Consider the following 72,089-nt stretch of genomic DNA (forward strand, 5'->3'; position numbering starts at 1 on the left):
TCAAGTATCAAATGATTGATGATAAATCAGTATAGTCTCAATCCCATGAGATACAGAAAATTGCTCATGATATCATATCAGAGGGTATGACATTGGATGAGCAATTTCAGGTTGCTGTCATCATAGACAAATTGCCTTCTGGCTGGAAGGATTTCAAAAACCTTCTCAGACACAAGACCAAAGAATTCTCTTTGGAGTCTCTGATCACACGTCTGCGCATTGAGGAAGAGGCACGCAGACAAGATAAAAAAGATGAAGTGTTGGTTGTGTCTCACAACAACACTAAAAGGAAGAACACAGGTGCAGTTCTGAAGCCTATTGGCAAAAACTTTAAGAATCAAAACCGCAATGTGAGCAATACCTCCAACCGCAACAAGAACCCCCCAAGGGTCCAACATGCTAGACAACATCCACCTGCCAAGAATAATCCCGGTGAGTCATTCCTCTGCTACAATTGTGGCAAACCGGGACATATGGCACGTAAATGCAGAAATCCTTCAATGACAGGTGCTCCCCAGGCTAATATGACTCAAGAGCCATACATAGTTGTGATAACAGAAATCAATATGATTGGAGGATCAGATGGATGGTGGGTAGACACTGGCGCCTCCCGCCATGTCTGCTATGATCGTGCTATGTTTAAAACATACACGAATGTTGAAAATAAGAAAGTGTTGTTGGGTGATTCCCACACCACTACTGTTGCTGGAACTGGAGATGTTGAACTGAAGTTTACCTCTGGAAAGACTTTGATTCTCAAAGATGTGATGCATACTCCAGAGATGAGAAAGAATCTGGTTTCTGGTTTTCTTTTAAACAAGGCTGGGTTTACTCAGACCATAGGTGCAGATTTATTTACTTTGACGAAGAATGGGGTATTTGTAGGAAAAGGGTACGCCACTGATGGCATGTTCAAATTGAATCTTGATATTAATAAAGTTTCTCCTTCTGCTTACATGCTGTGTGATTTTAATATCTGGCATTCTAGACTTTTTCATATAAATAGTCGTTGCATATCTAATATGAGTAACTTAGGTTTTATTCCAAAGCTATCTTCAAATCACTTTGAAAAATGTGTTTTTTGCAGTCAATCTAAAATAACTAAGAAATCACATAAATCAGTAGTTAAATAATCTGAGCCATTGGATTTAATACATTCTGATATATGTGAATTTGATGGAACGTTGACCAGAAATGGAAAACGATATTTTATCACTTTTATTGATGACTGCTCTGATTATACATATGTATATCTTATGAAAAATAAAAGTGAAGCGCTTGACATGTTTAAGTTATTTGTAACAGAAATTGAAAATCAATTCAATAAGAAAATTAAGAAACTTCGAAGTGATAGAGGCACAAAGTATGATTCCAGTTTGTTTAATGAGTTTTATAATTTGCATGGAATCATACATGAAACGACTGCTCCATATTCACCTGAAATGAACGATAAAGCTGAAAGAAAGAACAGAACTTTTACAGAATTAGTTGTAGCTACTATGTTGAGTTCTAGTGCAACATCTTTTTGGTGGGGCGAAATTTTGTTAACTGTTTGTTATGTGCTAAATAGAATTCCCAAATCAAAAAGTAAGACATCTCCCTATGAGATATTAAAGAAAAGACAACCAAATTTGTCTTATTTGAGAACTTGGGGATGTCTGGCCTATGTAAGGATCCCAGATCCTAAGAGGGTTAAACTTGCAAGTAGAGCCTATGAATGTGTGTTCATTGGTTATGCTATTAATAGCAAAGCGTATAGGTTTTATGACCTAAACGCAAAAGTGATCATAGAGTCAAATGATGCTGATTTTTATGAAAATAAATTTCCTTTTAAATTAAGGGATAGTGGGGGTACTTCATCCAATTATCTTCCTGCTATTAGTAGTGAAAATCTTGCACAACCAAAACCAGATATAGAGCCTCGAAGAGGTAAGAGAGCAAGAATTGCTAAAGATTATGGGCCCGATTATATGGCTTATACATTAGAGGAGGATCCATCAAACCTCCAAGAAGCTTTGTCTTCTTTGGATGCGGACTTGTGGCAAGAAGCCATTAATGATGAGATGGATTCTTTAGAATCTGACAAGACATGGCATTTAGTAGACTTGCCTCCTGGTTGCAAACCAATTGGTTGTAAATGGATCTTGAAAAAGAAACTAAAACCTGATGGTACTATGGATAAATACAAGGCTCGCCTTGTAGCCAAGGGTTTTAGGAAAAGAGAGAATGTGGATTTCTTCGACACCTTTTCACCAGTCACTAGAATAACATCTATTCGGGTGCTAATATCTCTTGCTGCTATTCACAGTCTAGTGGTACACCAAATGGATGTTAAAACTGCTTTTTTAAATGGTGAATTGGAAGAGGAAATCTATATGGAACAACCTGAAGGGTTTGTGATTCATGGACAAGAAGATAAAGTCTGCAAGTTAGATAAATCTTTGTATGGCCTAAAACAAGCACCTAAGCAGTGGCATGAAAAGTTTGATAACTTAATAGTCTCGAATGGGTTTAAGGTGAATGAAAGTGACAAATGCATTTACTACAAATCTGTAAATAATATTTGCACTATCATATGTGTATATGTCGATGACCTTCTCATATTTGGTTCAAATATTCATGTAGTGAACAATGTGAAATCATTGTTGTGTAACAACTTTGATATGAAAGACCTCGGAGAAGCAAGTGTAATCCTTGGTATTAAGATTACTAGGTCAAAAGAGGGAATTTCTCTGGATCAATCTCACTACATTGAGAAGATCTTAAAGAAATATGACTACTTTGACTGTAAACCTGCTAGTACACCATATGATCCAAGTGTAAAACTGTTTAAGAACACTGGTGAAGGTATACGACAAACTGAGTACGCAAGTATCATTGGCAGCCTTAGGTATGCCACTGATTGTACTTGACCCGACATAGCCTATGTTGTGGGATTATTATGCAGGTTTACCAGTAGACCTAGTATGGAGCACTGGCACGCTATTGAAAGGGTAATGAGGTACCTTAAAAGAATCATAAATCTTGGATTACATTATAAAAGGTTTCCCGCTGTACTTGAAGGATACAACGATGCAGATTGGAACACTCTTTCAGATGATTCCAAAGCAACCAGCGGCTATATATTTAGCATAGCTGGTGGGGCTGTTTCTTGGAAGTCAAAGAAACAGACTATCTTAGCTCAGTCCACTATGGAATCTGAGATGATAGCACTAGCAACTGCTAGTGAGGAAGCAAGTTGGCTAAGAAGCTTACTTGCAGAGATTCCTTTATGGGAAAGACCGATACCAGCTGTGTTGATCCATTGTGATAGTACCGCGACTATTGCAAAAATTGAGAACCGTTATTACAATGGTAAGAAACGACAGATACGTCGTAAGCACAACACTGTTAGAGAATTACTCTCAATAGGAGCTGTTAGAGTGGATCACGTATGCACTGATGATAATTTAGCAGATCCTTTGACGAAAGGATTAGCTAGAGAGAAAGTCCATAACACTTCTAAAAGAATGGGACTATTGCCCTTACTGCGATGATCATTCATGATGGTAACCCGACCTATATGACTGGAGATCCCAAGAACTAGGTTCAATGGGTAATAACAAGTTATGAAGTGATATGAGATGAACATGCTGTTATAAGTGAAAGCAGCATGATTCCTGAAGTAACAAGAGGATGAGTTATGAAAAAAATTCATAATTCTTAATGAGATTTATGCTCTACATTGAGTGGAGTACCTAGGCTACAAGAGTACTCTTGATAGACTCACCTATGTGAATGTTGAAGTGGGGGCCGCTTCATATGAAATTTTGGGCAAAAATTTCTAGAGCGTTCACTATACCGGGATAGACGTGCATGGCCTTTAACGCACGGGCTTTATAGAATACACCTATGAAAAGGTTGTGTGTGGTTTGATGTCGGAGATAGAGTTCAAGACTTCGAGTCACTCTAGTAAAATCTGAATCTTACTCACTATGCAAAGGTTCAAGTTGTATGACACCTTTGTTTATGCACAATTTTATGATATCCTCGAAAATCTTCTTTTCAAATTTCAAGTGGGGGATTGTTAGTACAAATGAAAGTTTGAAAAAAAAAGAAAGGAAAAAAAAAGAAAAAAAAGCTTCAAGTCCCACATCGCTCAGGATAAACACTTGAATAGTGTTTCACTCTCTATATATAGAGAGCTCATTTCTTCCTTTTTCCTTGCCCCAGTTGAGAAACATTTCCTCAACTTTTCTTTCTCCCTCCCATATTTCAGCCGATGCATTTTCGGCAAACTTCTCTCTCTTTCTTTCTGTCGCTCTAAAATTTTGGTTGCCTTTAAGAGTGACTTTCTAAGTCATATTTTTCGGTTGCCTTTCAGAGTGACTTTCTAAGTCATATTTTTCGATTGGTTTTAAAAGTGACTTTTTAAGTCACATTTTCCGGTTGCCTTTTAGAGTGACTTTTCAAGTCATATTTTCAGGTGGCTTTAGAGTGACTTTGGCTGTTTTATCCTGGGGACGTTGTGATTGATAGTCTGCTTGCACAATTTTTGCCAGTGCCACGAAACGTCTTAAAGAAAGCGACATTGTCCGTGACTCAGCCAGTAATTTTTCGATTTGCCATAAACTTTTGTTACAACACTTTTTATAGTTGGTTTGGATGATTTCATGGACTGCATTGCGAGATGCATTAATGGTATTACAATGAACATATTAACCAATACCCATTATACCAAAACAGGCATTAGAAGTAGTCTAATAGTGCAATACGTGGCATCTAAAGTAACAACTAACAACAAACAAATGTAATTTGCCAAGGCAGGGAACTGAATCAGAAAGCAACCAAGTAAAAATATTCAGATTAAAAATTCCATGTATCACATAAAGTCTATGATCTCTATATAAATCACCAGATTCATTCCATACAATTAATGCATGCATGCAATTTAAATTTCTCTTCTCAATATAAAACAATCTCACGAAGCCTTCTCTTCCAAAACCCACTAACCTTTTGTTGATAAGAAATGGCTTTCACCAGCAAAATACAGCAAAACTTAGCCCTATTCCTTCTCCTTTCAATTGAGATTTCCCAAGTAATGTCCCGCAAACTTCATGAAACATCCTTGAGAGAAGAACATGAAAATTGGATTGCACGATATGGACAAGTGTATAAGGTTGCAGCAGAGAAGGAAACGTTTCAGATATTCAAGGAAAATGTGGAGTTCATTGAATCTTTCAATGCTGCAGCCAACAAACCTTACAAGCTTGGAGTTAATCTCTTTGCTGACCTTACACTTGAAGAATTCAAGGATTTCCGTTTTGGACTCAAGAAGACCCATGAGTTTAGCATAACACCATTTAAGTATGAAAACGTGACTGATATTCCTGAAGCTCTAGACTGGAGGGAAAAAGGAGCCGTTACTCCAATCAAAGACCAAGGTCAATGTGGTAAGATCAAGAAGATCATATAAGTACTTTTTTGTGCTCCATCACATTATCATTACTGGCTTTCCTCGGATTAATTATGTGTGTCTTTTGAAATATTTCTGAATCTCGAATTATTTAATTTGTCACCTTAATATTTTTATTTATTAATTTATCAACTTACAATATATTAATTACTCCTTTTTACTATGTATTTACTGCCACAATACATTTATGGAATAAACATATCTTAGTGATACATATAAGATTCATATAAAATAAATTAGAATAATAAAAAGTAAACTACATCAACACCTCTTGAGATTTGTGTAATTATATAAATATCTTTTATTTTTTTAATCATTACATGTATCTTTTTGGTAGAATATGTCAATGTAATACTTAAAGAGATATTAATGTTTTCAAACTTAATGGGTTAGGGTAGGAAAAAAATATAAAGTTATGTGTAATTTTATCAAAGTTTATCGAGAATTATTTATACTTAATTCATTCTATATATAATCAATCATTTCCTTATATAAGATGTATGCATTATCTTAAACAATAGATAAAATGAGTTTATTATTTAAATCGTATAGTTTTGGGACTAAAAATACTTTAACTTTATAACTTTTAAGCTATAAACAAATATTCTTTAGAGAAAGATTAATTTTAAAAAATATATTTGTAAGGATGATAATTTAAGTAATTCAAATTACAAATGAAAGTTGAGTTTAGAAAAAAGGTTAATTATTCACAATAATATTCAAATACTCACTGAGAGCTGTTCTTTTTAATGTATCTATTATCTTTATACAAACAAGGCCCCTGCCATGGATGATGTAACGTTTTTTGCTTACGTGTCGTCCATTTAGGCTCCCAAATTCTCACCCAAAAACGTCTTAATCATGGTACAGTGTTAAAAACTTTAATTATTAATTATTAAAATATTATTAATATTACTATTATTATTAATATTTGACACCCACCCGATACATTTACGTTTCCAATGTGCCGCATAGTTATCGATGCACTAATTTTGTTTCCAAGGCTTTTGCATTTTTTCAACATTCGTTTCATTTTGAATTTTGCTTCTGACCCCTCTCTGTTTCCCATTGCTTCTCAACTCTCCGTTTCCCATTTTCCTTCCTCTCCATTCTTCTGAACCCTCTGTTCCTTTCCATTGTTCTGGATTCTTTTCTCTCCTATCATGCTGCGTTTTCTTTTTTCATTTGGTTGGTTTGGCTGAAAAACCGAAAGGCTGTTGCTTGGTAAAGCTGTTGTTTTCTCTCCCGTGAGGAAAATCCAAAGGTTGAAGCTTTTTGGCTTGGTTTGGTAGTTCTTTGCTTGGTTGGACCGAAAAATGATTTCTGGGTTCTTTTCTATCCTATCCTTCTGTGTGATGTATTTGATTTCTCCTTTGATTTGTGGTTTTGAGGGTCCAAAAAATTGTATTTTTTGTGTTCCTCGGGCTTATTTGATCGTGGCTGACACAAAAGTTTTTTTGCAACACAAAAGCTTCAATTTTTTTTGCGTCTTTTTTCTTTGTTTTGTGTTATGACTTTTCGCAGGACAAAAGCTTAAATATTTTTGGGTGTTCTGCCTTTATTTTGTTTTCTGACTTCTCGCAATACAAAAGTTTAAATGCTTTTGTGTTCGTGAGCCTTCTCCAACGTGCTCATTGTTTCCTATACCTAGCTTTTTGTGTTTTCGTCCTTTTTTGGTGGTCTAATGGTTCAATATATTTTTGGCATGCTGATTTTTTTATGAATGCAGAGAAGGTGGAAGAACATATTAAAGCTGCGATTTTTATCTCAAAAACTCCATGAGTACAGGTTCGTAAATACAAAAGCTTAAATTTTTTTAGGTGTTCTACTTTTATTTTATTTTTTGACTTCTCGCAATACAAAAGTTTAAACTTTTTTGTGTTCCTGAGCCTTCTCCAACATGCTCATTGCTTTACCATCTTTAACTTTTCTATATACTGACTGCACTTGCACTATGTTCTTGGCCGAGAACAACAAACAATCCGAGAACGACAACTCTCAGAAAGAAAACCAGTCATAGGTATCCCCCAACCGTAACTACAGGTTTGTTTTCTATACCATTTCTTCCCCATTTCTTCATTTGTTAGTTTTGAGTTTGTTTTCATCTTTATCTTTCGGTGCCTATTTTGGTGTTGTGACTTTCTGAAACAAACATGCATAAATCTTTTTTTGTTTGGAAGTGCTTTTCATCTTAGATATGCATCATTCGATAAATCTCTTTTAGGTTTTATGAAAACTCGAAATATAAAAGGTTAAATCTTTGTTGTCCATTGGTCATTGTTTGTTGAAATGATTTTTTTTTTTTGTTTTTAGTCCGTTTACACCTTCGTTTTCCATCATTTGTTTGTTGTGCTGCCTTCTTTGGTCTTTTGTTTGTTGTGGGATGAAGAGGAGTCCAGTTGTTAAAAAACCAAACTAAGATCAGTTCGTTTTCCATCATTTTTGTTTTCAAAAAGCAGATGTTATGGGATGAAGAGGAGTCCAGTTGAATATTGAAGTCCAAAATCCATGACCTTTTTTCAATTGTTTGTTGCCAAAAAATTTATGTAACTCTGTTTTGTATTTAATTTTTGGATGTCGTTATTTAATTCCCTTGGGGAAGGAGACAATATTTTATAGCTGTTTACATTTTATCAACAACGTCACCAAAATAATCATATATTAAAATGTGTTTTCAATAAAACCTTCCATTATTTATTTTTTTTAAAACTAATTACAATTGTATTTTTACTTCACCTAATCACGGTCTCAAAAAAACATAAAATAATTATCAAATCTTTTACTCCTACTTAAGTTAAGACAAAATAATTGTCCATTTTTAAATTTTTGAGAAAGTTGATAAAAATATATCATTATATTTTATTTTAAGAAAATTGAACTTGACACGTATTTATTGTTTTAGATACAATTGTAGATTAATACAATTTTATAATCATTCGATATTAATACGATTATATTATCTGACTAACAAGTACTTGATATGTTTCTAGATTTGTTGAAATTAATTTGAATGAAAAGTTAAACTAAAATAAAGTTAATTCAAATACGTTGCAGTGTTTGTTGTACGTGAATTTTAGTGGTTATGAAAATAGTGATAAATTTACATCTAAAGATGAACTGCGATCATGTATCCACCTAATTTTCTTTTCTAAACAAATCTGTTGGAGTCAGATAATTTAAATACGTTTATAGTGTTTGAAGTAAGTGAATTTTAATAGTTATAAAAATACAGATAAATTTTCATGTAAAGATGAAGTGTAATCATATATCCACCAAATTCTATTTTTTTTCTTTCTACATTATATGTATCTTTTATAGAAGAGAAAATTTTCCCTTTAAATATTAAACGTTATATATTTTATTGAAGTTTAATTAATAAGCATATTTTATTCGTATTTTTGTTAATTTTCATTTCAAATTAATAGGTACTTAACAATCAATTTTAAATATTATGTTAGGATATAGAAATAATCATAATTTTCAAATTAATAACCATATTCTATTAGGATATCGAAATAATCATAATTTAGACGTTGACTTATTCCTAATTAGTAGGTACTTAACAATCAATTTTTTAAAATACTACACTATCAATTTTAACATATTATTCAAATCATTTTCAATTTTGTATTTATTTTTACCGTAATCATTTTTAATTTATTAACATTTAATTAATAAGAATATTTTATTTGTAATTTTGTTAGTTTTTATTTCAAATTAATAGGTACTTAACAATGGATTTTAAATATTTTGTTAGGATATGGAAATTATCATAATTTTTGAATTAATAAGCATATTCTGTTAGGTTTATGCTATGTAATTTTTGTGTGTGTATTGATTTTTTTAATTTATGGTGGAGGGGATTCAATCAAAAAGAAGAAAAAAAATGCAGTCAACGATTTGAAGGCATGGGCAGACACTACTAATATCTGATTGTAGCCATCTGCATCCCAAAGGTTCTTTCATGTGCCTTCTTCTCATATTTTTATTAATGTTGTAAGATTTCAGTTACTATCTATAACGTTCTATGAATTTTCTCTATAATTTTTGTGTGTGTATTACTTTCTTTAATTTATGGTGGAGAGGATTCAATCAAAAAGAAGAAGAAAAAAATACAGTCAACAATTTGAAGGCACGGACTGACACTACTAATATCTAATTGTAGTAATGTGCATCCCAACTGTTCTTTCATGTGCCTTCTTCTCACATTTTTATTAATGTTGTAAGATTTCAATTACCATTTGTAATGTTCTATGAATTTTAATTGTAGATTAAACGTGGACGAAAAGTTTATACTTTGTAATTTTTGTGTGTGTATTGCTTTCTTTACTTTATGATAGAATGGATTCGATCAAAAAGAAGAGGACAAAAATGCAGTCAACAATTTGAAGGTACGGTCTGACACTACTAATATCTTATTGTAGTCATGTGCATCCTAGAGGTTCTTTCATGTGCATTCTTCTCATATTTTTATTAATGTTGTAAGTTCAATACCTTTGGGTATCAAACAATTTTTTAATTTCTTTTTAATTTTGAATAAATAGTTTATAGTTTGTTTTAATTAATTATAACCTTATTTCGTTGACTTATATTTTTTCTCAAATCTTTTTTTTGTCTCTTGATGTTTCATGACTTAGTGTTTTTTATCTTTCATGACTTAGTGAGGTACATATTATCCAATCATGTAATCGTTTGATTCACATATTTTTATTGTGCATCATTTATTTTATTCTAAATAATATCAAACAATATATAATATTAACATGTTATCTTAAAATCATACTTTATTACCTATATGTAACTCAATATTAATTATTCTAACTTTTCAATACTCAAATAGGAGTATGAGCCGTGCATCTTCACGGACCAAAGTCTAGTTTTGGAACAAGATTATCTCTGATATAAAAGACACATGTAGAAAATTAAAAAATACAATTAAAATTCATAGTCATTGTATATATTGAAACGATTTGGATCATGTTCATGCTAATTTTGTTTGAAAAACTAGGGAGCTGCTGGGCATTTTCAACCGTGGCAGCAACTGAGGGCATCCACCAAATAACTACAGGAAACCTGGTCTCCCTCTAAGAGCAAGAGCTAGTGTCTTGTGACACAAAAGGTGTAGACCAAGGTTGTGAAGGGGGTTATATGGAAGATGGGTTTGAATTCATTATTAAAAATGGTGGAATCACCACTAAGGCTAACTACCCCTACAAGGGAGTTAATGGGACTTGTAACACAACCATAGCAGCTTCCACAGTGGCTCAAATTAAGGGGTATGAGACAGTTCCTTCCTATAGTGAGGAGGCACTCCAGAAAGCTGTGGCTAACCAACCTGTGTCAGTTTCCATTGATGCAAATAATGGTCATTTCATGTTTTATGCTGGTGGGATTTACACGGGAGAATGTGGAACTGACCTAGACCATGGCGTTACTGCAGTTGGTTATGGCACAACTAATGAAACTGACTATTGGATAGTGAAGAATTCATGGGGCACAGGTTGGGATGAGAAAGGATTCATAAGGATGCAGCGAGGTATAACTGTCAAGCATGGTTTGTGTGGAGTTGCCTTGGATTCATCTTATCCAACGACTTAAATAGTTCAATTATGCAAATTGTGTTTCATGTTTGCTTTATAGTTTGAAAGTGTGTTATCACTCCTCACACAATAACAATATCCACTTAACACTCTACATTCTATTATTTATTTATTTATTATTTTACTTATCCTCCAATCACTTTATTAATCAATTCAATCCTATCAATCATTTTTCTTTTGATAGGTTATCTTCTCGTATCTTTTTTAAGTGTTTATATTTATACTTAAAGAATATTTGCGATCTAGTATGATTTAATTTTGGTTATTTAATGTATTGATAAATATATTACTAGTTGGTATCGTCATTGCAACTTTTATTATCAGAATAAAGAAATAAAATATTTCAATAAATAATATAAATATTATATATCATTATATGTAACTAATAAATATTGTAATATAAATAAATTAAATAATTGTGGTTTGATTTGGTTTCATAGATACCGACTATGAATTGATCCGAGTGCTTAGTTTAACAACACATGATACATAGCCTTCAAGGATTGATAATGGAAGAATATTGTAATGGACTTAATTTCTCATCATATACTGTTTTTAAAATTATAAGACTTTTTTACCTAATTTACATGCTTCAAGAAAGTTAGTCAATTTTGTTACTAACATTAAATTCTTTATCAATTTATATTATTTTTCTAAAATTACTCTTCAAGTTATTGAGACTCTCATCTTTCTCTTTCTAATTAATTATTTTCTACCTAATCAATTAATGTATGTCAGGCTATTTTTTTTCTATCCTTACAAGAGAGAGAATTCTTTTAATACATATAGCATTTAGTATAAAATAATTAAGAGTATTTTAGAAAAAAATAATTAATATAAAAGACAACTGATAACTGCTAAATAATTGTGAATTAATAGTAGTTAAATAGTCAAATTTTGACTTAAAATTAATTATTTAGCAGTTATTTATAATTAAAAGTTAAAAAAATTAATTAAATTGAATTTCTGGTTGCAGATACGAAAAATGAGGATACATTAAGCAACAATGGCAACAGGAAGGAAGAGAAAGAGGAAATTCTGAAGCAGGCCCAGCCCAACAGTGGCGCTAAGCGAGCAACTAACTGCAGGCGCTAAGCGTGGCGTTAAGCACGAAGGAGCAGAAACCGTTACGCTCGCTAAGCCCAGCTAGGCGCCCAACGCGCGATCCAATAGAAGCACAGGCTAAGCCTGCATGGCGCGCCCAGCGCGCGATCTGAACGCGCTAAGCGTGAGGTGTGGCGCTGAGTGCGACTACGAAGGCCCACAAGCCCACTTCAGTAACCATAAATAGAGAGCCAATCCCAAGGAAACATTACCTCGTCTCAGAGCACTATTCTCAATATTGCCTGAGCTTTCCTTCCTCTCTTATTATTTTTTGTTTTATTATCCCCATTCTTTCCTTCACCCCCGATTGTAAGCCCTCAATGACCATGAGTGGCTAATCCCCTAGTTAGGGCCTGGCAGGCCTAAAAAGCCAACGATGTACGATGTGCTTCAAGAGTTATCAATGCAAAAAGAATTTATTTCAGGTTTTTCCGTTCTAATTCTTTTCTTGTTATCTTGCATTCGTTCTTAGATTTCTTTTGGGTTTTATTCGCTCGGGAGAGGGTATTTCCCAATAAATATTTAAGATTCAATGCATGTATCGATTTTAGGGGTTATACACTTGGGAAAGGGTAACGCCTAACAGAACATCTTAAGAAAAGAATCCTTGGGTTACCATTGCTAGGCATAGAATGATAACCCACTGCCCATGCATTTAAGCAACATCTAGAACTTAACCTTAATGCATTTTAATTATTGAATCTTCGCAAAGGCATTTGGGAGATAGGTAGTTAAAATAGGCTTGCCGACGTGAGACATCAGGGGCAAGTAATTAATAGATGTGGGTAGAACTAATACCAGTGCATTGGTAATAATGAATATCATATTTACATGCATCGTAGGCCAATTGGGTTTGTCTGGTCTTGGCATCTTTATTAATTGTCTTTCCTTTTTAAACTATTTGATTTAGTAATAGCACTCTATTCCTACACTTATTCCTGTTTTTACTATTTTACTCTCACTTACAAATTGAGAAGTATTTAATAAGTGCAATAAAATCCTTGCGGACACGATACTCGGACTTTCGAGGTTTACTACTTAAGAGTGATTTGGTACACTTGCCAAAGTCTCAACAACAACTTGAAGAGAGTCTTATAAAAAGAAACAAATAAAATGAAAACAACTCTTATAATTAGGAACAAAAGTAGTATATGAAGAATACTTTATTGGAAGACTCAAAAGCTCACAAATATAATCTCTACACTTCAAAAGAAATTAGTAAGAAATTAGTCTCGGGCTACTGTTGGAGAATGGAGATATCCTTGATGCACACCAAAAAATAAATTAAGTTAGAATATTATGTCAAATTTGGAAGACTTAAATATGAAATTGGTCATTATAAGTTGACTTTTTTTTTCAAGTCTTATTTATTTAAACTTATGTTTTTTAATTTGTAGTCTCTATCATCGGTCAAAGTTACAAAACTTGTTAGCAATGACTCATTGTGCACCATGTGACCAACAAAAATCATCACCAATGCCCCTGTCATTGTAAAAAAAAAAAAACATTCTATCGACGCAACGTAAACAATAGTAGTGTCATGTTTATAGTGACATTGTATGGACTAAAAATGAAAATAGAAAACTTACATGAATTAAAAAAGATACTTACAGAAATTAAAAGTGAAAAAAAAACTTATAGAGATCAAAATAAAAAAAAAGAACTCACACAAACAAAAAATGAAAAAATGGACTAAAAGAAAAAAAAGTGACATATTTGTAGACAAAAATAAATATTTAAGTCTTAAATATCACGTATGATTTGGAATATAAAAAAATGAATTAATTAAAATATTTATTCATGACAAAGTTCATAATTGATTAAAAATATAATGATATTGGACCAGGTTGGAACTACCTAAAGAATAACCTAGAACTTGTCCTCAAAATACATTCGATATATTTTCTTACACCTAAATCCATAAAAAGATCCTTGAATTGAACACCTAAATCGGTGAATTGACATCTTATAATTACATTAAAGAGATATAAAAAAGTGACTTAACTTGCGTTTTTCACACAAGTCTTAAAAGGAACAATTCAACTAACAATATATAAAAATAATTAACTCATTTTGAATGTATTTTTAGTTATTAGGATTAATCTCATGTAAATTCTATTAAATAGAAAATGAGATGTTTATAAGTTTTAGTATTTAACAAAAAAAGTTAAAAAACGTGTTTTAAAAAATATAGTGTTGCTTAGTTTTATTTTTTTCTTTTAAAAAGTTTTAGGATTATCCTTATAAATTGTTATTGCTAACACCAAACAAGTTGTTTGTCTAAGTAAATCTGACCTGGAATCTTTTAAGCAAGTTAATGGATTCAATTTTTCTTGATAAAAAAAATATATGCTTAAAAGAAAAGATCCTAATAACATAAAAACGTTGATGAAAACTGTATTTTTTCAAAACATAAATGGTATTGTGAATGATAGGATAACATTAATAATGATTATAATTGAGATGAAGATGCAAAGATGAATTATCTGCTATACTTAGAATTAACATTCCCTCGTACATGTAATCCAAATGTGAAACTCTTCAATGAAGACAAGTGGACTCAAAATGAAGCACATTACTCATAGTCTAATGATCAATATGTGGCATCTAATTGAATTAGCAAGTTAAAATATTTGTTTGATTGCTCAAACATTGCAACACATTAGTAGTAGTATAATAGAAGACAGGTACGTGGTATAATAGTACAGAATGAGGCATCAAGGCAGAGGCTACGACACCTCTCTCTCTGACATATGAAAATACAAATATTGTTGTTAACATCAAAATACAAAGACAAAGGTGCATGCATGCTAATTATAACCATATATTTCATTCTTCACACAAATTTTTCTCGTGCATATTTAACATCGAAAAGTCAGACGCTTTGACCAAGGTGAAGGTGGGAACCGCAATGAAAGGATAAAAATTGACCGATCAAAAGTCAAAATGCAACAAACTTTTATTAGTCTTTTTTGTTTGTTGTAGGTTTGGATGATTTCAAGGACTGGCTTGTCTCCAACCTGAGTTGGAATAATGGTATTTCAATGAACATATATACAGGCATTACTAGTAGTCTAATAGTACAAATAAAATATTGTTGTTGACATCAATATACAAAGACATTATATATGTGACATATAGTAGGTGGTAATGTCATATGCTTATTATAATCATACATTGCACTCTTAGCACTAAAATAAATTTTTCTTGTGCATTTAACATCGAAAAGTATGACGGTTTGACCCAGGGGAAGGTGTGAACGTACGGCAATGAAAGGACAAAAAGTAATCTCAAAAGTCAAAATGCATTAATGCAAAACATTACTATCAGTCTTTTTTTGTTTTGTTGTAGTTGCCAGTTGGCTTGGATGATTTCAAGAACTGCCTTGTATCCAACCTGAGATGCAATAATGCTACAATAACAATGAACAAACCAATATCTGGCTTCTAAAACAACAGCAAATTAACAAATGTCTAAATCAAATGCAAATTTTACAAGGCAAGGAATTAATCAGAAATTAAGCAACCAAGCATAATTATTCACGTTAATAATTCCATAACATAAGGTACTATGATCTCTATATAAACCTCCAGATTCATTCATTTCAATGCATAACAATTCACATTTCTCTTTTAACACAATATACCAACTAAGCCTTTTCTTACAAAACTGATCATTGCTGATAATTAAGAAATGGCTTTCACTGGCCAAAAGCAACACATGTTAGCCCTATTCCTTTTCCTTGCAGTTGGGATTTCCCAAGTGATGCCCCGCAAGCTGCATCAAACAGCCTTGCGAGAAAGACATGAAATTGGATGGCAGAATATGGAAAAATGTATAAGGATGCTGCAGAGAAGGAAAAACGTTTCCAGATATTCAAGGACAATGTGGAGTTCATTGAATCATTCAATGCTGCTGGCAACAAACCTTACAAGCTTGGCGTTAATCACCTTGCTGATCTCACACTTGAGGAATTCAAGGATTCACGTAATGGATTGAAGAGGACCTACGAGTTTAGCACAACAACATTTAAGTTAAATGGATTTAAGTATGAAAACGTGACCGATATTCCTGAAGCTATAGACTGGAGGGTAAAAGGAGCTGTGACTCCAATCAAAGACCAAGGTGATCAATGTGGTAAGACAAATAACACCATATAAGTACTTCATTATGCTCCATCTTCTTCATTATTTCCTTCATCTCGTTTTACTTTTTGTTTGGATAACACAAAAAAATCAATTATAGCCTAAAAAATCATGGTCATGAAAAAATAGAAATCATTATTTACTAGCTCTACCAAGAAAGCATGATTAATTATTTCTCACTATGTATGAAATTTAAGCACACTATTAATTGTCACTTTTCAAATATATGAAATTATTACTAGGATCATATAGTTATATATTGTTTTAAAAAAATCCAAATTTTTAATGCCTAAAACCACATTTAAGCTTTACTGTTATTATTTTGCATGTGCCTCAATTTGAAAAGATATATGGGTTAATCAGTTAGTTTTGTTTGAAAAATTATAGGGAGGTTCTGGGCATTTTCAACTATAGCTGCAACTGAGGGTATCCACCAAATAAGTACAGGAAACCTAGTGTCCCTTTCAGAGCAAGAGTTAGTGGATTGTGATAGTGTGGATGATGGATGTGAAGGAGGTTTCATGGAAGATGGGTTTGAATTCATTATTAAAAACGGTGGAATCACTAGTGAGACTAACTACCCGTACAAGGGAGTTGATGGAACTTGTAACACAACCATAGCAGCCTCCCCAGTGGCTCAGATTAAGGGGTATGAGATAGTTCCTTCCTATAGTGAGGAAGCACTCAAGAAAGCTGTGGCCAACCAACCTGTGTCAGTTTCCATTCATGCAACTAATGCAACATTCATGTTTTACTCCAGTGGAATTTACAATGGAGAATGTGGAACTGATCTAGACCATGGTGTTACTGCAGTGGGTTATGGCACAGAAAATGGAACTGACTATTGGATAGTGAAGAATTCATGGGGCACACAATGGGGTGAGAAAGGATACATAAGGATGCATCGAGGTATAGCTGCTAAGCACGGTATATGTGGAATTGCATTGGATTCATCTTATCCAACAGCTTAAAGAGTTCAATTATGCAAATCGTGTTTCATGTTTTCTTTATAGCTTGTAAACGTGCAACAAAGTGAGTTAGAGTAGATGTGTTGCTACTACTACTCACACAATAATACCTACTTAACACTCGTTGCTCTCTATATCTTTTTTTGTCAGTTTAAATACCTTTTTGTCCTTATAAGATGACATTACTAATGTAATTATAGGATGATAATCAAATATTTCTTATTTGAATGAGATATTTTCTGACATTTCCTCGTACATGTAATCCAAATGTGACTCTTTAATGAAGGACAAAAGTACATTCAAAATACAGCACATTACTAATAGTCTAATGAGACAATATGTGGCATCTAATTGAATTAGCAAGTTAAAATATTTGTTTGATTGCTCAAATCACTGCTACAAAAAACTGTTGAAGATATACTTTTGTAACTGCATAATATTTTATTTTTCAATTTTTAAAATAAGATTTAGTAAATAAGTTAATTTCCTATATTTTAAGAGTAAGTCAGTTTTAATGGATTAGCCTAGTCAATATGTGGTTTCTCTTATCTTTAAGGAGCAAGTTAGTTTTAATATTCTGTTTTGTTAATATCTTGTTATCTAATTAGTTTGTCTTTTGCTATTTATTGTATCGCCGCTGAGAACAATTCGAATTAGAATAGAATAATTTTATTTCCTCTGCATACGTATTGTCTCTCTTCTCTCCTCTATTTTTTATAATTTCCTCCACAAAACCAACAATTGGTATCGAGAGCCTTATTCTTACGAGACCTCTACCATGGAAGGTGAAGCAAGTTTTTCCCACATAACTCTTCCAATCTTTGATGGAGAGAATTATGATCTCTGGGAAGTGAAAATGCAATCCTACATGGAGTCTTTGGATTTATGGGATGCTGTGGAAGAGGATTATGAAATATATCCGCTGCCTGAAAATCCCACCACGGCCCAAATTAAAAATCACAAGGAAAGAAAGATGAAGAAGGCAAAGGCGAGGTCATGTTTGTTCACTGGTGTTTCACAAATGATATTCATCAGAATCATGACTCTTAAATCACCCAAAGCAATTTGGGATTATCTGAAAGAGGAATACGCTGGAGATGATAGAATACGAAGCATGCAAGTGCTAAATTTAAGGAGGGAATTTGAGCTTCAAAGGATGAAAGAGTCAGAGACAATCAAAGAATACTCAAACAAATTGTTGGGTATTGCTAACAAGATAAAGTTGTTAGGAAGTGATTTTACTGATTCGAGAATTGTAGAGAAAATTTTGGTAACGGTGCCGGAGAGGTATGAAGCATCTATAGCTTCATTAGAGAACACAAAGGATCTGTCGAAAATCACATTGGCAGAAGTACTACATGCCCTGCAAGCTCAAGAGCAGCGAAGGTTGATGAGGCAAGATCGTGTTGTCGAAGATGCTTTGCCCGCCAAACATCATGAAGTTGATGAAAGCAAAAAGGATTTTTTCAAGAAGATTCAACCAGCAAGCAGCGAAAACAGTGCAAACAACCAAGGTAAGGATAAAAAGAAAAATTATCCACCTTGTCAGCATTGTGGCAAAAAAGGTCATGCACCTTTCAGATGTTGGAGGAGACCATATGCAAAATGTAACAAGTGCAACCAGATAGGACATGAAGCGGTGATCTGCACCAACAAAAATCACCATGATGAGGGAGCTCGGATTGCTAATCAAGAAGAAGAGGATCAACTGTTTGTGGCCACATGCTTCTTGAGTAGTGAATCAAGTGAAAGTTGGTTGATTGATAGTGGTTGTACGAACCACATGACATATATAAGACTTTATTCAAGGATTTGAAGCCAACTAATGTCTCAAAGGTCAGAATTGGGAATGGTGGCTATATTCCTGTAAAAGGAAAAGGAACTGTTGCAATTTCAACGTGTTCAGGTATCAAATTAATATCAGATGTTCTTTATGTACCTAACATTGACCAAAACTTGCTAAGTGTAGGTCAGTTGATTAAAAAGGGATTTAAAGTGTCCTTTGAACATCAACATTGCTTTATCTATGACAATTTTGGCCGGGAAGTTCTAAGGGTTAAAATGAAAGGTAAAAGCTTCTCATTTGATCCAGCAGAGGAGGAGCATACAACCTATTTCACTCAAGTCACACCCATGGAATTCAAGCACAAGAGACTTGATCATTGTCATCTTGAAAGAATGCTAAACATGAAAAAAAGGAAATATGCAAAAGAAAATTTGAAGAAGTTTCAAATGGAGGAATGCAAATCTGTTAGCACACCAATGAATCAAAAGGTGAAGTTCAACAAGGAGGAAGATGTTGATAACATTGATGAAGGATATTATGGGAGCTTGATTGAATGTCTAATGTACACTTCAACAAGGTCAAACATTCTATTTTCTAAAAAGAACAAAACTGGAATTTTTGTTGACAATCAAGTAGCCATTGCTATTGCAAACAATCCCGTGTGTCATGGGAAGATTAAACATTTCAACATCCAGGTTTATTATTTGATAAAGATGCAACAAAGTAGAGAAGTGAACTTAATTTACTGCAAGTCTAAAGATCAATTGGCTGACATGCTTACAAAATCACTACCTATCAACAAACTTGAACTCAAAGAATTGGAGTTTGCAGTTCCAAAAGCAAGGAGGAGTGTTGAAGATATACTTTTGTAACTGCATAATATTTTATTTTTCAATTTTTAAAATAGGATTTAGTAAATAAGTTGATTTCCTATATTTTAGGAGTAAGTCAGTTTTAATGGATTAGCCTAGTCAATAAGTGGTTTCTCTTATCTTTAAGGAGCAAGTTAGTTTTAATATTTTGTTTTGCTAATATCTTGTTATCTAATTAGTTGATCTTTTGCTATTTATTGTATCGCTGCTGAGAACAATTCAAATTAGAATAGAATAATTTTATTTCCTCTGCATACGTATTGTCTCTCTTCTCTCCTCTGCTTTTTATAATTTCCTCCACAAAACCAACAAAAACACGTTCAACGTCGGTGTTTATCGGAGTTCAACGACGGTGCAAGGCCGTCTTTGAATGAGACGTCGTCGTAGGCCTCCGGCAAGTCTACGACGATCTCCTTCCACCGTTTTAGAAACACACGATTCCTGCGACGGGATGACTGGAGGCCCGTAGTTGTAGGTTTGCCTTCGAAGATGTTGCCGGCATGAGGAACGACGTTGAAAGGTAAGCTTTTAAGGTCGGGTATGGCGGCACCGACGTAGCGTGTAACAACCAATGCTTGAAAGGTAAGGTCTTCTACGTCGTTGCTGCTGAAAGCAATGACGTCGAAAGGAACCTCGTTTCCGGGAGGAACGTCGTTGAATCCATGGCCTCGACGTCGTGTCTGGGAGAGGAATGTCGTGGAATGCTGGCTACTACGCCGTTTCGCCGGAGACCGCCGTTGACTGCATGGGAAGCTACGTTGTTGCTGGGTGTGGGAATTAGGGCTGAGCACGGGTCGATTTGGATCCAAAATAGCTCATCCGACCAAAAACGATCACATCATTCTTCGGCCCAAGTCCGACCGTTGAAGCCTTCGGTTATGTCGGGTCGGTGACATCGGGTAGAACTTCCATGAGTCATGACAGAAGCTCCTCCACTTCTTAGTAAGAAATAAAAGAGAACATAAATCTGATGCCATGAAAGAGAAATGTCGAAACAAAGAAGAAAAGGAATGATGAGAACGTACAAGGAGAGAAAAAGCCTTTGTTTGGGTTTCGAAAAGCTTTATGAATTAAAAATATTATTTGAAATTGGAAAGCTAAAAATTGCAACTTTCAATGTACTTGAGTACACCTATTCCTGTGCTATTTGCTTTTCATCGAAAGCGTAGCGTAGTCTTTTAACTTTATGAATTAATTGTTATATAATAATAAAATAATAAGCAAATGAAAAAACATGAAGATTGTTACTCATCAAAACATACGTCAGGTCAGTTCGACCCGTGCTCAGCACTAATTTCAAATTTCTAACACACCCCTATTGTGAAAAGGCACTAATTTCATATAATGAAGGAGTTTTGTATAAGCAAAAATGCATTCAATTTCTGGCCTAAGCAATTAGATTTACTTATTTATAGAGTATGGATGGCAGATGGCTTCTTCATTGTTAGCTTTGACTAAAATTTATTGTTTCCAACTGTGTCTAAATCTTCAAGGGTTCAAAGTATAATTCACATGCTTTTCTTTTGCTACCAATGCATATAAATGCTCTAACCACACATTTTCATTAAAACATATGAAGGGACGGTGTGGCCTATGTATTAAGGTAAATTTCATTTCTTGACATCAGCATTGTAAATTGTAAATATAATTATAACGAAAATATATTCAAAATTTTCTCCTTCTAAATTTAATCATAACAAAATTAATATTAATATTAAATTTATATTTTAGTTATAGTTTGTAGTTGTTATGTATTTTACACGTTTAATAATATTAAATTTCATTTCAAGAAAAAGTATAACACTAAAATTTTCTGCAGTAGTGCAGATCTGTCAATCTATGTTTTATAGCCTGAAATAAGCTCATATTGTGACACCTCTACCCCTCACATATATACTAATAAGGAATAAAAAAAATTCAAATATTAATTAAAAGTATTTTTAAAACATTTTTTTAAACAAGTCTTTCAAAGGGGAAAGATGCTCACATTCACTTTCTTCTACATCATATTCAAACTTGTCCAAATAAATAATAAAGTATTCTCGACTCAAACAAAGTCGTCTAAGCTTCATACAATTAATATAGAACCTATATCCTAATGTCACATCCTATCAAAGCGTTGTGTTCCCGTGTCCTCTAGCATGAGGTTCTTCATAGTCATCACCTATTCATCTGCTCCCCGAACAAGTTCAAGATCATCACAGGATCCAAACACAACAACACACAGGGAGTGAGTTATCACATTCCTAGCTAATAGAGAAACAAGACAATTAAATATACATATTATAAATGAGATACCACTTGCTTAAACATAGCTCACGTAACTTCACCACTTCGTCATTCAAAATTCACTTTTCAATCATCAATCACATTACACAAGAATCTCACACTTCAATCACGTTACTATGGAAATGTCTTCAGAATTACACCTCCCTTGTGTTTCACCAAAGAAGATGCAGGTTAGACTCGTCTCAATGTCTCTATTTGTTTAACACTATACATCATGCACTTGTTTCTGTTACTTAGAACTTGTTCATTATTCTGTTGGTTGCAGACTTTGTAGCAGACGCAATGACTTGACCTTGTCTAGAATGTGAAGCTTATAGCCAAGATCCTGGCTTTAATAAAAGTTTATTATATCATAAGAGAAATTGTATTATGTCAGGTAAAATTTACATAGATGCAGACTTTTATAGCTAAACTCGAATCTACTATGATCGTGGGATATGCATGAGCCAGCAAGTCGTTACTACTCTTGCTAAACAAGATATACTTAAACTTGAAATTTTCAAAATCTAATAAAGTTACTACTCTTGCTAAACAAGATAATCCTGTCCTAAAATGCACCGCCATGTTACCAAATCACACAAGTGAAACTTCGTACTCTTTTCTTAACTGTCACTCCCCATCCTCTTTCTAAATCCCTATTAATTGACACTTCCTTCGTACTCTCTCACATCCTCTAACACACACTCTTTCCCAAACCCAATTCAACAGCACCCACCACCTGCTCATATCTACTTAAACTGCATAAATTAAGCAACCACATTCATATAGATGAAAAATGCTACACATATCTTGGATGAAAAATGCATAAATTATTGAATGCTAATATACACCAATTAAGATAGATATTAGTATTCATGAAATACTGGCAAGCAAACACCATTAAAAAGAAGATTCCATAAGTAAGCATATATGGCCAATAAACAAAGCATACATTTACGTAAATGTCCTAGAATTTTTCTCAAGGTGAATATTCTGTGGAAAAAATCATATCATTGTGACACCCTCTACCCTCACATATATTTAATAAAGGAATGAAAATTCAAATATTAATTAAAAGTATTTTTAAAACATTTTTAAATACAAGCTTTTCAAATGGGTAAAAGGCTCACATTCACTTTCTTCTACATCATATTCAAACTTGTCCAAATAAATAATAAAGTCATCTCGACTCAAAGAAAGTCATATAAGTCTCATACAATTAATATAGAACCTATATCCTAATGTCATATCCTATCAGAGCGTGGTGTTCCGTGTCCTCTAGCATGAGGTTCTTCATAGTCATCCACCTATTCATCTGCTCCCCGAACACAAAGTTCAAGATCATCACAGATCCAAACACAAACAGCAAACGAGAGTGAGTTATCACATTGCTAACTACTAGAGAGAAACAACAACATATAGTAGCCAAATACAATTTACTTAGCATATCTCACATTATTTCATCACTTTGTCATTCATCAATCACCTTTCAATCATCAATCATTATACACAGGAATCACACACTCCGATCAAGACATAATAACACATCAATTTAATAATAAACAATTAGCAAGCGTATGCGACAGTTATGCTAAGACTCAAGCCTATATGCAATGTGGTACCATGTCAGTGAAAAACCACCCTAGGACGCTTAGGAGTACATAGCAAGACACACACACAATGGGTTTGTCAGGTCACTCTCACTAAGTAAGATCATAGGGAGACCAGTCAGGGTCACGATGTTTTGCGAGAATGCTCCAACCATATGGGATCAGCATAGGCTTAAAGGAGCACTCAAACCGATGACCCCAAGGCCTACACTCCGAAGAGTCCGTCAGGGCCTCTCCCTCCTGATTCAGTCCAACCCCTAAAATCATTTTAGCACACAGACACTGCTAGTGAATTATACAATACCCACGACCTCACACTCGTGTCTTAAACACGTACAACATATTGCGCTACAATTTAACACTGGTTCCTAAATAGGAACCTACACTTTCTCTTTAACACTGGTTCCTAAATAGGAAACCTACACTTTCTCCTTAACACTGCGCATTTACACTTTTCTCAAGATAACACTGGTCGGGTTATTGTACAATTCATAGCTTACAACACAAGTAATTTCACATCAAGTGTTAACTACACACTTATCCACAACTAAAACTCATTCACAATTTCACATCTCATAGTGTCACAATCCACCATCACATGTTTTCACGTATCTCACAAATTAACACATGTTCAACTTTACACTTATACTCAATCTCAATAACAATATTATAATCTCAAAGCACATGTTATTCCACAATTCATCACATACTCACAATTTGAATTATCATTTCATATCCTCAATATAGCAATTTATACAAAAGACTATCACAACATGAGAACTAAAACCCCTCAAATAATATTACACACTTATATCAAAATCATAGGTCAAAATATATAAATATCAAGAGCACAATTTATCAAACAATTTTCATTAGGACATCAATATTTTATTTATAATCATAAAGGAAAATTTGTAATTTAATAAACATCTCAAAATAAAACCTCAATTTAATCCTCTAAGGATCCCTACACATGTTCTCAATAACCCCAATTGTGAATAACTCATCCCTTACCTTTAAGCGGGCTCACGTGTCTTCAGCCAGCGATAGCAACATCTCTAGCGGTTCCGGAAATTCTTTCAATTATTCATCCAACTGCTCCGATAGAATTCCCAAACGTCAGAGAGACGGAGAAGAGATTGAAACCTCCACTTGTACTGTCTTCATACGATTCCTTTTTCTCCCTCCACGAATATTATCTGTCAAATCCCAACGGTGGAAGCGTGCGGAATTGAATTTCGAACAACATATCCAAATTTCACAATAATCCAACGGTCAACGAAACCGGGATCGTAGTTTTATCAAGACAGCTCTGGTTTCTGCGGGAAAGAAAAAAGCTACAATGCGAAGGGTGTTTCTCTCAGTTCAGACATGATATCGAAATTCCCAACGGTGAGAATGGTCGGAATTGTGTTGCGAACATGATACTCAAATTTCATGACGATTCAACGGTGAACGGGTTCAAGATCGTCGTTTTTCTGAGACTGGTTTGGTGGGCTGCGGGAAAAAGAAAGGATTTTGAGAGGAGAAGGGAAAAACGAAAATGATGCCAAAAGGAGGCAGCTGACTTAACATAACTATTTATACCTAGGGTACTCAGCCTATTATTTGCTCTATATTTATTTATTTTTTACTAAAAAGCTTTTTAAATTTATTTACGAAAAGTTGGGATGTTACAATCATCATTAACCTCAATCTAGTATTGAAACTCCTCCGCATACCAACATGCAATATTCTCAACTAAAACTGCATCAGAGACATGATAAGGCACCCACCTTGTTCCCAATGACAGGAGAATTGTCAGCAAACCATGTATCCTGCCTCTCAGATTGGTAGTGAGCAAAACATGAATTTATGAACAATCCATTTTGAGGTGATCTTGAAAAGCCTTTAATAGCATTCAGCATTTGATTCCTAAATCCTGCATTAGATACAGGGAAATGACTTGTTACAGTAATTTACTGAAGACATATTTGTACTTCTTGTGCTCCTATAGACTTGATAATTCTTGAAATCACCACATTTTCTTTTGCTTTATAATTCTTGAATTAGCAAGTTAAAATATTTGTTTGATTGCTCAAATATTGGAACACATTAGTAGTAGTATATATAGTAATACAGCATGAGGCATCAAGGCAGAGGCAACAAATTATATCATTTGTGATTTGTTTAACTATTTTTTTATTTTTTATTTTTATTATTTTTACCTAATCTAATATATTATTATACTAATATTTTTTAAAAAAATATATATAACAATTTAATATGTTAAAAAAAATTTAATCTACCTTTCATTTATTAAAAGATATATTTAGAAAATATTTATCTAAATTTTTATTGGATTATTGTTGGATGTTACATGAAGCAGGGTGTTTATATAGTGTGTGGTATATTTTTTTGTGTGTTTATTATAACAATAATGAGAATTGGACTAAATGGTTTGGACTTGGTATGTAGTTTTTGTATTGAATACCTTCTGTTTGTTTGAATTTTGGGTTAAAATTATATTTTTTTATAGGGACAATTTGTTTTTATATACATTAAGAAATAAAAAAATCTGGTGGATGCAGTTACCCCCACACTAGATAAGGTGCATATGCTAGTGGGCTCAGGTGTGACACAAGTAGTCTAGACTATATCATTATCCATCTGTATTACTATTGGTCCCTATCATAATTATTCTAAGTTCCTACAAAAACTTTAAAATTCTTGGAAAAAATCATTTTACCCATGTGTTCAAACACTCCATCCTTCCTCCTTCCTCCCTTCCTCTTACCTGAGTCCTTCTCCTCACCTCTTGTTAAATATGCAATGGAAATGCGATTCTGTTATGATCTTTGTTAAGATACACAATTGAATCCCATTTACATTTTATATTTTGGAAACAAAATATAAATACTCAATGGAACACATGATTTCATTTTATACCTTTTTTTATAAAAAAAAGCACACAAGGGAATCATAGTTTTCGCACTCCCTATTATGCAACAGAAACGTAATTTCATAGTGTATTTCAAGGATAGATAATTTTGAAACCACTTGGTTACCCTGTTTACAGAACACAAATTGATAGTCACATGTGTCAATAGAGAGAATATGTTCAATCTTTCCTTGGGACACATGCATAATTTATGGAATAAGCATATCTTAGTTATACATATAAGATTCATTATAAGGAGTTGATGGGACTAGTAACACAACCATAGCAGCTTCCTGAGTGGCTCAAATTAAGCGGTATGAGAAAGTTCCTTCCAATAGTGAGGAGGCACTCCAGAAAGCTGTGGCTAAGCAACCTGTGTCAGTTTCCATTGATGCAAATAATGGACATTTCATGTTTTATGCGGGTGGGATTTACACAGGTGAATGTGGAACTGACCTAGACCATGGTGTTACTGCAATTGGTTATGGCACAACTAATGAAATTGACTATGGATAGTGAAGAATTCATGGGGCACAGGTTGGGGTGAGAAGGATACATAAGGATGCAGCGAGGTATAACTGCTAAGCAATGCAAGCATGGTTTGTGCAGAATTGCCTTGGATTCATCTTATCCAATGACTTAAATAGTTCAATTATGCAAATTGTGTTTCATGTTTGCTCTATAGTTTGAAAGTTTGTTAAATTGTTATCACTCCTCACACAATAACAATATCCACCTAACACTCTCCACTCTATTTTTTATTTATTTATTTATTATTTTACTTATCCTCTAATCACTTTATCAATCAATTCAATCCTATTAATAATTTTTTTTGTGTTATCTTCTCTTATCTTTTATAAGTGTTTTATTTATAGATAAAAATATTTGCAATGCAGTGTGATTCAATTTTGGTGATTGAACGTATTGATAAATATATTACTAGTTGGTATCGTCATTCCAACTTTTATTATCAGAATAAAGAAATGAAAATATTTAATAAATAATATAAGTATTATATATTATTATATGTAACTAATAAACATTATAATACAAATAAATTAAGTAATTGCGATTTGATTTGATTTCATAAATACTGACTGTGAATTGTACCGAACTGCTCAGTTGAACAGCACATGATACATCGTCTTCAACGATTGATAATGAAAGACATTAAGTTAGTATCAACAAGATTTAGCATAATTGATAGATAGTTGAATTCTTAATAATATTGTTAAGGGTTTAATTTTTGACCATATATACCTCCGTCCTAAAATTATAAGACTTTTTTACGTAATTCACAACCTTCAAGAAAGTTAGTCAATTTAGTTAGTAACATTAAATTCTTTATAGATTTATAATATTTTTTTAAAATTACCCTTCAAATTCTTTATACCAATTCTTTATAGATTTATAATATTATTGTATGATAGTCTATTTTTTCTATCCTTACAAGAGAGAGAGAGAGAGAGAGAGAATTCATTTAATACATAAAGCATTTAGTATAAAATAATCAAGGGTCTTTTAGACAAAAAAAATTAACATAAAAGACAACTTCAAAAGAGTCTTACAAAAAGAAAACAAGTCTTATATTTAGGGACAAAATTAGTATATGAAGAATACTTTATTGGAAGACTCAAAGCTCACTTCAATTATCTCTACATTTGAAAAGAAATTAGTCTCGGACTATGGTTGGAGAAGGGAGATATCCTCAGCTCACACCAAAAAAGAAATTAAGTTAGAATATTATGTCAAATTTGGGAAGCTTAAGTATGAAATTGGTCATTATAAGTTTATCCTTTTTTATTTTTTGTCTTTGCATAATTTTTATTTTTCAAGTCTTAGTTCCTTTAAGTTTATGTTTTTTTATTTGTAGTCTCTATCAAGAGTCATAGTTACAAAATTTGTTAACAATGACATCATTGTGCACCATGTGAGCAAAAAATGTCATCATCAATGCCCTATCATAAAAAAAAGTCATTCTATCGATGCAACGTCAACAGTAATAGTAGTGTCACGCTTATAGTGATATTATAGAGACTAAAAATAATAAAAAAATTATAGGGACTAAAATAAGAAACTTGTGGAAACTAAAAGTGGAAAAAAAAACTTACAGAGATCAAAATTAAAAAAAAAAAGAATCACACAACTGAAAAATGAAAAAAATGGAGTAAAAGAAAAAAAAAGAAAAGTGACATATTTATAGACAAAAATAAATATTTAAGCCTTAAATATCATGTATGATTTAATATAAAAGGAATATAAAATAAAAAATGAATTAATTAAAAAAAAATTTTATGACAAAATTCATAATTGATTAAAAATATAACGATATTAGACCAGGTTGGGACAACCTAAAGAATAACCTAGAACTTGTCCTCAAAATTCATTTGATATATTTTCTTACACCTAAACCCATAAAAAACCCTTGAATTGAACACCTTAATCGGTGAACTGACATCTTATAATTACATTAAAGAAATATAAAAAAGTGACTTACCTTACATTTTGCACACGTCTTAAAAGCAATAATTCAACTAACAATAAATAAAAACAATTAACTCATTTTCAATGTATTTTTAGTTATTAGGATTAATCTCATGTAAACTCTATTAAATAGAGAATGAGATGTTTATAAGTTTTAGTATTTAACAAAAAAAGGTGAAAAAAGTGTTTTAAGAAATATACTGTTGCTTAGTTTTATTTTTTTATTTTAAAAAGTTTTAGGATTATCCTTATAAATTATTATTTCTAACACCAAACAAGTTCTTTATCTAAGTAAATTTGATCTGAAATCTTTTAAGCAAGATAACGGGTTTAAATTTTCTTGATAAAAAATATACTTGAAAGAAAAGATCCTAATAACATAACATTGATGACAACTGTGTTTTTTCAAAATATATTTGGTATTATAAATGATAGAATGACATTAATAATGATTATAATCGACATGAAGATGCAACGATAAAGTATCTGGTATACTTAACACTAACATTTCCCTCGTACATGTAATCCAAATGTGAGACTCTTTGATATTATGAAGGACAAAAGTAGACTCAAAATACAACACATTACTAATAGTCTAATGATACAATATGTTGCATCTAATTGAATTAGCAAGTTAAAATATTTGTTTGATTGCTCAAATATTGCAACACATTAATTAGTAGTAGTATAATAGAAGACAGATAGTATAATAGTACAGGATGAGGCATCAAGGCAGAGGCAACGACACCTCTCTCTCAGATAAATACTTATACTAAATTAAGTGCCAAATTTTATAATATCAGCTAGCTGTGCATCTTTTCTTCTTCTTTTGTTTTGTTTCTCTTTTCTTATTATCAATTAAGTCTTCTAAAAATTAGTCAAATGTCAATATTTAACCTTCAAATAAATATATTTGGAACAAAATTCCCACGCTTGGTTAGCCCTCTTTTTATTTCTAAGACAGAAGCAAGAGATATATATATTCTACACAGCAAACTTACATAGTTGGGGTCGTCCGATAGAAAACAAAACTTCATTCTGATTCTGGTTAAAAAAATTCTCACTCCTATATATACCATTCGAAACATTGCATTCAGAGCACACCAATTACCTAATTTCCAAACACAAAACTCAATATACAAACTATTAATCAAGATTGATACATTGTTGAGAAAAGACATGGTTCCATGGGCAAAAAGCAGCACATTTTAGCTCTTGTGCTCCTTCTCTCAATCTGCACTTCCCAAGTAATGTCCCGCAACCTCCATGAGGCATCCATGTCCGAAAGACATGAGCAGTGGATGAAGAAATATGGGAAGGTATATAAGGATGCTGCAGAGAAGCAAAAACGTTTACTGATATTCAAGGATAATGTTGAATTCATTGAATCCTTCAATGCTGCCGGGAACAAACCTTACAAGCTTAGCATCAATCACCTAGCTGACCAAACCAATGAGGAATTTGTGGCTTCCCATAATGGATACAAATACAAGGGATCACATTCACAAACACCATTCAAGTATGGAAACGTTACTGATATTCCTACTGCAGTGGATTGGAGGCAAAATGGAGCTGTTACTGCAGTCAAGGACCAAGGCCAATGTGGTAATCAAGTAACAGAGAACTTTTATTTATTTTTTTATCAGTAGGAATCAAAGACAGGTACCAGGGAGTTTACAATAACTCACGTACCTTGCTCAATCATCTGAGCTAGACCACCTGGATTAACACAAAGAAAATGAACCATAAATTAAAGTGATACTATTTTCTTTTGTATATATCATTGTCATGATGGCATTAATTAATATTGGTTAATTTGTAAATGAATTAAACAGGTAGCTGCTGGCATTTTCAACAGTTGCTGCAACAGAAGGTATCTACCAGATAAGTACAGGTATGCTAATGTCCCTTTCAGAGCAAGAGTTAGTGGATTGCGACAGCGTGGATCATGGTTGTGATGGAGGTCTCATGGAAGATGGGTTTGAATTCATTATTAAAAATGGTGGAATCAGCAGTGAGGCAAACTACCCTTACACAGCAGTTGATGGAACTTGTGATGCAAGCAAAGAGGCTTCTCCAGCAGCTCAAATAAAGGGCTATGAAACAGTACCTGCTAACAGTGAGGAGGCACTGCAGCAAGCAGTTGCAAACCAACCAGTGTCGGTTTCCATTGATGCTGGAGGATCTGGTTTCCAATTCTACTCAAGTGGGGTTTTCACAGGACAATGTGGGACTCAGCTAGACCATGGTGTTACTGTTGTTGGTTATGGTACCACTGATGATGGTACTCATGAGTATTGGATAGTGAAGAACTCATGGGGCACACAATGGGGTGAAGAAGGATACATAAGAATGCAACGAGGCATAGATGCCCAAGAAGGCCTTTGTGGCATTGCCATGGATGCCTCGTACCCAACTGCTTAGAAATTAAGCCTTCTAACGATAATTTGTGTTTCAAATTTACTTTATTTTGCATTCTCATCGGTGCATGTAATATTTTCGATTTTTCAAACACTAATTTACTTGATATATTATTACATCTACGCATGATCTGAGCTTTGCCTTGGTGTCTCTTTTCCTTCAATTTTATCTTTATGCTTGTACAAGCAGTACTTACTGCCTTTGTAGACATATCTAGAGGGTTTGTCTAATCGATCTCAAGTAGAAAATGAGATTAAACGTCATTTTAAATGATCAATAGAATGTTGACAATAACCAATTACAAGTTATGTTATTAGTAGAAATTATTAAACCTCTGCTACATACCCTGAACCTATAAGTGGAATCACTTTCCAACCAAATACTATTCCACTGATGTTGTCTAGCTATATCAATGGCTTTGACTACTGCCATCAGTTCAGCAGTGAAGGTGAAAAGACTCCCAAGTGAAACCCAAACCCTCCAAGGAAGCTCCCTTGATCATCTTTGAACAAGCCTGCACTTGCTGCAACACCCGGAGAGCCCTGCGCAGCTCCATCCGTATTGACCTTGATCCAACCAGAAGCTGGAGCCATTCATGAGACTTGTTTAATGTTAGCAGCTTTACCAGCATGTCTCAGAATATGAAAAAATTTAAGAATACCAAACTCATGCATATTCAATCGCAATCATTCCTTTGGAGAAATTTCTAGAAAGCGCAACGGCCATAGATACATTAAGCTGAATTGCTATTTTGGAAGCCACACCATTCTCAAAACGAATTTGGTTTCTGCTATGCCAAAGAAACCAAATCACATTAATAATCCCTGCAGCTACTACATATCCAAGACCTGAGAGCTTAAGTCTTGCTTACAAGCAGACAATAAGCTAATAGGCAATGACAAGTCTAAGCTAACCTTCAATGCACTACTCAGCCATTGCCAAACCTCAACAACATACTGACATGAAAAAAGCGATCTCTAAGAAAATGAGCCCAAGTCTCATGAGAAGTGTACATCATACAACAAAGATTAAGCATGACAGCCTTATTTATATCTTTGAGTGGCCTAATTCCCAATCCACCTGAAGAAATGGGAGCACAAACTTCTTTCCAAGAAACACTAACAAGTTTCTTTATTTGGCATGTTTGAAAAATAAAAGCTAAGTCAGTTTTTTTATATCCCTTTTACAACAACAACAACAACAACGCCTTATCCCACTAGGTGGGGTCGGCTACATGGATCAACTTCCGCCATAATGTTCTATCAAGTACCATACTTCTATCCAAATCATTAAGTTCGAGATCCTTCTTGATAACCTATCTTATAGTCTTTTTGGGTCTTCCTCTGCCTCGAATTGTTTGCCTTCTCTCCATCTGGTCTACTATCCTCACTACAGAGTCTACCGGTCTTCTCTCTACATGCCCAAACCACCTAAGTCTATTTTCCACCATCTTCTCTACAATAGGCGCTACTCCAACCCTCTCTCTAATAGCTTCGTTTCTAATTTTATCCTGTCGAGTCTTACCACACATCCACCGCAACATCCTCATCTCCGCTACACCTACTTTAGTCTCATGTTGGCTCTTGACCGCCCAACATTCTGTTCCGTACAAAATCGCCGGTCTTACCGCAGTCTGATAAAACTTTCCCTTTAGCTTGATCGGTACCTTTGCATCACATAACACCCCGATGCTTTTCTCCATTTCATCCATCCTGCTTGAATGCGATGATTCACATCCCCTTCAATTTCTCCATCATCTTGTATTACAGACCCAAGATATTTAAACCGTGTGACTTGAGGGATAATATGGACTAAGGTATTCATGACTTCTCTCATTTTACTGACTCAGACCCAATTCAAAAGGAACTTTGATGTGTTTAGATGTAAGAAAATAGAGCTTCCATCGAGGTCTATCGTATCATTTGAAACACTTGCTTAGAGATTTGGTGCATAGTATGCAACGAGCAGACCACACCAGTTGCACTTGCAGCATACACCATGTCAATGATGAACCTCTACGCAAATTCATGGAGAGATTTGCGACAGTTTCAGTTAAAATCCGAGATCTATATCTTGGTTTAGCCCTACATTCTATGATAACTGCCTTGAAGTCAGGATAATTTGTAGACAGCTTATGAAAGAAACGACCTGGAAGCATGAACGAGTTGCGGGCTAAGGCTGTTGGATATATTCAAATAGAGGAGTTATCCGAGTTTTGCAACAAGATGAGATCGGGAGAATAGAAGAAAAGTCAAGTAGGAAAGATCATTTCAGGCCCAACCAAGACAAGAAATTAAGAAATCACAGAAGGGGCCTAAGTATGGATATTATACAGTTTATACTCCTTCGAATGAAAATCGGGCAAGGGTGTTGGAAGAGGCATTTAATGTTGAGTTGTTGTCATCACCACCTCCATCCAGACCGCCGGTTGGGCAGATCACAGACAAAACAATGACTGTAGCATCATAATTATGGTCACATCACAGAGGAATGCTGGACTCGAAATGACAAAATTGAAGAGTTAATCCAAAGAGGCGCACTCAACCAATATATCCAATGCAGCAATGCTTGTTATGGTGGAAAATGGATCATAACAATAACCCTCTATCACCTGCCTTGTTGGATAAAAGTCATAAAACTCTTAACCTTGAATATTAAAATAGTATGTGAACAAGGTAGTAAGAACAAATTATACAAATATAAATTTGACTAGCAAAAATATTAGTTTAAATTACTCCGTAGGTTTTTAAACTTTTTTTTTTAATTAGGTCTCTGATCACATATATTCAAATTATCATTTTGTAGCAGTTTTAAGCCATATAAAAGTAACTCCATACACTGATTAATTGACAACAAAACATCAATCGTGTAAAACTTTTTCTTGCATGGAAGCACATTTGTGAAACATAATTAGAGATTGAATATTTAAATTTGCATGCATCAACAATTGGAAAACTAAGGAAATGCTAAACAATATCACATATAGTACAGGATTTTAATCTAGAAGTTGCGTACCAGGCATCCATGGCAATGCCCCATAGGCCTTCTTGGGCATTTATGCCTCCTTCCATTCTTATGTATCCATTTTCACCCCATTGTGTGTCCCTTGAAACTGTGACCCCCTCTATCCCTCACATAATAAAAAATCAGAATTAATTAAAAGTTTTCAAAACACATTTAAATACAAGCCTTTAAAAAGGGTAAAAGGCTCACATTCACTTTTCTAACATCTTAATAAAAAAATTTCAAATAAATAATAAATTATCTCGGCTCAAAACAAGGTCACCCAAGACTTCATGCAATTAATATAGCAACCTATACCCTAATGTTACATCCTATCAGAGTATTGTGTTATCGTGTCCTCTAGCATGAGGTTCTTTGTAGTCATCCACCTAATCATCTGCTCCCACGAATACAAAATTCGAGATCATCAGAGGATCCAAACACAAATAGCACACGGGGAGTGAGTTATCACATTCCTAACTAATAGAGAGAAACAAGACAACATGTAGGTATAAATATCATATAAACAAAATACAACTTACTTAAGCATAGCTCACGTTATTTCACCAATTTGTCACACATCATATCACAACACCACACGTCTCATTCGTTTCCACAACATTCACGTACTCAATGATCAAAACACAACAACAACAACAACAACAACAACGCCTTATCCCACTAGGTGGGGTCGGCTACATGGATCAACTTCCGCCATAATGTTCTATCAAGTACCATACTTCTATCCAAACCATTAATTTCGAGATCCTTTTTGATAACCTCTCTTATAGTCTTTTTGAGTCTTCCTCTGCCTCGAATTGTTTGTCTTCTCTCCATCTGGTCTACTTTCCTCACTACAGAGTCTACCGGTCTTCTCTCTACATGCCCAAACCACCTAAGTCTATTTTCCACCATCTTCTCTACAATAGGCGCTACTCCAACCCTCTCTCTAATAGCTTCGTTTCTAATTTTATCCTGTCGAGTCTTACCACACATCCACCGCAACATCCTCATCTCCGCTACACCTACTTTATTCTCATGTTGGCTCTTGACCGCCCAACATTCTGTTCCGTACAAAATCACCGGTCTTACCGCAGTCCGATAAAACTTTCCCTTTAGCTTGATCGGTACCTTTGCATCACATAACACCCCCGATGCTTTTCTCCATTTCATCCATCCTGCTTGAATGCGATGATTCACATCCCCTTCAATTTCCCCGTCATCCTGTATTACAGACCCAAGATATTTAAACCGTGTGACTTGAGGGATAATATGGTCTCCTATTTTCACCTCTGAGTTAGAAACCTTCCTTCTTTTGTTGAACTTACATTCCATATACTCCGATTTGCTTCTGCTTAGGCGAAAGCCATGTGTTTCTAGAGCTCGTCTCCAAGTTTCCAACCTCTCATTCAACTCCTCCCTCGACTCTCCAAGGAGGACTATGTCATCTGCAAAAAGCATGCATCTCGGCGCTATCTCTTGGATTTGTTCCGTGAGGACATCCAGAATTAAGGTAAAAAGGTAGGGGCTAAGGGTTGACCCTTGATGTAAACCAATTGTGATGGGAAAATCGTCTGACTCTCCATCCTGTGTCCTAACACTAGTCGATACCCTATCATACATATCTTGGATAGCTCGAATATATGCAACCCTAACCCCTTTCTTCTCTAGAGCTTTCCACAAAATCTCTCTAGGCACTCTATCATACGCTTTCTCCAAGTCAATAAAAATCAAGTGCAAGTCTTGTTGGGCCATACGATATTGCTCCATCACCCGCCGTAATAAATAAATCGCTTCCATGGTCGACCTTCCCGGCATGAAACCAAATTGATTCTCAGTAACTTGAGTCTCCTTTCTTAATCTCCGTTCGATCACTCTTTCCCATAATTTCATGGTATGACTCATGAGCTTGATTCCCCTATAATTTGCACAATTTTGTATATCCCCCTTGTTCTTATAGATTGTCACTAACGTGCTTCTCCTCCATTCCTCCGGCATGCGTTTTGACCTCATAATTTCGTTAAAGAGTTCGGTGAGCCACTCAAGACCTCTATCTCCAAGAGTTTTCCACACTTCAATAGGTATGTTGTCTGGCCCCACCGCCTTACCATTACTCATTCTTTTCAACGCTTCCTTTACTTCCTGTTTCTGAATCCGACGATAGTACTTATAGTTCCGGTCCTCTTCTCTTGTGTCTAGACTGCTAGAGTCATATCCATATCCATCATTAAATAAGTTGTGGAAATACGCCTTCCACCTTTCCTTGATATCTTTTTCATGCACTAAGACTTTGCCTTCTTCATCCTTAACACACTTTACTTGATCCAAATCTCTAGTCTTCCTCTCTCTACCCTTAGCAAGCCTATATATAGATCTTTCTCCGTCCCTGGTTCCTAGAGCTTGGTATAGTCCGTCAAAAGCTTGGGCTCTTGCCTCACTCACCGCCTTTTTGGTTTCATTTCTAGCTATCTTATACTTATCCCAAGTTTCAGAATTTCTACACCTAGACCACTCCTTGAAACACTCCTTTTTTACTCTAACTTTGCTCTGAACATTTTCATTCCACCACCACGATTCTTTACCCCTAGGTCCAAAACATCTAGATTCACCCAACGTCTCTTTAGCCACTTTAATAATCTCTTGGGACATCTTGTTCCACATATCATTTGCACTTCCTTGTGATTGTCCACACCAACCCTCCCATATCTTTTGTTGGAAGATTCCTTGTTTCTCACCCTTCAAGTGCCACCATTTGATCCTTGGTGCTACCAGAGGACTTCTTCTCTTTGCCCTATCTCTAATTCTTACATCCATAACCAAAACTCTATGTTGGGTAGTCAAGCTCTCTCCCGGGATAACTTTACAGTTCAAGCAATACTTCCTATCAGACTTCCTGATAAGGAAGAAATCTATCTGAGAACATGTCCCTCCACTTTTGTAAGTGATAAGATGTTCCTCTCTTTTCTTAAACCATGTATTGGCTATAGAAAGATCCAAAGCCTCCGAAAACTCCAAGATGGATTTACCCTCCCCATTCATCTCCCCTAGGCCAAAACCCCCATGCACCCCCTCAAAACCTCTAGCCACGCTACCTACATGTCCATTGAGATCCCTCCTAGGAAAACTTTCTCTCCTTGGGGTATATCCTGAAGTACCCCTTCTAGATCCTCCCAAAATTTTACCTTAAAGTGTTCTGCTAACCCAACCTGAGGTGCGTACCCACTAATAACATTAAAGGTGTCCTGTCCCACTACCAATTTTAAGACTATGATACGATCTCCTACTCTTCTTACATCCACGACATCCTTCTTCCACTCCTTGTCCACAATAATCCCTACCCCATTTCTTGATCTGATTTTTCCCGTATACCACAGCTTAAATCCCGAGCTGTCTAATTCTTTCGCTTTTTCACCTGTCCACTTAGTTTCTTGTAGGTACATAAAATTGATCTTCCTCCTCACTATAACATCCACTATTTCCATAGATTTTCCAGTAAGTGTGCCTATATTCCATGTACCAAAGTGAATCCTCCTGTCATGAACTAGCTTCTTTACCCACACCCGTTCACGAAAATGTGGGAACCCTTGCTTACTTTTCACTACATCCGGGCGGCGATGCAGCGGCCCTTGCTCTTTTGACACTGTACTCGAGCCATACAGCGCGTTGCTTCCGGGCAACGACCTAGCATTCACATTATTACGTAATTGATCCATGTCATAGAGATTCGACAAAGTTTAACGTTGGCTGTCGAAAGCCTAACACAACCCTCTCCTTTTATCCGGGCTTGGGACCGGCTAAGAATAGCAAAGCTACCCTAGGCAGGATTACTCAATGATCAAAACACAATATCACTAAATCAATCAATACACAAGCGTTATGCAACATATACACTAAGACTCAATCATATTTGCAATGTGGTACCATGTCAGTGAAAAACCTCATTGGACGCCTAAGAGTACATGACAAGACAAACCACACACTAGTAAGTCAGGTCACTCTCACTAGGTAAAATCATAGGGAGACTAATCAGAGTCACGTTGTTTTGCGAGAATGCTCTAACCATGTGAGATCGGCACAGGCTTAAAGGAGCATTCAAACCAGGTGTATTTACCCTCAAGGCCTATACTTCGAAGAGTCCGTCAGGGCCTCTCCTGTTAGACAAGTGGCCTCATATATCTTAAGAAGGGGGGGTTGAATTAAGATATTACAAACTATTTCCCCAATTAAAATTCTATTTCACTTTCTATTCAAGTTACAAATTCCCTTAATAATGAACTTCTTAAATATTGATTCAAATAGAACAATTTGAATATAAATATAAAACAATAATAAATAAAGGAGTTTAAGGGAAGAGAAAGTGCAAACTCAGATTTATACTGGTTCGACCACACCCTTGTGCCTACGTCCAGTCCCCAAGCAACCCGCTTGAGAGTTCCACTATCTTGTAAAATCCTTTTACAAGTTCTAAACACACAAGGACAATCCTTCCTTTGTGTTTAGAATTCTTTTACAACAAGAGACCCTCGGTCTCTTAATCCCTTAGAGAATTAGAAAGAGAAGAAGAATGAATCTCTCTTGAAAGAGATAGATTTTACAATCTGAGCACTCAAATGATTCCTTAATGAATTGCAATTGAATTGGCCAATGAATTCTTAAGAGGATAAAATGATTTTGCTTTTTGAGAGAATAAACACTTGTTGTTCTGAAAACTCTTAACAAATTCGTGTTCTAAGTCATATATATATAGACCATTGGTGCTCATGTAAAAGCCTTTTGAGAAGTTGTGACTCTTAGAAATATTTTTTTGAAAATCTTGTCTGGTAATCGATTACAGGATTTGTGTAATCGATTACAGCTTTCAAAATTTGAATTAAAACGTTCAATAACTGCTAGTAATCGATTACCAATATTGTGTAATCGATTACACAGTCTAAAATTTGAATTAAAACGTTCATTAACTGCTAGTAATCGATTACCAATATTGTGTAATCGATTACACAGTCTAAAATTTGAATTCAAATATTTAGTAGCTGTTGTAAAGCATTTTTGGCCACTGGTAATCGATTACATCCTCTGGTAATCGATTACCAGAGAGTAAATCTCTTGAAAAACACTTTTTAACTTAAATTACTTGGCCAAACCTTTTGCTATATCAATTAGGAATTCCCTTCCTAAAATACTAGTGATCATCTTGATGTTGTGGCTTGTATTCTTGAATCTTTGTCTTGAATTTAAACTTGAAAATCCCATTTGCTTCATTTGCAGCAAATCATCATGATCATCATCAAAACACCAAAGGCATTTGCTTCTACATCTCCCTCTTGATTCAGGTCCAACCTAGAAAACATTTTATCACACAAACTCTATCTATGAACTGTACAAAACACACGACTCCTCAATTGTTCTCAAAATAGTTTTATCTCATCGCGCTTGTGATTAAGCTTGTCGGGTCCCTACATTGGTTCTCATCACAATACGCGTCGCGCATTAACTCGTCGCCCTTAAAGGGTCTTATTATTAACTCATTGTCCTTAAAGGGTCTTATAGTTGTGTGATTGCACAATTCATAGCTCATAACTCAATGCACACAACGTCTCAATGCACACAACATCTCAATGGACATATATATTACAAGTCAATACATACTCAATTTATCACATACACTCGGTCTCAATCACAATGGTATAATCCCAATTTAACATGTTATATCACACCTCATGAATCATATACACCTTACCTATGAACTATACAATACACACGACTCTTTAATTATTTTCAAAATAATTTTATCTCATCGCGCTTGTGATTAAACTCGTTGGGTCCGCACAGTGGATCCCATCACAATACTTGTCGCACAAAAACCCTTCGCTCTTAAAGGATCTTACAATTGTGTGATTGCACAGTTCATAACTCACAACTCAATACACACATCTCAATACACATGTATTTCGTCATTCATCACAGGTTCAATTTATCACATACTCACAATTTGAATCACCATTTCATAATCTCAATATAACAATTTATACAAAAGGTTTGTCACAATATGGGGAGTATAGTCCCTCAAATAATTTCACACAATTATATAAAAATCAATTAATCCAAATCATAGGTATAAAAAAATGAAAACACCAATAACACTCAATTTTATTAACCAATTCGCATCAGGACATCAATATTGTATTTAAAATCATAAAGGAAAAAATTATAATTCAATAAACATCCCAAAATAAACCCAAATTTAATCCTCTAAGGATCCCTACACATGTTCATTTTAATCTCAATTGCGATAAACTTATCCCTTACCTCTAAGCGGGCTCACGTGTGTATTCTGACAATGATAGCGGCATCTCTAGCAATTTCCTGTGATTCCTCAAGCTTTTCCTTTGATAGGATTTCCAAATGTTAAAGAAAAGGATAAGAAATTGAAGCCTTCATTCCACTGTCTACGTGCGATGAGCATTTCTCTCTCCACAAAAGTTAGTTTGCAAATCTCAACAGTGAAGGTGTGTGGAAATGAATCTCGAACCACATATAAAAATTTCACAATAATCCAACTGTTAACTAGTCTGGAATCTTAGTTTTACTGAGATAATTTTGGGTTTTTGCGGGAAAAGAAAAAGCTAAGATGCAAAGGGATTTTATCTCAGCTCAGACATTTTTTCTTAATTCACAACGGTGATAGTGTTCGGAAATGAGTTCTGAACCTGATGCTCAAATTTCACGAAGATCCAATGATGAATGAATTTGAGATTGTCATTTTACCGAGACAAGTTTGAGTGTATGTGGAAAAAAGAGAAGGTTTTGGGAGAAAAAAAAAAGAGAAAACGAAATTAAGAGAAAGAGAAGATATAAAAGTTATCATCAGTCTGAAAACCATATTATTTTATAGAAGTTATCGTTAGTCTGAAAACGAAATTGAAAAAAAGAGAAAGCATAGAAATTACTCTATTTATTTATTTTTATTATTTTATAAAAAATAACTTGATTTTATTTCCTATCAAATGAACAAATCAAATATCTTTCATTTTTCTTTTTCCTTTAAATCATTATTTTAATACACTTATTTCTACTTTTTTTTTAAATTATAAACTATCACAATTTTCTGAAAGTCTATTTTTTCTACTAAAAAAATCTTTTTAATTTATTTACGAAAAATGAGATGTTACATTCACTATTCAATACTCATGAGTACCATCATCAGTATTACCATAACCAACAATTGGAGTCTTTTCACCTTCACTGCTGAACTGATGGCAGTAGTAAAAGCCATTGATATAGCTAGACGACATAAGTGGAATAGTATTTGGTTGGAAAGTGATTCCACTTATAGGTTCAGGGTATGTAGCAGAGGTTTAATAATTTCTACTAATAACATAACTTGTAATTGGTTATTGTCAACATTCTATTGATCATTTAAAATGACGTTTAATCTCATTTTCTACTTGAGATCGATTAGACAAACCCTCTAGATATGTCTACAAAGGCAGTAAGTACTGCTTGTACAAGCATAAAGATAAAATTGAAGGAAAAGAGACACCAAGGCAAAGCTCAGATCATGCGTAGATGTAATAATATATCAAGTAAATTAGTGTTTGAAAAATCGAAAATATTACATGCACCGATGAGAATGCAAAATAAAGTAAATTTGAAACACAAATTATCGTTAGAAGGCTTAATTTCTAAGCAGTTGGGTACGAGGCATCCATGGCAATGCCACAAAGGCCTTCTTGGGCATCTATGCCTCGTTGCATTCTTATGTATCCTTCTTCACCCCATTGTGTGCCCCATGAGTTCTTCACTATCCAATACTCATGAGTACCATCATCAGTGGTACCATAACCAACAACAGTAACACCATGGTCTAGCTGAGTCCCACATTGTCCTGTGAAAACCCCACTTGAGTAGAATTGGAAACCAGATCCTCCAGCATCAATGGAAACCGACACTGGTTGGTTTGCAACTGCTTGCTGCAGTGCCTCCTCACTGTTAGCAGGTACTGTTTCATAGCCCTTTATTTGAGCTGCTGGAGAAGCCTCTTTGCTTGCATCACAAGTTCCATCAACTGCTGTGTAAGGGTAGTTTGCCTCACTGCTGATTCCACCATTTTTAATAATGAATTCAAACCCATCTTCCATGAGACCTCCATCACAACCATGATCCACGCTGTCGCAATCCACTAACTCTTGCTCTGAAAGGGACATTAGCATACCTGTACTTATCTGGTAGATACCTTCTGTTGCAGCAACTGTTGAAAATGCCCAGCAGCTACCTGTTTAATTCATTTACAAATTAACCAATATTAATTAATGCCATCATGACAATGATATATACAAAAGAAAATAGTATCACTTTAATTTATGGTTCATTTTCTTTGTGTTAATCCAGGTGGTCTAGCTCAGATGATTGAGCAAGGTACGTGAGTTATTGTAAACTCCCTGGTACCTGTCTTTGATTCCTACTGATAAAAAAATAAATAAAAGTTCTCTGTTACTTGATTACCACATTGGCCTTGGTCCTTGACTGCAGTAACAGCTCCATTTTGCCTCCAATCCACTGCAGTAGGAATATCAGTAACGTTTCCATACTTGAATGGTGTTTGTGAATGTGATCCCTTGTATTTGTATCCATTATGGGAAGCCACAAATTCCTCATTGGTTTGGTCAGCTAGGTGATTGATGCTAAGCTTGTAAGGTTTGTTCCCGGCAGCATTGAAGGATTCAATGAATTCAACATTATCCTTGAATATCAGTAAACGTTTTTGCTTCTCTGCAGCATCCTTATATACCTTCCCATATTTCTTCATCCACTGCTCATGTCTTTCGGACATGGATGCCTCATGGAGGTTGCGGGACATTACTTGGGAAGTGCAGATTGAGAGAAGGAGCACAAGAGCTAAAATGTGCTGCTTTTTGCCCATGGAACCCATGTCTTTTCTCAACAATGTATCAATCTTGATTAATAGTTTGTATATTGAGTTTTGTGTTTGGAAATTAGGTAATTGGTGTGCTCTGAATGCAATGTTTCGAATGGTATATATAGGAGTGAGAATTTTTTTAACCAGAATCAGAATGAAGTTTTGTTTTCTATCGGACGACCCCAACTATGTAAGTTTGCTGTGTAGAATATATATATCTCTTGCTTCTGTCTTAGAAATCAAAAGAGGGGCTAACCAAGCGTGGGAATTTTGTTCCAAATATATTTATTTGAAGGTTAAATATTGACATTTGACTAATTTTTAGAAGACTTAATTGATAATAAGAAAAGAGAAACAAAACAAAAGAAGAAGAAAAGATGCACAGCTAGCTGATATTATAAAATTTGGCACTTAATTTAGTATAAGTATTTATCTGAGAGAGAGGTGTCGTTGCCTCTGCCTTGATGCCTCATCCTGTACTATTATACTATCTGTCTTCTATTATACTACTACTAATTAATGTGTTGCAATATTTGAACAATCAAACAAATATTTTAGCTTGCTAATTCAATTAGATGCCACATATTGTATCATTAGACTATTAGTAATGTGTTGTATTTTGAGTCTACTTTTGTCCTTCATAATATTAAAGAGTCTCACATTTGGATTACATGTACGAGGGAAATGTTAGTGCTAAGTATACCAGATACTTTATCGTTGCATCTTCATGTCGATTATAATCATTATTAATGTCATTCTATCATTTATAATACCAAATATATTTTGAAAAAACACAGTTGTCATCAATGTTATGTTATTAGGATCTTTTCTTTCAAGTATATTTTTTTATCAAGAAAATTTAAACCCGTTATCTTGCTTAAAAGATTTCAGATCAAATTTACTTAGATAAACAACTTGTTTGGTGTTAGAAATAATAATTTATAAGGATAATCCTAAAACTTTTTAAAATAAAAAAATAAAACTAAGCAACACTATATTTCTTAAAACACTTTTTTCAACTTTTTTTGTTAAATACTAAAACTTAGAAGCATCTCATTCTCTATTTAATAGAGTTTACATGAGATTAATCCTAATAACTAAAAATACATTTAAAATGAGTTAATTGTTTTTATTTATTGTTAGTTGAATTATTGCTTTTAAGACGTGTGCAAAATGTAAGGTAAGTCACTTTTCTATATCTCTTTAATGTAATTATAAGATGTCAGTTCACTGATCAAGGTGTTCAATTCAAGGGTTTTTTATGGGTTTAGGTGTAAGAAAATATATCAAATGAATTTTGAGGACAAGTTCTAGGTTATTCTTTAGGTTGTCCCAACCTGGTCTAATATCGTTATATTTTCAATCAATTATAAATTTTGTCATAAATAAATCTTTTAATTAATTCATTTTTTATTTTATATTCCTTTTATATTAAATCATACATGATATTTAAGGCTTAAATATTTATTTTTGTCTATAAATATGTCACTTTTCTTTTTTTTTCTTTTACTCCATTTTTCAGTTGTGTGAGTTCTTTTTTTTTTTTAATTTTGATCTTTGTAAGTTTTTTTTTCCACTTTTAGTTTCCACAAGTTACTTATTTTAGTCCTTATAATTTTTTTTTTATTTTTAGTCCCTATAATATCACTATAAGCGTGACACTACTATTACTGTTGACGTTGCATTGATAGAATGGCTTCTTTTTATGATAGGGCATTGATGATGACATTTTTTGCTCACATGGTGCACAATGATGTCATTGTTAACAAATTTTGTAACTATGACTCTTGATAGAGACTACAAATAAAAAAACATAAACTTAAAGGAACTAAGACTTGAAAAATAAAAATTATGCAAAGACAAAAAATAAAAAAGGATAAACTTATAATGACCAATTTCATACTTAAGCTTCCCAAATTTGACATAATATTCTAACTTAATTTCTTTTTTGGTGTGAGCTGAGGATATCTCCCTTCTCCAACCATAGTCCGAGACTAATTTCTTTTCAAATGTAGAGATAATTGAAGTGAGCTTTGAGTCTTCCAATAAAGTATTCTTCATATACTAATTTTGTCCCTAAATATAAGACTTGTTTTCTTTTTGTAAGACTCTTTTGAAGTTGTCTTTTATGTTAATTTTTTTTTGTCTAAAAGACCCTTGATTATTTTATACTAAATGCTTTATGTATTAAATGAATTCTCTCTCTCTCTCTCTCTCTCTCTTGTAAGGATAGAAAAAAATAGACTATCATACAATAATATTATAAATCTATAAAGAATTGGTATAAAGAATTTGAAGGGTAATTTTAAAAAAATATTATAAATCTATAAAGAATTTAATGTTACTAACTAAATTGACTAACTTTCTTGAAGGTTGTGAATTACGTAAAAAAGTCTTATAATTTTAGGGACGGAGGTATATATGGTCAAAAATTAAACCCTTAACAATATTATTAAGAATTCAACTATCTATCAATTATGCTAAATCTTGTTGATACTAACTTAATGTCTTTCATTATCAATCGTTGAAGACGATGTATCATGTGCTGTTCAACTGAGCAGTTCGGTACAATTCACAGTCAGTATTTATGAAATCAAATCAAATCGCAATTACTTAATTTATTTGTATTATAATGTTTATTAGTTACATATAATAATATATAATACTTATATTATTTATTAAATATTTTCATTTCTTTATTCTGATAATAAAAGTTGGAATGACGATACCAACTAGTAATATATTTATCAATACGTTCAATCACCAAAATTGAATCACACTGCATTGCAAATATTTTTATCTATAAATATAAACACTTATAAAAGATAAGAGAAGATAACACAAAAAAAATTATTAATAGGATTGAATTGATTGATAAAGTGATTAGAGGATAAGTAAAATAATAAATAAATAAATAAAAAATAGAGTGGAGAGTGTTAGGTGGATATTGTTATTGTGTGAGGAGTGATAACAATTTAACAAACTTTCAAACTATAGAGCAAACATGAAACACAATTTGCATAATTGAACTATTTAAGTCATTGGATAAGATGAATCCAAGGCAATTCTGCACAAACCATGCTTGCATTGCTTAGCAGTTATACCTCGCTGCATCCTTATGTATCCTTTCTCACCCCAACCTGTGCCCCATGAATTCTTCACTATCCCATAGTCAATTTCATTAGTTGTGCCATAACCAATTGCAGTAACACCATGGTCTAGGTCAGTTCCACATTCACCTGTGTAAATCCCACCCGCATAAAACATGAAATGTCCATTATTTGCATCAATGGAAACTGACACAGGTTGCTTAGCCACAGCTTTCTGGAGTGCCTCCTCACTATTGGAAGGAACTTTCTCATACCGCTTAATTTGAGCCACTCAGGAAGCTGCTATGGTTGTGTTACTAGTCCCATCAACTCCCTTATAATGAATCTTATATGTATAACTAAGATATGCTTATTCCATAAATTATGCATGTGTCCCAAGGAAAGATTGAACATATTCTCTCTATTGACACATGTGACTATCAATTTGTGTTCTGTAAACAGGGTAACCAAGTGGTTTCAAAATTATCTATCCTTGAAATACACTATGAAATTACGTTTCTGTTGCATAATAGGGAGTGCGAAAACTATGATTCCCTTGTGTGCTTTTTTTTATAAAAAAAGGTATAAAATGAAATCATGTGTTCCATTGAGTATTTATATTTTGTTTCCAAAATATAAAATGTAAATGGGATTCAATTGTGTATCTTAACAAAGATCATAACAGAATCGCATTTCCATTGCATATTTAACAAGAGGTGAGGAGAAGGACTCAGGTAAGAGGAAGGGAGGAAGGAGGAAGGATGGAGTGTTTGAACACATGGGTAAAATGATTTTTTTCCAAGAATTTTAAAGTTTTTGTAGGAACTTAGAATAATTATGATAGGGACCAATAGTAATACAGATGGATAATGATATAGTCTAGACTACTTGTGTCACACCTGAGCCCACTAGCATATGCACCTTATCTAGTGTGGGGGTAACTGCATCCACCAGATTTTTTTATTTCTTAATGTATATAAAAACAAATTGTCCCTATAAAAAAATATAATTTTAACCCAAAATTCAAACAAACAGAAGGTATTCAATACAAAAACTACATACCAAGTCCAAACCATTTAGTCCAATTCTCATTATTGTTATAATAAAACACACAAAAAAATATACCACACACTATATAAAACACCCTGCTTCATGTAACATCCCAACAATAATCCAATAAAAATTTAGATAAATATTTTCTAAATATATCTTTTAATAAATGAAAGGTAGATTAAATTTTTTTTAACATATTAAATTGTTATATATATTTTTTTAAAAAAATATTAGTATAATAATATATTAGATTAGGTAAAAATAATAAAAATAAAAAATAAAAAAAATAGTTAAACAAATCACAAATGATATAATTTGTTGCCTCTGCCTTGATGCCTCATGCTGTATTACTATATATACTACTACTAATGTGTTCCAATATTTGAGCAATCAAACAAATATTTTAACTTGCTAATTCAAGAATTATAAAGCAAAAGAAAATGTGGTGATTTCAAGAATTATCAAGTCTATAGGAGCACAAGAAGTACAAATATGTCTTCAGTAAATTACTGTAACAAGTCATTTCCCTGTATCTAATGCAGGATTTAGGAATCAAATGCTGAATGCTATTAAAGGCTTTTCAAGATCACCTCAAAATGGATTGTTCATAAATTCATGTTTTGCTCACTACCAATCTGAGAGGCAGGATACATGGTTTGCTGACAATTCTCCTGTCATTGGGAACAAGGTGGGTGCCTTATCATGTCTCTGATGCAGTTTTAGTTGAGAATATTGCATGTTGGTATGCGGAGGAGTTTCAATACTAGATTGAGGTTAATGATGATTGTAACATCCCAACTTTTCGTAAATAAATTTAAAAAGCTTTTTAGTAAAAAATAAATAAATATAGAGCAAATAATAGGCTGAGTACCCTAGGTATAAATAGTTATGTTAAGTCAGCTGCCTCCTTTTGGCATCATTTTCGTTTTTCCCCTTCTCCTCTCAAAATCCTTTCTTTTTCCCGCAGCCCACCAAACCAGTCTCAGAAAAACGACGATCTTGAACCCGTTCACCGTTGAATCGTCATGAAATTTGAGTATCATGTTCGCAACACAATTCCGACCATTCTCACCGTTGGGAATTTCGATATCATGTCTGAACTGAGAGAAACACCCTTCGCATTGTAGCTTTTTTCTTTCCCGCAGAAACCCAGAGCTGTCTTGATAAAACTACGATCCCGGTTTCGTTGACCGTTGGATTATTGTGAAATTTGGATATGTTGTTCGAAATTCAATTCCGCACGCTTCCACCGTTGGGATTTGACAGATAATATTCGTGGAGGGAGAAAAAGGAATCGTATGAAGACAGTACAAGTGGAGGTTTCAATCTCTTCTCCGTCTCTCTGACGTTTGGGAATTCTATCGGAGCAGTTGGATGAATAATTGAAAGAATTTCCGGGAACCGCTAGAGATGTTGCTATCGCTGGCTGAAGACACGTGAGCCCGCTTAAAGGTAAGGGATGAGTTATTCACAATTGGGGGTTATTGAGAACATGTGTAGGGATCCTTAGAGGATTAAATTGAGGTTTTATTTTGAGATGTTTATTAAATTACAAATTTTCCTTTATGATTATAAATAAAATATTGATGTCCTAATGAAAATTGTTTGATAAATTGTGCTCTTGATATTTATATATTTTGACCTATGATTTTGATATAAGTGTGTAATATTATTTGAGGGGTTTTAGTTCTCATGTTGTGATAGTCTTTTGTATAAATTGCTATATTGAGGATATGAAATGATAATTCAAATTGTGAGTATGTGATGAATTGTGGAATAACATGTGCTTTGAGATTATAATATTGTTATTGAGATTGAGTATAAGTGTAAAGTTGAACATGTGTTAATTTGTGAGATACGTGAAAACATGTGATGGTGGATTGTGACACTATGAGATGTGAAATTGTGAATGAGTTTTAGTTGTGGATAAGTGTGTAGTTAACACTTGATGTGAAATTACTTGTGTTGTAAGCTATGAATTGTACAATAACCCGACCAGTGTTATCTTGAGAAAAGTGTAAATGCGCAGTGTTAAGGAGAAAGTGTAGGTTTCCTATTTAGGAACCAGTGTTAAAGAGAAAGTGTAGGTTCCTATTTAGGAACCAGTGTTAAATTGTAGCGCAATATGTTGTACGTGTTTAAGACACGAGTGTGAGGTCGTGGGTATTGTATAATTCACTAGCAGTGTCTGTGTGCTAAAATGATTTTAGGGGTTGGACCTGAATCAGGAGGGAGAGGCCCTGACGGACTCTTCGGAGTGTAGGCCTTGGGGGTCATCGGGTTTGAGTGCTCCTTTAAGCCTATGCTGATCCCATATGGTTGGAGCATTCTCGCAAAACATCGTGACCCTGACTGGTCTCCCTATGATCTTACTTAGTGAGAGTGACCTGACAAACCCATTGTGTGGTGTGTCTTGCTATGTACTCCTAAGCGTCCTAGGGTGGTTTTTCACTGACATGGTACCACATTGCATATAGGCTTGAGTCTTAGCATAACTGTCGCATACGCTTGCTAATTGTTTATTATTAAATTGATGTGTTATTATGTCTTGATCGGAGTGTGTGATTCCTGTGTATAATGATTGATGATTGAAAGGTGTGATTGATGAATGACAAAGTGATGAAATAATGTGAGATATGCTAAGTAAATTGTATTTGGCTACTATATGTTGTGTTGTTTCTCTCTAGTAGTTAGCAATGTGATAACTCACTCTCGGTTTGCTGTTTGTGTTTGGATCCTGTGATGATCTTGAACTTTGTGTTCGGGGGAGCAGATGAATAGGTGGATGACTATGAAGAACCTCATGCTAGAGGACACGGGAACACCACGCTCTGATAGGATATGACATTAGGATATAGGTTCTATATTAATTGTATGAGACTTATATGACTTTCTTTGAGTCGAGATGACTTTATTATTTATTTGGACAAGTTTGAATATGATGTAGAAGAAAGTGAATGTGAGCCTTTTACCCATTTGAAAAGCTTGTATTTAAAAATGTTTTAAAAATACTTTTAATTAATATTTGAATTTTCATTCCTTTATTAATATATATGTGAGGGGTAGAGGGTGTCACAATGATATGATTTTTTCCACAGAATATTCACCTTGAGAAAAATTCTAGGACATTTACGTAAATGTATGCTTTGTTTATTGGCCATATATGCTTACTTATGGAATCTTCTTTTTAATGGTGTTTGCTTGCCAGTATTTCATGAATACTAATATCTATCTTAATTGGTGTATATTAGCATTCAATAATTTATGCATTTTTCATCCAAGATATGTGTAGCATTTTTCATCTATATGAATGTGGTTGCTTAATTTATGCAGTTTAAGTAGATATGAGCAGGTGGTGGGTGCTGTTGAATTGGGTTTGGGAAAGAGTGTGTGTTAGAGGATGTGGAGAGAGTACGAAGGAAGTGGTCAATTAATAGGGGATTTAGAAAGAGGATGGGGAGTGACAGTTAAGAAAAGAGTACGAAGTTTTCACTTTGTGTGATTTGGTAACATGGCGGGTGCATTTTAGGACAGGATTATCTTGTTTAGCAAGAGTAGTAACTTTTATTAGATTTTGAAAATTTCAAGTTTAAGTATATCTTGTTTAGCAAGAGTAGTAACGACTTGCTGGCTCATGCATATCCCACGATCATAGTAGATTCGAGTTTAGCTATAAAAGTCTGCATCTATGTAAATTTTACCTGACATAATACAATTTCTCTTATGATATAATAAACTTTTATTAAAGCCAGGATCTTGGCTATAAGCTTCACATTCTAGACAAGGTCAAGTCCATTGCGTCTGCTACAAAGTCTGCAACCAACAGAATAATGAACAAGTTCTAAGTAACAGAAACAAGTGCATGATGTATAGTGTTAAACAAATAGAGACATTGAGACCGAGTCTAACCTGCATCTTCTTTGGTGAAACACAAGGGAGGTGTAATTCTGAAGACATTTCCATAGTAACGTGATTGAAGTGTGAGATTCTTGTGTAATGTGATTGATGATTGAAAAGTGAATTTTGAATGACGAAGTGGTGAAGTTACGTGAGCTATGTTTAAGCAAGTGGTATCTCATTTATATAATATGTATATTTAATTGTCTTGTTTCTCTATTAGCTAGGAATGTGATAACTCACTCCCTGTGTGTTGTTGTGTTTGGATCCTGTGATGATCTTGAACTTGTGTTCGGGGGAGCAGATGAATAGGTGGATGACTATGAAGAACCTCATGCTAGAGGACACGGGAACACAACGCTTTGATAGGATGTGACATTAGGATATAGGTTCTATATTAATTGTATGAAGCTTAGACGACTTTGTTTGAGTCGAGAATACTTTATTATTTATTTGGACAAGTTTGAATATGATGTAGAAGAAAGTGAATGTGAGCATCTTTCCCCTTTGAAAGACTTGTTTAAAAAAATGTTTTAAAAATACTTTTAATTAATATTTGAATTTTTTTTATTCCTTATTAGTATATATGTGAGGGGTAGAGGGTGTCACAATATGAGCTTATTTCAGGCTATAAAACATAGATTGACAGATCTGCACTACTGCAGAAAATTTTAGTGTTATACTTTTTCTTGAAATGAAATTTAATATTATTAAACGTGTAAAATACATAACAACTACAAACTATAACTAAAATATAAATTTAATATTAATATTAATTTTGTTATGATTAAATTTAGAAGGAGAAAATTTTGAATATATTTTCGTTATAATTATATTTACAATTTACAATGCTGATGTCAAGAAATGAAATTTACCTTAATACATAGGCCACACCGTCCCTTCATATGTTTTAATGAAAATGTGTGGTTAGAGCATTTATATGCATTGGTAGCAAAAGAAAAGCATGTGAATTATACTTTGAACCCCTTGAAGATTTAGACACAGTTGGAAACAATAAATTTTAGTCAAAGCTAACAATGAAGAAGCCATCTGCCATCCATACTCTATAAATAAGTAAATCTAATTGCTTAGGCCCAGAAATTGAATGCATTTTTGCTTATACAAAACTCCTTCATTATATGAAATTAGTGCCTTTTCACAATAGGGGTGTGTTAGAAATTTGAAATTAGTGCTGAGCACGGGTCGAACTGACCTGACGTATGTTTTGATGAGTAACAATCTTCATGTTTTTTCATTTGCTTATTATTTTATTATTATATAACAATTAATTCATAAAGTTAAAAGACTACGCTACGCTTTCGATGAAAAGCAAATAGCACAGGAATAGGTGTACTCAAGTACATTGAAAGTTGCAATTTTTAGCTTTCCAATTTCAAATAATATTTTTAATTCATAAAGCTTTTCGAAACCCAAACAAAGGCTTTTTCTCTCCTTGTACGTTCTCATCATTCCTTTTCTTCTTTGTTTCGACATTTCTCTTTCATGGCATCAGATTTATGTTCTCTTTTATTTCTTACTAAGAAGTGGAGGAGCTTCTGTCATGACTCATGGAAGTTCTACCCGATGTCACCGACCCGACATAACCGAAGGCTTCAACGGTCGGACTTGGGCCGAAGAATGATGTGATCGTTTTTGGTCGGATGAGCTATTTTGGATCCAAATCGACCCGTGCTCAGCCCTAATTCCCACACCCAGCAACAACGTAGCTTCCCATGCAGTCAACGGCGGTCTCCCGGCGAAACGGCGTAGTAGCCAGCATTCCACGACATTCCTCTCCCAGACACGACGTCGAGGCCATGGATTCAACGACGTTCCTCCCCGGAAACGAGGTTCCTTTCGACGTCATTGCTTTCAGCAGCAACGACGTAGAAGACCTTACCTTTCAAGCATTGGTTGTTACACGCTACGTCGGTGCCGCCATACCCGACCTTAAAAGCTTACCTTTCAACGTCGTTCCTCATGCCGGCAACATCTTCGAAGGCAAACCTACAACTACGGGCCTCCAGTCATCCCCGTCGCAGGAATCGTGTGTTTCTAAAACGGTGGAAGGAGATCGTCGTAGACTTGCCGGAGGCCTACGACGACGTCTCATTCAAAGACGGCCTTGCACCGTCGTTGAACTCCGATAAACACCGACGTTGAACGTGTTTTTGTTGGTTTTGTGGAGGAAATTATAAAAAGCAGAGGAGAGAAGAGAGACAATACGTATGCAGAGGAAATAAAATTATTCTATTCTAATTTGAATTGTTCTCAGCAGCGATACAATAAATAGCAAAAGATCAACTAATTAGATAACAAGATATTAGCAAAACAAAATATTAAAACTAACTTGCTCCTTAAAGATAAGAGAAACCACTTATTGACTAGGCTAATCCATTAAAACTGACTTACTCCTAAAATATAGGAAATCAACTTATTTACTAAATCCTATTTTAAAAATTGAAAAATAAAATATTATGCAGTTACAAAAGTATATCTTCAACACTCCTCCTTGCTTTTGGAACTGCAAACTCCAATTCTTTGAGTTCAAGTTTGTTGATAGGTAGTGATTTTGTAAGCATGTCAGCCAATTGATCTTTAGACTTGCAGTAAATTAAGTTCACTTCTCTACTTTGTTGCATCTTTATCAAATAATAAACCTGGATGTTGAAATGTTTAATCTTCCCATGACACACGGGATTGTTTGCAATAGCAATGGCTACTTGATTGTCAACAAAAATTCCAGTTTTGTTCTTTTTAGAAAATAGAATGTTTGACCTTGTTGAAGTGTACATTAGACATTCAATCAAGCTCCCATAATATCCTTCATCAATGTTATCAACATCTTCCTCCTTGTTGAACTTCACCTTTTGATTCATTGGTGTGCTAACAGATTTGCATTCCTCCATTTGAAACTTCTTCAAATTTTCTTTTGCATATTTCCTTTTTTTCATGTTTAGCATTCTTTCAAGATGACAATGATCAAGTCTCTTGTGCTTGAATTCCATGGGTGTGACTTGAGTGAAATAGGTTGTATGCTCCTCCTCTGCTGGATCAAATGAGAAGCTTTTACCTTTCATTTTAACCCTTAGAACTTCCCGGCCAAAATTGTCATAGATAAAGCAATGTTGATGTTCAAAGGACACTTTAAATCCCTTTTTAATCAACTGACCTACACTTAGCAAGTTTTGGTCAATGTTAGGTACATAAAGAACATCTGATATTAATTTGATACCTGAACACGTTGAAATTGCAACAGTTCCTTTTCCTTTTACAGGAATATAGCCACCATTCCCAATTCTGACCTTTGAGACATTAGTTGGCTTCAAATCCTTGAATAAAGTCTTATATATGTCATGTGGTTCGTACAACCACTATCAATCAACCAACTTTCACTTGATTCACTACTCAAGAAGCATGTGGCCACAAACAGTTGATCCTCTTCTTCTTGATTAGCAATCCGAGCTCCCTCATCATGGTGATTTTTGTTGGTGCAGATCACCGCTTCATGTCCTATCTGGTTGCACTTGTTACATTTTGCATATGGTCTCCTCCAACATCTGAAAGGTGCATGACCTTTTTTGCCACAATGCTGACAAGGTGGATAATTTTTCTTTTTATCCTTACCTTGGTTGTTTGCACTGTTTTCGCTGCTTGCTGGTTGAATCTTCTTGAAAAAATCCTTTTTGCTTTCATCAACTTCATGATGTTTGGCGGGCAAAGCATCTTCGACAACACGATCTTGCCTCATCAACCTTCGCTGCTCTTGAGCTTGCAGGGCATGTAGTACTTCTGCCAATGTGATTTTCGACAGATCCTTTGTGTTCTCTAATGAAGCTATAGATGCTTCATACCTCTCCGGCACCGTTACCAAAATTTTCTCTACAATTCTCGAATCAGTAAAATCACTTCCTAACAACTTTATCTTGTTAGCAATACCCAACAATTTGTTTGAGTATTCTTTGATTGTCTCTGACTCTTTCATCCTTTGAAGCTCAAATTCCCTCCTTAAATTTAGCACTTGCATGCTTCGTATTCTATCATCTCCAGCGTATTCCTCTTTCAGATAATCCCAAATTGCTTTGGGTGATTTAAGAGTCATGATTCTGATGAATATCATTTGTGAAACACCAGTGAACAAACATGACCTCGCCTTTGCCTTCTTCATCTTTCTTTCCTTGTGATTTTTAATTTGGGCCGTGGTGGGATTTTCAGGCAGCGGATATATTTCATAATCCTCTTCCACAGCATCCCATAAATCCAAAGACTCCATGTAGGATTGCATTTTCACTTCCCAGAGATCATAATTCTCTCCATCAAAGATTGGAAGAGTTATGTGGGAAAAACTTGCTTCACCTTCCATGGTAGAGGTCTCGTAAGAATAAGGCTCTCGATACCAATTGTTGGTTTTGTGGAGGAAATTATAAAAAATAGAGGAGAGAAGAGAGACAATACGTATGCAGAGGAAATAAAATTATTCTATTCTAATTCGAATTGTTCTCAGCGGCGATACAATAAATAGCAAAAGACAAACTAATTAGATAACAAGATATTAACAAAACAGAATATTAAAACTAACTTGCTCCTTAAAGATAAGAGAAACCACATATTGACTAGGCTAATCCATTAAAACTGACTTACTCTTAAAATATAGGAAATTAACTTATTTACTAAATCTTATTTTAAAAATTGAAAAATAAAATATTATGCAGTTACAAAAGTATATCTTCAACAGTTTTTTGTAGCAGTATTTGAGCAATCAAACAAATATTCTAACTTGCTAATTCAATTAGATGTCACATATTGTCTCATTAGACTATTAGTAATGTGCTGTATTTTGAATGTACTTTTGTCCTTCATTAAAGAGTCACATTTGGATTACATCTACGAGGAAATGTCAAAAAATATCTCATTCAAATAAGAAATATTTGATTATCATCCTATAATTACATTAGTAATGTCACCTTATAAGGACAAAAAGGTATATAAACTGACAAAAAAAGATATAGAGAGCAACGAGTGTTAAGTAGGTATTATTGTGTGAGTAGTAGTAGCAACACATGTACTCTAACTCACTTTGTTACACGTTTACAAGCTATAAAGAAAACATGAAATACGATTTGCATAATTGAACTCTTTAAGCTGTTGGATAAGATGAATCCAATGCAATTCCACATATACCGTGCTTAGCAGCTATACCTCGATGCATCCTTATGTATCCTTTCTCACCCCATTGTGTGCCCCATGAATTCTTCACTATCCAATAGTCAGTTCCATTTTCTGTGCCATAACCCACTGCAGTAACACCATGGTCTAGATCAGTTCCACATTCTCCATTGTAAATTCCACTGGAGTAAAACATGAATGTCGCATTAGTTGCATGAATGGAAACTGACACAGGTTGGTTGGCCACAGCTTTCTGGAGTGCTTCCTCACTATAGGAAGGAACTATCTCATACCCCTTAATCTGAGCCACTGGGGAGGCTGCTATGGTTGTGTTACAAGTTCCATCAACTCCCTTGTACGGGTAGTTAGTCTCACTAGTGATTCCACCGTTTTTAATAATGAATTCAAACCCATCTTCCATGAAACCTCCTTCACATCCATCATCCACACTATCACAATCCACTAACTCTTGCTCTGAAAGGGACACTAGGTTTCCTGTACTTATTTGGTGGATACCCTCAGTTGCAGCTATAGTTGAAAATGCCCAGCAACTCCCTATAATTTTTCAAACAAAACTAACTGATTAACCCATATATCTTTTCAAATTAAGGCACATGCAAAATAATAACAGTAAAGCTTAAATGTGGTTTTAGGCATTAAAAATTTGGATTTTTTTAAAACAATATATAACTATATGATCCTAGTAATAATTTCATATATTTGAAAAGTGACAATTAATAGTGTGCTTAAATTTCATACATAGTGAGAAATAATTAATTATGCTTTCTTGGTAGAGCTAGTAAATAATGATTTCTATTTTTTCATGACCATGATTTTTTAGGCTATAATTGATTTTTTTGTGTTATCCAAACATAAAGTAAAACGAGATGAAGGAAATAATGAAGAAGATGGAGCATAATGAAGTACTTATATGGTGTTATTTGTCTTACCACATTGATCACCTTGGTCTTTGATTGGAGTAACAGCTCCTTTTACCCTCCAGTCTATAGCTTCAGGAATATCGGTCACGTTTTCATACTTAAATCCATTTAACTTAAATGTTGTTGTGCTAAACTCGTAGGTCCTCTTCAATCCATTACGTGAATCCTTGAATTCCTCAAGTGTGAGATCAGCAAGGTGATTAACACCAAGCTTGTAAGGTTTGTTGCCAGCAGCATTGAATGATTCAATGAACTCCACATTGTCCTTGAATATCTGGAAACGTTTTTCCTTCTCTGCAGCATCCTTATACATTTTTCCATATTCTGCCATCCAATTTTCATGTCTTTCTCGCAAGGCTGTTTGATGCAGCTTGCGGGGCATCACTTGGGAAATCCCAACTGCAAGGAAAAGGAATAGGGCTAACATGTGTTGCTTTTGGCCAGTGAAAGCCATTTCTTAATTATCAGCAATGATCAGTTTTGTAAGAAAAGGCTTAGTTGGTATATTGTGTTAAAGAGAGAAATGTGAATTGGTATGCATTGAAATGAATGAATCTGGAGGTTTATATAGAGATCATAGTACCTTATGTTATGGAATTATTAACGTGAATAATTATGCTTGGTTGCTTAATTTCTGATTAATTCCTTGCCTTGTAAAATTTGCATTTGATTTAGACATTTGTTAATTTGCTGTTGTTTTAGAAGCCAGATATTGGTTTGTTCATTGTTATTGTAGCATTATTGCATCTCAGGTTGGATACAAGGCAGTTCTTGAAATCATCCAAGCCAACTGGCAACTACGTACAACAAAACAAAAAAAGACTGATAGTAATGTTTTTTGCATTAATGCATTTTGACTTTTGAGATTACTTTTTGTCCTTTCATTGCCGTACGTTCACACCTTCCCCTGGGTCAAACCGTCATACTTTTCGATGTTAAATGCACAAGAAAAATTTATTTTAGTGCTAAGAATGCAATATATGATTATAATAAGCATACGACATTACCACCTACTATATGTCATATATATAATGTCTTTGTATATTGATGTCAACAATATTAGTAATGCCTGTATATATGTTCATTGAAATACCATTATTCCAAATCAGGTTGGAGACAAGCAAGTCCTTGAAATCTTCCAAACCTACAACAAACAAAAAAGACTAATAAAAGCGTGTTGCATTCTGACTTTTGATCGGTCACTTTTTATCCTTTCATTGCCGTTCCCACCTTCACCTTGGTCAAAGCGTCTGATTTTTCGATGTTAAATATGCACAAGAAAAATTTTAGTGTTAAGAATGAAATATATGATTATGATTAGCATGCATGCACCTATGTTTTTGTATTTTGATGTCAACAATAACCAGCAGGCATATATATATGTGAACACTGGCAAAATAAGTTAGAATATCTCATTTAATTTGCAAAACAAAAAGTTTGATGAAAATATCATATTCTATATACATAATCAATGTTATCCCATAATTGCACGTCTAAATTTCAAAGAATTTTAATTTTATACAAAGAATATTCATATTTTCTGTATGTGTATTTTTTAGCTTGTGTGTTATACGGAATAATGCATATTTTAAATAATTAAATTTAAAATATTATTTAAATATTATGATGGTAACAAATTTAAATGAATTAGTGATTATAAAGGATTAATTTTATAAAATTTGTATCTTTTCATTAATTTAATAATTTTTCTTGGTCTGTGCAAAAAAATTAGGATGACAATTATCATGGGACGAAGAAAATAAGGTAATTTTGGCCTATGAATTCTGAAAAGAGTAAATAGATAATATTTTGTTAATTTATAAAGACTAAATTTTGATTGTTTAAATAACACCAAGCACTTCTTGTGATTAGGTTGTTCCCTTCTTGTGCTTTTATAATATTTTGTTTTTTTAAAATAAAAACGAATATGCAGATAAATCAACGCTTTTTATTTTCCATTCTTTTATTAGGTACAACATGTATCCTTCACCAGATTTACTACTGCAGTATTGCTTGAGCTAGAATCACTTTAGCCAATTAAGTTCTTCAAAGTATTTAATATAGTTGTCAATGTTCGAATATGAAATCACTAATTACATTAACATAATTTTTTATAGTTAATTCACACACTTGATAATAATATTTTTGAATTTAATGTTGTTAGATATATTTTAGTTTAAATAATATTTGTGTTTTTATAATGCATTTAGCATAAATAATGTATATATGCATTCACAACAGTAAAAAGAGTTTTTGCATATATTGCGATTATTTAATCACAAACCGTAATGTAATATAATTTTTTTATTATAATAATCATAAATTTCGTATAATAGTGATTTTCTTTTAATTAGTTAATAGTACAATTTTTTTTACTGATATATATTTCAAATTAAACTTATATCACTTAATTTAACAACTACCAATATTACTTTATTATTTAAGAGTTAACTAAATTTTTAATTCTTAAATTTCTCAAAATTTTATTTTTAGTCTCTAAACTTTTATTTAACTAATTAAAATCTCTTAACTATTTTTTCCGTAAGATTTTTAGTCCTAAATTTTTGTTTATCAAGTCAATATGTCCCTTAACTGTTTTTATTATGATTTTTACTCCTTCAATTTTTGAAAAAAAAATCAATATTTAGTACTTGAAATCTCATTAATTAAAAAATTAATAAGTTCAAACTTTTATTCAAGAATTGAAAATTAAAATTTTAAAAAGTTTAGAAATCTTAACTAGTCAAACAAATATTTATAAACTAAAATCTAAATAAAAAATAAGTTAAAAGACTTTGACGAATCGATCAAACAAAATTTAGGGACTAAAAGTATAATTAATCTATTATTTAATAATTAATTTTGTGTTTCACAATGGTAATTGATTTGGTAAAAAAAAAAAAAACCTTAAGATATAAGGCCGTCTTCATCAAAGGTGTCTATTACACTTTTCTTATTAAGCACCGATGCTTGATAAGATTTTGTCAATAATGGAGTTGATGTTTACAGTATTGAGCAGCAGGTGCTTAAATAAGCACCAACTTTTTTCTTCTTTTTGTCTTAGTTATATTTTAATAATACTGAGACAAACAAGAAACTAATAAAAATTAGTATGATAAAATGGAGCACGTACGGTTATTTGTGTGTCTCCTTTTGGTTCTTATAAAAATAACAATCAGTTTATTTTAACCGTTAAATTATAACTAAAAAATGATTGGTGAGATGAAAACTTAAATTTTTCATACATCATTTACCCAGCTGAGAGATTACAACTACATAAAAGAAGACTTTGTATATTGATTAAAAAAAAATTACATTTGTTATACGGCCAATCTCTGTATGCATTTATAGAAAGTCATATTTTTTAAATCACTTAACTAATCTTAAGCAAAGTTATCAATCTTGACTCGTGAACTTAATACGTAGGCTCGTAAGAGTTAACTTCATATAAAAATAATAGTAAAATATCTATAAATAACATCAATTAAACATTTTAACAATATAATAAAGCAAAATAGTAAATCATAAATTTTACAATAATTAAATAACAAAGTCTAGTAATGCATCATTACTAGATAATAACGTCCAGATGTTATAGTAGTAGTAGTAGATCATTTCTATTGAGAGTTTGATGTTATTAGAGAACAAAAGTTTAATACTATTAAATTTGAGAATTTCTGTATTTGAGAATAACACACTAAATTATGAAGGTATATTGAATACTAAACAGACAAACAAACAACCAAAATGACTTATATTTTGGTCTAATTTTTTTAACTTGTTAACTCGGTGGTAAACTAAGAGAGTCTATCTAGTTTACTTAGAGTTTATAGAGCCCACCTAGATAAAAAAGAGTATGCTCAAGAGTCAACTCACACATAATAAGTGGACTCATAAACTCATGAGGGTTGACGAGTTAACTCGAGAGTTTGATAACCATGATTTTAAGTACTAACTTTTAGATCGATTTTTTAAGAAACTGATCTTAAAAGTTAATTTTTATATCAATTTTTTAAGTGATCGATCTAAAAAGTAATCATTTAAATCAATAAAAAAACATAATGTATTAAAAATTAGGATTTTAATCTCAATTATTAATTTTTTTTAATTATAATCTAACGATTAAAATCAATAATTCTCATTTATTATTTTAAATTTCTTTCTCGTTATTTTTTTATTTGTTGTTTCAAAAAAAAATATTATACTTTAACTTAAAATCTTAAGATATTATATGTATGAGTATATTTTTATTTAATGTGTGACTTCACTTTTACACTTTTTAATCCAACAATATTAATTAACAGGCTAAACAAAAATAAATTAAGGAACATAGAACACTACTTATAAAACTTATTTTACATTAATTATTTGGTAGAATTTATTCGTTTACACACAAACATCATATCTAAGATAAGGAAACAAGCAACTTATTAGGAACACTACGTACGTAGGTGCATATACTTGCCAGAAAACAAAATGATGATTAGAGATACATTCCAACGTGCATATACTAAATTACACGGTTAAAGGTTTATATATGATGGATTCATAGCAGCATTCAAACAGTTGGATAAGAAGCATTGGTAGCAATTCCACATAAACCTTCCTTGGCACGTATATCTCTCTTCATTTTTATATACCCTTTCTCACCCCATTTAGTGCCCCATGAATTTTTCACCAGCCAATACTTGGCACCACCACGAGCTTTTCCATAACCAATCACAGTAACAGCATGGTTTGGAGCAGTTCCGCACTTTCCTGTAAAAATCCCACTCGAGTAAAATTGTAAAGCTCCAGCATCAATATAAACTGATACTGGTTGATTTGCCACAGCTTTTAGGAGTGCCTTTTCGCTATTAGAAGGAACATTTTCATACCCTTTAATCTGAGCCACCCCTTGAGTTTCCTTCTTAACCATACAAGTCTTGTTATTTGCTTTGTAGGGGTAGCTTATTTCACTTGCTAATCCTCCATTCTTGGCCACAAATTCAAAGGCTTCTTCTTTATAACCAAAATTGCACCCTTCGCTCTTACCTTTAACACAATCTACCAGTTCTTGCTCCGAGAGAGACACCAATTTACCTGTTGTGATTTGGTGGATACCCTCGATCGCCGCCACAGTTGAAAATGCCCAGCAACTGCCTGTTTTCACAAACAAAACACGTTGACATTATTAGCAGAGTTTTTAATGAAAAGAAAAAGGAAGAAGAAAGATTGTGAGTTTGATCTTCTTTATTAAAAAAATTAACATTTTAATGATTAATATTAATATTTTCAGATAAAAAAATAATGAAACACATCAAATATTATGAAAGCATGGAAAGAAGCATCTTATAGTTATTTATTGGTTTATATATATAGTTATATATTATAGAGAGATATATATATATATATATATATAGTATGAAACATTATTTGGTTGTATTATATATATATATATATGGGATCTAGAAGTTAAACGATTAGGAGAAAGGGAAAAGGGAGAGGAAAAGTTACACATTTGAATATTTCTAATAAAATTATTTGTTGATTAAAAAAAAATACATATACCGCAATTGCCTTGGTCCTTGATTGGAGTGACAGCACCTCTTTTTCTCCAGTCCATGGTAACAGGAATCTTAGTTATACTCTCATACCTAAAAGATGTTTCTGTTGCTGTCTCCACCCCACTTTCCTTTTTCTGAACATTAATTAGTGAAGCCTTAAATTCTTCATTATGAAGGTCAGCAAATTGATTAATGCTTAGGTTGAAAGGTTTGTCCCCAGCAGCATTGAAAGACTCAATGAACTGCACATTGTTTTTGAATATTTGGAAACGTTTTTCCTTCTCAGCAGCATCCGTGTAAAGCTTACCATACTGTGCCATCCACTTCTCATGTCTCTCGGAAGTGCAGACCTCAGACAACCTGCGAGACATGACGTGGAATGTCCACACAGTGAGAATAAGGAACAAAATTAAATAGTGGTTTTGGCTAAATGATCTCATCTTGTAATCAGAGCTATTTGGTTTAGAGAAGCTTTTTTGATGTGTTTGGTTTAGTTTGCAGCAAAGGAAGTGGCAAATACAAGTAATTTATAGTGGTGCATGAGGGGCTCTCTTCAACAGTTGTTTCTCGTAGTGCATCAAATAGTACTAGTTAGCTGTTAGCACAACTTGAGGCCTTATCTTTCACTTTCTACTCGTTCTCGACCGCACTGAACCACGTGTGCTATGCTAATTTGTTGACTCGCTTATTCAACATATTACTTTCAAAGATAGATCCTTTTCCAGTCCAATTGATTAGAATTAGACCACCACACGCGCATTTCCCTGTACACACAATGTGTCGCAAATCGCAATAATTTTAGGTATAAAAAAAATGTGAGTTCTATCTAATTTTATTATTTATTTTCTTTCTTTTCCATTTTCTTTCAACTCAAACGAACTCATCAGTATAACAAATATCTTACCATAATTCATATGTTAAGAAAACGAGGGTTAATGACAATCTTTGCTTACGCCAGCCCTCAATGATGCCAGTTATGTATGGAAATGGGGCGGTAGTAATCATGTTTTATGCCTCTATTGTTTGTGAAATTATTAGGTAATATGGAATAATTATGATTTATATTAATTTTTATTATATATATATATATATTAGGCATGACAACGGGGCTCGAATCCGTGGGGTCTGTCCCGATTTTGACGAATAAAACTCGAGTTGACCGGGGTCGAAGTCGGGATCAGATTTTCTCTGATAATCAAAGTCAGATTTGGGCTTGGGGGTGAGATAAATAATACCCGCTTCGAATCCGTCCTGCTAATAATTAATTTACAAAATGCATTTAAACATGAAATTATTATATTGAATTTTATGTTGTCATGTACAATTTAAAAATATGTTATGGGTGTTGTTTAAAATTTCATTTTTTATTTTATGAAAAATTATATTTTTTTAATAAAATTTTATAAACATATCGGGGGCGGGGATGGGGTAAGCAAAACCCGCCCCCGATCCGCCTCGTTGCCATGGCTAATATATATATATATATATATATATATATATATATTTATTTATTTATATATAATGGATAGAAATTGATTGAAACCATAATTATATATCATAGTCTGTTTTTGCGTGTTAGGGGTAGAATGATATTATGTAGCCTATTTTTGCATTTTTTTTATCATAATGCAGATTATTTAATATAACTTTTCAGGGATTAAGAGCGATATTAGGTGATTTAGGCTTTCTCACTTGATGAATCATGATTAAAGTGAGTTAGTAGATGGGGTAATAATCATATTCATGTTAAAAAGAGAAAAATCTATTACGATTGCATTAAGAGTACTTCTAGCAAGTGGAGCCCCCAACACGTTCCATAACTCATCACCAACACCATTTCACCACTTTGAGCGTTTGTTTTCTGAACATTTCATGTTTCTTGCTTTGCAGTTAATTTAAGTCAAATTTATATTTATGTCTCATCATTGAACAATATCTAATTTGATTCACTAATTGCTTAAAAATTATATATATATATATATATATATATATATATATATATATATATATATATTATAAACTCTGAGTACATGTAAAGTTGTCAAGAATTCGATATTCGATCTTACCATTTTATTTAGTACTTGGACAAATTAGTACGCTTGCCAAGAAATCCATACTAAGATAAAATTAAGATGATATTAGGTACAAAATAAATATAATTATATTATAATATGCCTAGTAAACATTATTTTATTCAAAACAAATATTCATTTGTTTTCTTATGTATATAGATAGGTAGATGTATGAAAAATATTTTTTTAAAAAAATCAAATTGTGACAAAGTTGTCTCTTGTTTGTTATAACTTTGCACTGCATTTTTTAGAGATGAGTATGTTGGAATTTTCTATTTCAATAATTAATGTGGATTAATATTATAAGATAACTATATTAGTTATTTATTATTAGTGGGTTTTATTTTATGTGATTAAATTAAGTGAGCATGTTACACAACTAACTCAGAGGATATGGACTTAAATGAGCAGATGTTAGTGTTGACCCATTAGGGGATAATAGAAACCCTATTAGGTTAATACGCTATAAGAAGACTATGATCTCTAATATACCGAGCCGACACATATAAAATGTATCAAGTGAGAGTGTTTCTCATTTATAATTGTCCTTTCTAATAATATATAAAAGTGTTTTTATTTTATACACTTAATATATATATAATGATAAATTTTTTTACTAAGAATTTTCATGACATACACCTATAAATTTGGACCATATATACAATTATACACAAGGGTCAAGACTAGAGATTGTATGACCACGAGAGGAGGTTATGTGCATTTATTTAATTTTAATCTTGATCATCTATGAATAATCTAAAAGTTTATTTTCATTGTTTTGTTTTTCTAAAATAACTTGCGTTTTAGCTTATACACGAACATGTGCATACACAAACATGAAGAGAGAGATAATGTTGGTGTTGTTCAGATTTGTTCATCCCACACATATAACATTACTCTCACAAAAAACTAAGAAATTCATTTTTACAAGTAAGAAATTTTAAATATTGAACATGATGTTAGGAGTTTACAACACTCATAATTTATTTAATTAGCTGAGTTAAATTTTTAGTTTTGGCTTTATAATTAGAGATGACTTTCTTTACTTATTACACACGTGCACACACATATATACTATATATATTATTGGGAAAAAATTTATAAACTTATTATGTTTTATGAGAAATTTAAATTACTTTATTTGGGACAAGTAATATGAAGAAGAGACACAAAAAGATGAATTATTATTATTATATAAAATGAAAATCATATTATTGAATACTACGTACTAATTAATAAAGATAGCAGATCATCTCTTCCTTTAAAGCACCTAAAAAAATCTTTCCTTGGGAATATATTCTAATATTTGATGCAATTAAAGTGGTCAATGGGCTTAAAGAACACAGCATATATATGTGGATAAGAAACTGGCCATACCTGACAGTATGTGGCCACAATGTTATACTCTGATGTTAAAGGGGTGTTCGATCTACACATGAAAAGATAGCTTTTTCTGCTATTTTCACGTTTGAAATAATTCCGGAAGACTACAGAGATCGAGTGTAATATACCAGTCAATTAATGGTTGTTACGCAAGTGCGTTGTTATTCCAGAACGGATTGATTGTCGCTTCTGGGAGAAACACAAGTGCGTTATTCCAAAATGGAATCTTGCAATTTTTAACTAATGGATAGAGAACAAAAAACCGTGCGTGGTCAAACATGGAAAAGCTGGCTTTTTGAATTAATACATTGAGGTCTTCTGGGTGGTCCTTAATTCTGTATGTGTTCATGGCAGCTTCTAAGATGATCCAGAGAAAAACACAGAGAGAACCAGAAAGAGACATAGAGAAGGAGAAAATATGGTAAAGAGGAAAAGTGAAAGGAAGAGGCCAAGAGGGCAACTGCATGTAGTGTATAACATTCAGCCTAATTAGCGTCGGTTTCAATGTTAAGCGTAAACATTTCTATGTTGTGTATGCCTCATATTTCATGGAAATTAAAGACAATATTGTATATTGGGTCACCTGTTTGTTGGATTAATATACTAATATTGTAATTATTAAACGACTATAGTTTAAATATTTGATGTTATGTTATCCTATTTGTTCTATTAATAATAATATAATTTATGTTTAGTATATAAATATCAACCTATGTAATTACTGCTCATACTCGTGCCTGCCCCATTGCGTCACTATATATGCTCCAACCTATCATCCTTATTAAAGTCAGTTCATCTACATGTTTGTTTGATGTTAAAAAAAAAAAAATTTCAATTTTATTCTAAATTTTAAATAAGAAATAATAATTTAAACATTTCATGAGAAAGAAAATTTGACAGCATTATTAAATAATTATGATTATAATTCAATAATTATAGAATAAATAAAAATTTCTCACCAAGGTTAAATTTCAAATTGAGGATTTATATATATCAAACTAACATTAGCATAGTAATTTTAGAATATATATCTACACTTATTAATATATTTACAAGTTATTTCAAAACATGAATAAAAATCAATGTGACCCATGTAATCCCACTGGTAATTAATTATTAAAAGAGAGAGAATAATATTAAACCAGCACAAGGAGTGCCAAAGCTTACAATAACCAAATATACTCCATTATTATTGAATAACATAAAGAGAGCAGAATTATGTCTTACAATTTTAAAGCCCTTAAAATATTTTTTCCTAGGTCGTGTATCTGATATTAACAATGTTGGATATATGAAAACTAATTAAAATGGCGAATGGGCTTAAAGGACACAACATATATGCGGAGAAGAAGCTCGACATATCATACAGTTATATATGTGTGGCTACAATGTTCTACTCTTGATGGTAATGGAGTATTCTACATGGACGAAAATATAGCTTTTTCTACAAATTTCATGTTTCAAATGATTCCATGGGGACCACAGATTCATCCATTTCATTGTAATACCAGTCAACCAATAATTGTTATGCTAACTAGCTTTTATGGGTGAAACGCAATTGCTTTATAATTATTTCACACGGAATCTTGTATTTTTTGACTAATGGATATAAGTGCCTTTGAATACAAGGAAAATTAAAGAAAAGAACAAAATGCGCATGGTCAAACATGGAAAAGCTGTCTTTTTGAATACACTAAATCATATAGTGCCCTACCTTGTTTTTTTTCATGATTTTATTATTGTTTTAATCAACTAGATCGATGTTATTTGTCATCTCCTGCTTCTATAAACGTCTTATGTCATTCTATATTTTTCTCAATTTCTGTCTGAAAATATAGAAATTGTAGGAATTGTGTCTAATCACTCTAACATGAATATATATACATTTTATATCCTATGTATGTATAGCATTGAATTCAATAGAAATGTATCTGAGGCTAAATATCTAATTAACTATTTTTTTCTTAACTTTGTATTAGTAGGAAGTATCTATCATAAAAAATAGTGATCGATTATTAATTTTTGGTCGATGCTGATAAAATAAATATTTTATTAATATGATTTATTTTGTACTCAATGTGAGAATTTAAAATTTGGATAATTTCGTTAAGATGTATAAATTGTTAACACTTATGTCAATTTGTTGGTACACTATATGTAACCACTAACAAAAATAAATGCAGTTTTAGTCTCTAATGTTAACCAAACAATATGACATTTCTCCAACATAGATATCATCTAATTGCAGTAAAAAAAACAAAAAAAGAGAGAGAATAAAACATTTGTAAGTAATTCATGTACATATATATATGATTCTTTTCTAAACCCAAAAGAGCTGAGGCAGTGATATAAAATTGGTTGAGTTTCCATGCATAGAGATGATTTATTTAACGGGATTACTTATATGTAAAATTTCTGATCCAGGATTAGAAGATATTGATGATCTATGACCCAGGAAAAAAAATAATTCTTTCCGAGCCACTTCTATCATTAAAGTGCATTTTAATTTCAGTTTTTTCTTTTCTTTTCTTTGCACTCGTGGGAAAATGTAAGAATTTTCAAAGAGAATGCAAGAGAAAGATAATGGAGATTAAGTTAATAAAAAAAAATTTACTTAATAACTTTTTGTATATATTAAATTTCAATTATTTACCTGTTGAATTAATAGTATATATTATGTCATCTACCATACACACAAAATTTTAAATAACACAGACATTTGCAATCAAATAATGTCAAAATTGACATTTACTTACATTTTAGAAAAATACTATATATCAATTTAATTTATTTACTAAAATATTAGATAGGTTAATTTAAATTTTAATTTATAAAAAATGCGGATTTGATTTATTCAATAAGAAATTTTTAATTTAGTAGTGAGATTAATATTATTAAGTGAAATAAATCTGCGGAGAGTTATTATATGATTAATTTGATCTCCCATCTTATTAAATTAAAAATTATAATTAAATAGTTCTTATAATTCTAAATAATTTTACATTGGTCAATCTTCCTATTAAATATATTTCTAACATATGTGTGTGTTTAGAACTTATAACATAGTTTTTCTAATATTAGAAAAGGGACTCAAATATATTTTTAATCTTTTATGTTATCTTCATTTGGTCCTCTATATTTTAAAACATTGAATTTAATTTTTATGTTTTTAAAATGAGTCAAAATAGTTATTTTAAAACAATTATCATTTTAATTTTGAAACATGATTTTAAACTCTTTTTTTTAACTAATTTGATGTGAGAAGCATGTCTCGCTAGATTCACTAATTTACATGAAAATTATAAAATATACCTGATGTTTGAATAAATAAAAAGGCCATAAACATAAAAGTGAATCTAATGAGCAATTAAAAATTTTAAAATATTAATATTAATTTCTTTTATAATTGCTTGTGATGTACACTTATTTTTCATGTAATTTTTTTATCATGGTTACAGCTGAATTCTATAATTTTTATGTAAGTAAATTTAATGACACATATTTCTTGTATCAAATTAGTAAAATAAGAGTTTAAAATCGCATCTCAAAATTAAAAATGATCATTGTTTTAAAATGACCATTTTATTTCATTTTAAAAATTAAAGTGAACCTTTTAAAATATAAAAGCACCAAAAAGATCAAAACCTAAACTATAAAAGAGTAAAAGTATATTTTAGCTTTAAAAAATGGTTTGTATTTTAGTTTCTTTGGATTGATCCATAAGATTGTTTTTCAGGTAACCCTTATCAACAATATAACCTTTATTTTTCTTAAATTGCAACAAAAAAAAATCCTTTAAAATTAACATTGTTAAATCTCTCTGTTATATATATTGCTAACAATATATTTTTATGTGATAATCTTTAATTTTCCCCCTTTAATTTCTCTAATTTTTTTTTTACTTTCTTTTAAAAAATATACAGCATTTGCCTCCAATTTTCCAGACTCTAAAATTAAACCTTTTTTTAGCTGCACATCGTGTATCTGTAATGTCACACTCGCAGACACTTTAATTAGTGCATCAAGACAAATAGCATAATCATACTTCACGTGCGCCACGATTGGTAAGTCAACTAGTTAGTATACTATTGTTGTTTCTTATGGCTGATTCGTTCCAATCTAATTAATATATTAATGCTCCCTTTTTGGACCATCTAGAATGTACGGCAGCCAGACATCTTAGCTAATGTTGTCTTTCAAAAACAAAATTGGGGCTTAGCAATTATCGCTGACATCAGCCCTAATGACACCTATTGCATGTAGCTATAGGTTAAAATGTGAAGTTTATTTACTCATTACAACATACCAATTTATCTAATTAATTGTCAAACGATCGCTTTATGTTAATCATCAGTATAGAAATGGTGGGAAAAAAATAAAAATTACCAACCAATTTACAATATATATATATATATATATATATATATATATATTAAAGCTCTTATTTTAAGCTAAAGGAATGTTGAGTCACATATAACCTTAACATATTATGTGTCAAATCCCATGCTAATTCACAATTGTGTGAGATCATGTAGGATTAGAAGATTCTCAATCCTATATGTATGCAATGTCTTGGGTGTTACGAATCTATATATAATTACATAGAGTGATATTAGGTCATCTCAGTAACTTTATGATCCTTCCTGGAGTCAAAAGTAACAATAACAATAATTATCTTAATTGTTGATACGAAAGTTGTTAAACTCTTAAGTTAATTAATAAAATCTTGAGCTTATAATTCTTGATAGAAAAATTGAGTTAATTTATTATTTTGGATAAACTCACATAAATTCTTGAGTCAAGAAGCCATGAGTTTAAATCAAATGTTTGTCCTCTATTGACTCCAAAATGTTTTTTTTAGTAGCTTGACCCTGGCAGTGTTATTAATTATTTTACTATGGGTCAAATGATTTGAAGAAAAATCAACTTCTTTTCTAAATGTTCAGTTTTGGGAACCTAATTACCATTTTTTTTTCTATTTATAAAACTCAGATTTTTAAACTTATTTGTTCTAAGACTTGATTCATATAGTATATCTCATGCATTAATTATTTTTAGACTAAAAATATTTTTAGTTAAATAAGAGAGATTATATTAACATGTATTTAGAAAAGAGATAAACATTAATGACAATGATATTTTAAAAATATATATAATTTTTTTAAAAATTTATTATTATCAACTACATTAATTACTTTTTATTAGTTTTAAAAAATTAGATAATTATGTCTTATAATTAAATAATAACAGGAAGTCTTTTTATGAACTTATATTTATGTTGAATTATTATTGTATTAAAATCATATAATGTTATGCATATCTGTCATTAATAGGACAAGGCTCTTGCTTGTTCCCCTTGGATCTATCTCACCCTGCATATAAGAAGCAC

At 32.9% G+C, this 72,089-nt stretch overlaps 4 protein-coding genes and 2 pseudogenes across 4 annotated transcripts; 3 read left to right on the plus strand and 3 right to left on the minus strand.

Annotated features, from left to right (window-relative positions):
• Positions 1-5,008: 5,008 nt before the first annotated feature.
• On the plus strand, positions 5,009-11,053 carry LOC100805803 (zingipain-2-like; annotated as a pseudogene).
• Positions 11,054-15,852: 4,799 nt separating this feature from the next.
• LOC100806332 (zingipain-2) lies at positions 15,853-17,275 on the plus strand. The gene is given in 3 exon segments (XM_003526164.2): positions 15,853-15,967; positions 15,970-16,296; positions 16,692-17,275. Coding segments are annotated over 3 exon segments (1,026 nt in total).
• A 13,124-nt stretch (positions 17,276-30,399) lies between these two features.
• LOC121175020 (zingipain-2-like) lies at positions 30,400-31,636 on the plus strand (annotated as a pseudogene).
• A 10,682-nt stretch (positions 31,637-42,318) lies between these two features.
• On the minus strand, positions 42,319-43,565 carry LOC100807398 (zingipain-2). The gene is made up of 2 exons (XM_006582201.1): positions 43,139-43,565; positions 42,319-42,908 (listed from the first exon to the last, which is right to left on the minus strand). The coding sequence occupies exons 1-2, from the start codon at positions 43,563-43,565 to the stop codon at positions 42,319-42,321; spliced, it is 1,017 nt and encodes a 338-aa protein (XP_006582264.1).
• Positions 43,566-56,729: 13,164 nt separating this feature from the next.
• Positions 56,730-58,153, minus strand: LOC100807934 (zingipain-2). The gene is made up of 2 exons (XM_006582202.2): positions 57,709-58,153; positions 56,730-57,313 (listed from the first exon to the last, which is right to left on the minus strand). The coding sequence occupies exons 1-2, from the start codon at positions 58,151-58,153 to the stop codon at positions 56,730-56,732; spliced, it is 1,029 nt and encodes a 342-aa protein (XP_006582265.2).
• A 3,885-nt stretch (positions 58,154-62,038) lies between these two features.
• Positions 62,039-63,743, minus strand: LOC100808467 (senescence-specific cysteine protease SAG39). The gene is made up of 2 exons (XM_003526167.5): positions 63,250-63,743; positions 62,039-62,841 (listed from the first exon to the last, which is right to left on the minus strand). The coding sequence occupies exons 1-2, from the start codon at positions 63,683-63,685 to the stop codon at positions 62,258-62,260; spliced, it is 1,020 nt and encodes a 339-aa protein (XP_003526215.1). The 5' UTR covers positions 63,686-63,743; the 3' UTR covers positions 62,039-62,257.
• Between the last annotated feature and the right edge of the window lie 8,346 nt (positions 63,744-72,089).

The sequence above is a fragment of the Glycine max genome, chromosome 6 (assembly GCF_000004515.6).
Source record: "Glycine max cultivar Williams 82 chromosome 6, Glycine_max_v4.0, whole genome shotgun sequence".
NCBI classification, from domain to species: domain Eukaryota; kingdom Viridiplantae; phylum Streptophyta; class Magnoliopsida; order Fabales; family Fabaceae; genus Glycine; species Glycine max.

Excerpts from the sequence above, each read along its gene's own strand:
- LOC100807398 (XM_006582201.1), bottom strand. The coding sequence starts at position 43,565 with ATGGGTTCCATGGGCAAAAAGCAGCACATTTTAGCTCTTGTGCTCCTT. Across the intron at positions 42,909-43,138 it reads CAAGGACCAAGGCCAATGTG|GTAGCTGCTGGGCATTTTCA; the intron begins GTAATCAAGTAA and ends TGAATTAAACAG.
- LOC100807934 (XM_006582202.2), bottom strand. The coding sequence starts at position 58,153 with ATGGCTTTCACTGGCCAAAAGCAACACATGTTAGCCCTATTCCTTTTC. Across the intron at positions 57,314-57,708 it reads AGACCAAGGTGATCAATGTG|GGAGTTGCTGGGCATTTTCA; the intron begins GTAAGACAAATA and ends GAAAAATTATAG.
- LOC100808467 (XM_003526167.5), bottom strand. The coding sequence starts at position 63,685 with ATGAGATCATTTAGCCAAAACCACTATTTAATTTTGTTCCTTATTCTC. Across the intron at positions 62,842-63,249 it reads CAAGGACCAAGGCAATTGCG|GCAGTTGCTGGGCATTTTCA; the intron begins GTATATGTATTT and ends TTGTGAAAACAG.